Raw genomic sequence first — 72,089 nt, 5'->3', positions numbered from 1 at the left:
AGTCTGTTGAGGCTCTGGGCCTGGCTATCATATTGTCAGCCCAGTGATTCAAATCCCCTAGATATATCTTAAGCCCCAGCACCAACTATAATTCCAGTAAAGTAGCATGAAAGGCTTGTGAAAAGAGATCCCATCTGAGTCCAGCTCCATCACACAGAAACACCAGCTCCAAAGATGGGCCAACTGGCATGGCAGCGAACCCCATCTGCCATGACCATAGAACCTGTGGGTCTCTGTAGCCCTCAAAAGAACCAATACCTGAGGTTGTATCTACTTTATCTGTCTCTGAGACTCTGCTCAGGTGTGCATAAGGGCAATCCTTCTGACAACCTCCAGACTCTTTTTTTAGAGACTCATAGCCATATAAACTCATTTGTCCTTTCTGTTTCCCCCTTACTTTAGGTCAAACAGCATTTTAAACTCCTGTTATTATATGCAGACAGGGATATTCTGCTGGTCTGCGTTGAACCTTTAATTCAAGGTCATTTTCTAGTTACGTCATCAGCTGGTACTTGGTAGTGATCCCTCGGTGCCAGGGAGGCTCATCCCTGGGTGTCATGTCCCATGCTGGGGGGAAGGCATTGCATTTACATGCTGAGTTTGGCTTTGAGACTGGCCACATTTGAGTAACACAGAGGCTGTCAGGAGGGAACTCTTAGGCACAGTGCTGCTCTAGGCCTTGTTCTTATTTCAGGTGTTTAGGCTCACAAGCATAGTCGGTAGTATCAGGGGCTCACTGTTGGACCCTCATTCCTTCCTGGTCCTTACCGTTGCACCTGGGGGACTGCTGCTGCTCCCCTAGGGACCATGACAGAGCCCCCCCCGCCCCGGCCAGGAACCCAGTACCCCCCCAGCTGTTGTTTTTAATTGTTTCCACTATGAGTATATCCAAACATTTCCATGCACCCTGGACACATGCCCTGTATAACTCCCTGTCAACCATATATCGCCTGTCAATAACATCCCATACCAGTAGATTTATTTATTTATATTTATTTCACTCCCTTTCTCCCCCTCCCCCCAGTTGTCTTCCCTCTGTGTCCATTCCCTGTGTGTGTTCTTCTGTGACCACTTCTATCCTTAGCAGCAGCACCAGGAATCTGTGTTTCTTTTTTTGTTGTTGTTGCATCATCTTGTTGTGTCAGCTCTCCGTATGTGCGGCACCATTCCTGGGCAGGCTGCACTTTCTTAAGCACTGGGTGGCTCTCCTTAGGGGGCGCACTCCTTGCGTGTGGGGCTCCCCTACGTGGGGACACCCTTGCATGGCACGGCACTCCTTGCGCACATCAGCACTGTGCATGGACCAGCTCCACATGTGTCAAGGAGGCCCAGGGTTTGAACCAGGGACCTCCCATATGGTAGGTGGATGCCCTATCCATTGGGCCAAGTCTGCTTCCCTTATAAATTGATTTATATTGACATTTTATATACATGGAATCGTACATTGTGTAGTACTTTGTGTCTGGTTTCCTTCACTTAGCTTAATATGTTTTTTTGTCTGATATTAACATCTTGTAATAGTAACATAGATTTATTAAGCTTAAAAGAAAAATGGTCTTATATATACAATTTTACCTATATTCATATTCACATGCAGTTTTACTATGCTATACAGTTCAACATTACATTTTTTTTAGCTTTCCTTTTAGTAATATACATGACCTTAGACTTTCCCTTTAAACCATTTTCATACCCACTTAATAGTACATTATGTTGTGATTTTACCTTTTCTATTCATTTCCAAAGATTAACATCCCCCTTTTTTTTTTTTTTACCAATTCCACACAATTTAACCCTTAGCTTTCCATTCTCCAATGTCGTTCTATTTTCTGCTGACCCATATTCAAGTTATTAACTTCATGAGATTATACAATATATTTAGTTCTTAGTAGCACAACCATACAGTATTTGTCCTTTTGTATCTGGCTTGCTTCACTCAACATAATGTCCTCAAGGTTCATCCATGTTGTCATATACATTTCTTCTTACAGCTGCATAATATTCCATCTTGGGAATACACCACAGTTTATCCATTCATCAGTTGATGGATACCTGGGCCATTTCCAGCTTTTGGCAATCATGAATAATACTGCTATGAACAACTGTACGCAACTGCTCTCAGTTCTTTTGGGTATATACCTAGTAGTGTATTGCCAGGTCATGTGGCAAATCTATATTCAACTTCTTTAGGAACTGCCAAACAGTCCTCCACAGGGGCTGTAGCATTCTACATCCCCACTAAGAGTCAATAAGCATTCCTATTTCTCCACATCCTCTCAACATTTACAGTTTTCTGACTTTTTAAAAGCGACCAGTCTAATAGATGTGAAATGATATCTCACTATAGCTTTGATTTGCATTTCCCTAATTGGTAGTGATGGTGAATATTTTTTCATGTTTTTTCTTTGCCATTTGTATTTCTTCTTTGGACAATTGTCTTTTCAATCTTTTGCTGATTTTTAATTGGGAAGTTTGTCTTTTTATTGTTGAGATGTATGATCTCTATATATCATGGATATTAAACCCTTCTCAGATATGTGATTGCCAAATAATTTCCCCCAATGAGTCAGATGCCTTTTTATCCTTTTGACAAAGTCTTTTGAGGTGTGAAAGTGTTTAATTTTGAGGAGGTCCCATTTATCTATTTTTCCTTTTGTTGCTCATGCTTTGGGTGTGAAGTCCAAGAAACCATCACCTACCACAGGATCTTGAAGATGTTTTCCTCTAGTTTCTTTTAGGAATTTTATGGTTGTTGCTTTTATATTTAGGTCCTTGATCCATTTTGAGTTAACTTTTGTACAAGGTGTGAGATAACAGTCCTTTTTTTCTTTTGGATATGGCTATCCTTTCCTCCCAGCACCATTTGAATAGACTCTTCTGGCCCAGCTGGGTGGGCTTAACAGCCTTGTCAAAAATCACTTGACTGTAGATGTGAGGGCCTATTTCTAAGTTCTTGATTCAGTTCCATTGATCAATCTGTCTGTCTTTATGAGGTTCCATGCTGTTTTCACCACTGTAGCTAAGTAATATTTGATAAAGTCAGGAAGTGAGAGTCCTACACCTTCGTTCTTCTTTTTAAAGACATTTTTGGCTATTCAAGGTCCCTTACCCTTCCAAATGAATTTGATTATTGGCTTTTCCATTTCTGCAAAAAACACGGTTGGTATTGTTTTGCATCTGTTAATTAGTTTGGTAGAACTGACATCTTTATGGTATTTAGTTCTCCAATCCATGAACATGGAATGTTCTTCCATTTATTTAAATCTTTTTTGGTTTCTTTTAGCAATGTCTTGTAGTTTTCTGAATATAGGCCCCTTATGTCCTTGGTTAAGTTTATTCCTAAATATTTGATTTTTAGTCGCTATTATAAATGGAGTTTTTTCCCCTGATATCCTCCTCAGATTGCATATCAGTAGTATATAGAATCGCTATTGATTTTTACATATCAATCTTGTATCCTGCTACTTTGCTGAACTCACCTATTAATTTTAGCAGCTTTGTTGTGGATTTTTCAGGATTTTCTAGATACAGGATTATATCATCACTAAATAATGAATGTTTTACTTCTTCCTTTCCTATTTTGGTGTCTTTTATTTCTTTATGCAACCTAATTGCTCTAACTAGAACTTCTAGCACAATATTGAATAACAATGGTGACAGTGGGCATCCTTGTCTTGTTCCTAATCTCAGCGGTAAAGCTTTCAGTCTTTCACCACTGAGTGCAATGCTAGCTGTAGGTTTTTCATATATGCACTTTACCATTTTGAGAAAGCTTCCTTCTATTCCTATCTTTTGGTATGTTTTTCTCAAGAAAGGGTACCATATTTGGCCAAATGCCTTTTCTGCATCAATTAAGAAGATCATGTGATTTTTGTTATTCAATTTATCAATGTGGTTTATTACACTAATTTATTTTCTTGTGATGAAGCACCCTTGGATACCTGGGATAAAACCCACTTGATTGTGGTGTATAATTTTTTAAATGTGCTTTTGGATTCTGTTTGCAAGTATTCTGTTGAGGACTTTTGCATCTATATTCATTAGAGATATTGGTCTGTGATTTTCTTTTTTCATAGTATCTCCATCTGGTTTTGGTGTTAGGGTGATGTTGGCTTCATAGAATGAGTTTGGTAGCATTCTTTCCTGTTCAGTTTTTTCGGAAGAGCTTGAGCAAGACTGGTGTTAGATTGTCTTTGAATGATTGGTAGAATTCACCTCTGAAGCCATCTGGTCCTGGGCTTTTCATCTTTGGGAGGTTTTTGATGATTTTCAATCTCTTGACTTGTGATTGGTTTGTTGAGGTCTTCTGTTTCTTCCTGGGCCAATGAAGGTGGTTTGCATGTTTCTAGGAATTTGTCAATCTCCTCTACATTGTCTAGTTTTTTGGCATACAGTTGTTTATAGTATCCTCTTATGATCTTTCTTATTTCTGTGTGGTCAGTGGTAATGCTGTCCCTCTCATTTCTGATTTTATTTATTTGTGTCCTCTCTCTTTTTCTTTGTCAGTCTAGCTAAGAGTTTGTTGATTTTGTTGATCTTCTCAAAGAACCAACTTTTGGTTTTGTTGATTTCCTCCACTGTTTTTGTTTTTGTTCTCGAGTTCATTTATTTCTGTTCTGCTCTTTACTATTTCTTTCCTTTGGCTTGCTTTGGGATTAGTTTGCTGTTCTTCTTCTAGTTCTTCCAGGTGTGCAGTTAGATTGTCAATTTTTTTCTTTCCCCCAGGAGGTCCTGGGGATCAAACCTGGGTCCTCCATGTGGTAAATGGGAGCTCAGTTGCTTGAGCCACAGCTGCTTCCCTCTTTCTTATTAATGTAAGCATTGCGGGCTATAAACTTCCCTTTCAGCACTGTCTTTGTGCTGTCCCATAAGTTTTGGTATGTTGTGCTCTTATTTTCATTTATCTCAAGATATTTGCTGAATTCTCTTGTAATTTCTTCTTTGACCCTCTGTTTATTTAAGAGTGTGTTGTTTAATCCATATATTTATGAATTTTCCCTTTTTCCCTCTATTATTGATTTCCAGCTTCATTCTGTTATGGCCAGAGAAAGTGTTTTGTATAATTTAAATCTTTTAACATTTATTGAGGCTTGTCTTGTGACCCAGTATATGGTCTATCTTGGAGAAGGATTCATGAACACTTGAAAAGAATATATATCCTGCTGTTTGGGGATGAAATGCTCTATAGATGTCTCTTAGGTCTAGTTAATTCCTCCTATTAGTCAAGCTCTCTGTTTCTTTATTTGTCCTCTGTCCAGATGTTCTATCCAATGCTGAGAGTGGTGTATTGCAGTTCTCCAACTTTTATTGTAGAGACAGCTATTTCTTTCTTCAGCTTTGCCAGTGTGTGCCTCATGTATTTGGGGGCACTCAGGTTAGGTGCATAAATATTTAGCATATTTATTTCTTCTTGGTGAATTGCCCCTTTTGTTAATATATAATGACCTTTTTCATCCCATATAATGGTTTTGCATTTAAAATCTATTTCGTCCAATATTGTATCACTACTCCAGCTCTTTTTTGGTAACTATTTGAATGGTATATCTTTTTCCAACCTTTCACTTTTAACTTGATTGTTTCCTTACATTTGAGGTGAGTCTCTCGTTTACAACAGATAGATGGCTGTTATTTTTTGATCCGTTCTATCAGTCTATGTCTTTTATTGGTGAGTTTAAGCCATTAACATTGAATGTTATTACTGTAAAAGCTTTACTTAATTCATCCATTTTATCCTTTGGCTTTCTGGTGTCATATCATACTATTGTCTTTTTCCCCTTTAATTTACCCTTCCTTATAATCTTCATTTCTGCACTCTTCTCCAAGTCTCTTGCCCTTGCTTTTCCCTTTCAGGCTGCAGCATCCCCTTTAGTATAATTCTTGTCTTTTGGTAACATTTTCTATCAATTTTTGTTTATCTGTGAAGGCTTTGAACTCACTATCATTTTCGAAGGGCAGGTTTTCCCAGATACAGAATTCTTGGCTGGCAGTTTTTCTCTTTCAGTACCTTAAATACATTATACCACTTTCTTCTTAGCTCCAAGGTTATTGTTAAGAGGTTGGCACTTAAACTTTTCAAGGTTCCCTTGTATGTGGTGATGCTTCACTTTTCTCTTGCTGCCTTCAGAATCCTCTTTTTATTTCTGATATTTGTCATTCTGAATAGTAGGTCTCTGAGTAGGTCTACTTGGATTATTCTGTTTGGGGTACATTGTCCTTCTTGGATATTGATATTTATGTCTTTTATAAGGGTTGGGATGTTTTCAGTCACTATTTCCTCAAATATTCTTTCTGCCCCTTTTCCATTCTTTTCTCCTTCTGGGACACCAATAATGCATATGTTTATGCATTTCACATTGTCATTCAATTCCCTGAGACCCTGTTCCACTTTTTCCATTCTCTTCTTTTTCTGTTTCCCTGTGTTTTCCAGTTCAGATATTCTGACTTTGAAATCACTAATTCTGTATTTGAACAATTGAAATCTGCTTTTATGTGCCTCTAATTTTTTTAGGAGGTACTGGGGGTCGAGCCCAGGACCTTGAACATGAGAGGCAGGTGCTCAAACACTTGAGCTACATCCTCTCCTCTCTAAAGTATTTTTTTCTTATCCATTGTGTCTTTCATTCCCATAAGATCTGTTAGTTTTCTTTGAAGGCTTTCCAATTGTTCTTTATGCTCACCCAGTGTCTTCTTAATATCCTTTCTCTTTTGTCATATTTTCTTTAAATTCTTTGAATTGATTTAGGAGAGTTGTCTTATCATTGATTAATTATCTTAAATTCTGTACCTCTTCAGGATATTTGATTTGTTCCTTTGGCTGGGCCATCTCTTTCTGTTTCCTAGTATGGCTTGTAATTTTTTGCTGTCTAGGCATCTGAATATGTTGGTGCCTTTACTCTGATGGCCAGTTTCTCTCTTTTGCCTATTTTTTTTTCACAGCTCTTCTTTAAATATTTGGTTCGACTTTTAAACCTTTAAAATTGCCCAGCTTGTTTTCAAAATTGGGCCAGGGACTCACTAATGGGCTGCAGATTTTCTCCCAGGAGTTAGGATACAGAGAGAACCAAAAGCAGATTTTGTCCATGCAATTTCCAGACCTGCCACCATATGGTGCTCACCTGCACACTTTCCCTGATGTGTTTAAATCTCTCTTTTCCTGTGTTTCTGGTCTGGCCAGAGCTGAGATTCAAAGCAGGCTCTGCTGGCTGAATTCACTGAAGAAAAGCCCCCTAATTCCCCCTCCCATTCCCTTTGACAGCTGACAGGGAGGAAGATGTCTGTGCCCCTCTCTGTCAGCTGCAGTGAACCAAGGGTTTTACCACAGCTTAATATCAGGGGGGTGAGGGAAAGGAGCCCTTCTCTGCCACCACAGGGATTTGTTAACTCATGTTTGTTGTTTTGGTTTCTTCATCTCTCTGTCCCTCATTCTCCTAGGAGTTGTGTAGCACTGTCTTGGTCTGCTGACCTCCAAAGCAGGTCCAGTGGACAGCTTTTGGCTCTTTCTCCATTGTTTTTCATGAGAAAGTTGAGCCTGCCTGCCTAGTCTGATACCGTCTTCCCAGGATTCCCTTCCTTCCACCCTTTTGTTCTTCAAAATTGTGTTGTCAATTCTTGGTCTTTCACATTTTCATATAAATATTTTAAAGAAAAACACACAAATCCTATGTGCACATCTGAATAGATTTTTACAAGGTGAATGCACCCATGTAACCAGCATCCAGATAAACAGAAAATACCTCATGTCCCCCTTGTATTTCCTCCCAGTCACTAACCTCTGCCAAAGGTAAAGATTATTCTGACTTCTAACAGCACAGATTTATTTTGCCTGATTTTGAACTTCACATAAGTGGAATCTTATACAGTATATATTTGTGTGTGTGTGTCTGGATTCTTTCACTCAACATTATGTTGATGAAATTCTTCCATATTTTTACACTTAGCAACAGTTCATTGCTATTATAGTGTGCCATGGTAAGAATGTACTGTAATTTATGAATCTTCCTATACATTTTAGAATCATTTTATCAAGTTATGCAAAAAAGTCTTGTTGTGATTTTGATTGGTAGTGCACCAAATCTATAGTTAAAATGGGGCCTATTGACATCTGTAGCAGTTTAATATTATTGATGAATTCCAAAAGGAAGTATTGGATTATGCTTGTAATCTGATCTGTACCTGGGCATGAGTGAGTTATGATTAGGGTGTTGAATACCCACCCCTTGGTAGGTGGGGACTCACAGATAAAAGGCATGGCAAAGAACAGAGTCGGGGATTTCTGATGTTGGAGTTTTGATGTTGGAGTTTGATGCTGAAGGTTTAAGCTGGAGCCCCGGCAAGTAAACACGCAGAGGAAAGAGAAGCCAGCCCCAGGAAGAAAGGAACCTTGAACCCAGAGAAAAGCAAGTCCCAGGAATATGGGAACCCAGGAAGCCTGAACCCTCACAGATGTCAGCAGTCATCTTGCTCCAAATAGACATTGGTGAGGGAAGTAACTTATGCTTTATGTCCTGGTATCTGTAAGCTCCTACCCTGAATAAATTACCCTTTATAAAAACCAACCAATTTCTGGTATTTTGCATCAGCACCCCTTTGGCTGACTAATACAACATCTTTATGTATCAAATCTTCTAATCCATGAACACGATATATTGCTCTATTTATTTAGGTCTTCTGTCTTTTCTCTCAGTAATGTTTTATAGTTTTCTCCATAGAAGTATTGCATATCTTTGTTAGATTTATACCTATGTATTTGATGTTTTATGTTGGTATTGTATTATAAATGGTATCTTTGTATTTTTTTATTATGGAAAACTTCAAATGTAATTTGATCATTTTGAAAATTTCAAATGTAACTTAATCATTTTGAAGCAAATTCCATTCATCAAATTATTTAATCAGTAAATATTTCAGTATGAATCACTAAAATATAATACCTTTTATAGAACACAATCATAATAGCAATATCACACCTAAAAATTAAAAGTTAACAATAAATTCCTTAATAGCATCAAATATCTAAAAAGTGTTTAAATTTCCCTAATTGTTTCAAAAATGTACTTTTTCTTTAACAGTTTGTTAAAATAAGAATTCAAATAAAGTCCCTACATTGCCTTTTATGTTTTTTAGCTTTCCATTTCATCTCTTCATTTTTCATTGTAAATGTTTTGTTGTTACTGAAGACATTTTTGTTTTGTAGAATTTTCCAAAGTTCTGCATTTGGCTGATTTCGTCTCTATGTTCTTGCTTGACATGTTTCTCTGTCCCTTGTATTTCCTGTACATTGGTAGTATCTTAATCAAGATTAAAGCTCTCTCTCTCTCTGTGTCTTTTTCAAGACTACTTCATAGGGAAGTGGACTTGGCCACATGGGAGGTCGGAGGTTCAAATCCTGGGCCTCCTTGACCCATGTGTAGCTGGGCCACGTGCAGTGCTGATGTGTGCAAAGAGTGCCATGCCATGCAGGGGTGTCCCTGTGTAGCGGAGCCCCATGCACAAGGAGTGCATCCCGTGAGGAGAGCTGCCCAGTGCGAAAAAAGTGCAGTCTGCCCAAGAAAGGCACCGCACACACGGAGAGCTGACACAGCAAGATGACGCAACGAAAAGAAACACAGATTCCCAGTGCTGCTGCTAAGGATAGAAGCAGTCACAGAAGAACACATAGTGAATGGACACAGAGAGCAGGCAACTGGGTGAGGGAGGAAGGGAAGATAAATAAATAAATCTTTAAAAAAAAAGACTACTTCATAGATAATGGTGTGTACTTTCATCAGGAGGTATATAATGTCTGGTTGTCTCTTTTTTTGTTGTTGTCAGCAGCCATTGCTGATAAATGCCTAGATCCATTAATTCATTAGGGGTTCCAAAATGATGATAATCTAATTTTTCATTCCTTTTTTCATTTATTAGCTAGGTTTCTTTTTTTTAATTTATTGTTTTTTTGAAGATACATAGATCACAAAAAATGTTACATTAAAAAATATGAGGCTCCCCTATACCCCACACCCCAACACCCCCCACTCCTCCCACATCATCAACCTCTCTCATCATTGTGGCACATTCGTTGCACTTGGTGAATACATTTTGGAGCACTGCTATACTTCATGGATTATAGTTTACATTGTAGTATACACTCTCCTCCAGTCCTTTCAATGGGTTATAGCAGGATATATAATGTCCAGCATCTGTCACTGCAATATCATTTAGGACAAATCCAAGTCCCCAAAATGCCCCCTCATCATATCTCTTCTTCCCTCTCCCTGCCCTCAGCAACTACCATGGCCACTTTCTCCATATCAACGCTACAATTTCTTCCATTACTAGTCACAATAGTTCTATAGTAGAATACCAGTAAGTCCACTCTAATCCATATTTTACTCCTCCATCCTGTGGACCCTGGGATGGTCATGTCCACTCCACCTCTATATCGAGAGGGGGCTTAGATCCCACTTGGTTGATGGATGCGATTCTCCCGCTTGGAACTGTAGCACTCTTGGTTCCCTGGTGTGGTGGTTGACCATTTTCACCTCCCTGTTAGCTGACCTGGTAAGTCCAATGATCCAGAAAGTAGGTCTTCTGTTATTCTTAGGATTCTTATATGGAGCAAGAGTTTTGATCATCTATTTGGTTATCCTGATAAACAGAAAGGTAGGATAAATACATAATTCTTTCCCTTGATTTGCCACTTTTAAATTATTTCTTTATTTCTACTTTCTTTGGGTTTAATAAGCTGTACCTTTAAAACATTTTTTGAGATGAATACTTAAATACTTAATCTAAGACATTTTATTTTATAACTTAAAGCTATAAATTTCCCCTAAGCATATCTTTAGACATATTTCATGAGTTTTGTATTTTTAGTATCATTTAAAATATTAATATTTTCAAATTTTTGATCTCTTGGTTATTTGGAAATACATTGTTTAATTTCCAACTATTTGGGTACCTTCTTAGTTATTTTTTGTTATGGGTTTCTTGCTTAGTTCCACTTTTGTTGAGAAAATTCTCTGGATTATTTCAATCCTTTGAAATTCATTAAGACTTGCCTTATGACACAGAATATGGTCAATTTTGTTAAATGGTTCATGTACACTTGAAACCAATGTGTGTTTTTTTTGCTAGGTACAGTGTTTATATGTTATATATATGATAAAGTTTGCTAATTGTGTTATTCATATCGTCTGCATCCTCATTGATTCTTTTGTCTCCTTGTTTTGACAGTTTGAGAGAGGTATGTAAAAGTCTTCCACTGTGGTTGAAGATTTGTTTATTTCTCCTTTTAATAATCAGTTTTTGCTTCATATGTTTTGAAACCACGTTATTAAGAGCATGAAAAGTTATAAATGTTATATCTTTCTGGTGTGTTGATCCTTTATTATTATGAAATGTTCCTTTTTGTGTCTAATAATGCTTCTTAACTTAAAGTTTACTTTGCAATTATATTCATAGCTAACACCTGTTTTTTCTTGGTTAGCATTTGCATGGTTATCTTTTTCCATCTGTTTACTTTCAACATTTGTTTCCTTAAATTTTAGATCTGTCTCTTGTCAACAGCATACAGTTGGATTCCCTTTTCTCTCCCCACTTTCCACTGGTCTGACAATCTTTGTCTTTCAACTGAAGCATTTAGTTAATTTATTTTTGACGTAACTACAAATTTTTTTTTTTTTAGCTCAAATGTATCATCTTACTCTACCTGTTCTATATTACTTTTACTCTTTTCTTTGGTATTATGTCTTACTTTCCAGGCTTCTATGACAAATACTAGACAATGGGTTGATTTAAACAATGGGAATTTATTGGCTCATGGTTTTGAGGCTAGGGGAACTCCAAAATTGAGGCATAAGTAAGGCGATGCTTTCTTTCCCAAGTCTGTAACGTGGTGCTAGCTGCTGTGATCCTTGGGTTTCCTTGGTTTGTGTGCCTGCCTCACATCACATAGCAACGTCCTCTCCTTTCTCTTCAGGTTCTGTTGACTTGCAGCTTCCAGCTCCTATCTGTGCCTTTCTCTATGTCTCGATTTCTGCTGCTTATAAAGGACTCCAATAATCTGGAATTAAGGCTCTCATTCAGTTGAGCCACACCTTAACTAAAATAACATCATCAAGAGATCCCACAATCTTACAATGGATTTACAACCTCAGGAATGCAGATTAAGATTAGTCTCAATACTGGCCCATGCGCAGGCTGATGAGCACAAGGAGTGCCGTGCCACGCAGGGGTGTTCTCCCGCATAAGGGAGCCCCACGCGCAAGGAGTGTGCCCCGAAAGGAGAGCTGCCCAGTGTGAAAGCAAGTGCAGCCTGCTCAGGAATGGTGCTGCCCACATGGAGAGCTGACACAACAAGATGACGCAGCAACAAAAAAACACAGATTCCCGTGCCACTGACAACAACAGAAGCGGACAAAGAAGAACACGCAGTGAATAGACACAGAGAACAGACAACTGGGGTGGGGGCGGGGGAAGGGGAGAGAAAGGAATAAATAAATAAATCTTTAAAAAAAAGATTAGTCTCAATTATGGTACATAATTGAACCTACCATAGAAATTAATTAAAATAAAAAATATTTCATTTCTCCATTTTACTAGTTTGTTAGTTATACATTCATTTACTATTTTTTTTGTAATTACCTTGCAGATCAGAACATTCATACTTAGTTTATGAGGATCTTATCATAAACTACTAATTTCACTGCTGCTGCTTTTTTTTTTTTTGAGGTACCAGGGCTGGAGATTGAACCTGGGACCTCATACTTGAGAAGCTGGTACTCAACTACTGAGCCACATTGACTTCCCTGAATTGTTTTTTTTTTCATTTGTTTTGCTAGTTTTTTTTTTTTTCAGGAGGCACCAGGAACCAAACCCAGGACCTCCCATGTGGAAGGGGGGGACTCAACTGCTTGAGCCAAATCTTCTCCCCTTCACTGCTTCTTAGACAATGCAAGGACCTTAGAACAATTTAACTCCCTTTACTTTTGTGCTATTGTTATCATGTGTTTTAATCCCATATTTATTTTAAATCTCAAGACATTATTATTATTGTCAAGATTCATTAAGATTACAGACATATCTGCACTTTCTGCCACTGTTGATTACTGCCTCTCCATACTTCCATCTGGGATAATTTTCCTTCATCCTGATTAATACCATATAGCACATGTCTTCTGGTATTGAATTCTCTGTTTACTTTTCATCTTCATTTTAAAAATTAGATTGAATTTTATCGAGATATAAATTCATCCATTGTAAACACACAGTTTGATTTGATGATTGTTAATCACTTATACGGTTGGGCAACCATCACTATCCAGTTTTTGTAAATAGAAGAGAAGCCAACATTTATTGAACACATATATCTCATGTGCAGTTTTATTTTGCCACTAAAATTAAATTTTTAAATTTTATTCTCCCAATAGTGAGACATAATTTTATTCATTCTAGAGAAGAGAAGAGAAGAAGAGAAGAGAGAACCAAAACTCAGAAAAGTGAGTTGCCCAATTATCAAATAGCCAATCAGTGGTAGAGTTAGGATTTCAACCCATATTTAAAAGCTTTTATTCTCAGGATTGGGGAACGAACAATGGGCTAACGTAGACTTACTATTATTCTACTATAGATGTATTGTTATTCTAGCAATGGAATGACTCATATCATTGATATAAAGGCAGTGGCCACCAGAGGCCCTGAAGGGATGGAAAGCAAAAATAGGTGAAATATGGGGGCATTTTCAGGACATTGGAATTGTCCTGCATGACGTTGCAATGACGGATACAAGCCATTATATACTTTGTCGTAACTTGCAAAATTTCGTGGGGCAAAGTGTAAGCCATAACATACACTATAGACCACTGCTAGTAGCAATGCTTCTTCAATATGTGTTAATTGTAACAAATGTACCACGCTAATGAAAGATGTTGTTAATGTGGGAAAATGTGCGAGGGGTATGGAGTGGGGCATCTGTGTATCCCCTATATTTTTATGTAACATTTATGTAATCTAAAGTTTCTTTAAAATAAATAAATAAGCAAGTTTTTACTTTTTTGAGTATATCTAGCTGCTTCTTATTAGGCTCAGTTTCCTGGGTAAATGCTACTTCATCTTTTTACATGTTGGCCATGATGAATGTGGTACCAGTTGTATATCTAGTAAAGAGAAATGAAATAAATGAAAATGTCTTTGAGGAAAGAAGAAGTCAGGAGCATGTTAGGAGCTTACTGTTGACTGTGGAATACTTAGTTGTTCTCTAAACTGAACACTCAGATTTATTGTGGTCTAATTCCTTCAAATTTCATATTCTCCTTCTACAAGGTGAGGCCAAAACATCATGACGTTTTGAAGGAGTCAGGAGTCCTGGCCCATCACATAGCTGTGAAACTTTCTGTGGCTTTGGACCTTGGAGTTCTGCCGCTGCGAATGAGAAAGGGTGGGATACAATGAGTTCCTTGACCCTTTCCACTTTGTAAACCTCTGAGTTTATAATATGCGTCTGATTTAGGAGTGTGCTTCAGCTGAGTCCTTTTCCTGAAAATAAATGTCTTATTTACAAAAGTTGTATATGTACAGAAACGTTGGAAAGATAGTACAGAGAGTTCCTGTATACTCTGTACCCAGTTTCCCCTATTATTTCATATTATCTATATTATATGTATTTTATATTAGGATGGTACATTTGTCACAATGAATGAACCAATATTGGTACCTTATTATTAACTAAGGCCCATAGTTTATTAGGATTTCCTTTGTTTCTTCCCAAATGTTCTTTTTCTGTTCCAGGATCCCTACCAGGATACCACATTACATTTAGTCATCCCATATCCTTAGGCTCCTCTGGGTTTCTCAGACTTTACTTGTTTTGACCTTGACAGTTTTGAGGAGGACTGCTCAGGTATTTGGATTTGTCATAAATTCTCTCATGATTAGAAAGAATTATGGGGTTTGGGGAGCACAATCCAGGCTTAGAACATTTCTATCTCCCCAAAATTTCCCTCATACCCATTTGAGGTAAGTCTCTGTTTCCACCCCTAACTCAGAAAATATGAATCTACTTTCTATCTCTATGTAGCAGTTTGATATAGTTATGAATTCCAAAAATAGATATTGGATTGTATTTGTCAACTGGTCTATACCTGGGTGTGATTAAATTGTGATTAGGGCTTTGACTGGGCTATGTCAGTACAGTATTGAATGCCCACGGTGGTGGGTGGGGACTCACAGATAAAAGACATGGCAAAGGAAAGAGTTGGAGGTTTAAAAAAATTTTTTTTAAATTTTATTATCTTTTTTAAAAAAGATACATAAATCACACAAAATGTTACAATAAAAAATTTAAGAGGTTCCCATATACCCCACTCCCCACACCCCCCACTCCTCCCACATTGACAGCTTCTTTCATTAGTGTGGTACATTCATTGCATTTGATGAGTATATTTGGGAGCATTGCTACACAGCATGGATTATAGTTTATGTTGTAGTTTACACTCTCTGCCAGTCCATCCAGTGAGTTATGGCAGGATATATAATGTACTGCATCTGTCCCTGCAATATCATTCAGGACCACTCCAAGTCCTGTAAATGCCCCAATATCACACTTCTTTTTCTCTCTTCCTGCCTTCAGCAAATCCTGTGGCCACTGTCTCCACTTCAATGATATAATTTCTTCCATTGCTAGAGTCACAATAATTCTATAGTAGAATACCAGTAAGTCCACTCTAATCCATATTTTATTCCTCCATCCTGAGGACCCTGGGATAGTGATGTCCACTCCCCTCTAAATTGAGAGGGAGTTTAAATCCCACATAGTTGAAGGATGGAATTCTGCTTGCAGCTGTAGACTCTCTTGGTTCCACGGTGTGGTGGTTGATCATACTCACCTCCTTGTTAGCTGACCTGGGTTAAGTCCAACAAACCAGAGAGTAGGAGTTGCAACTCTGCTGAGGCTCAGGGCCCAGCTGGCACATGGACAGTCCAGAGATTCAAGACTCCTGCGCATACACCAACCCCAGCATCAACCACAGGTTGTGTGTGTAATGTTGGTGTTTTGATGTGGAGTTTGATGCTGATCAAGCTGGAGCCCTGGAAAGTAAGCACACAGAGGAAAGAGAAGCAAGCCCTGAGAAGAGAGGAATCCTGAGCCTGGAGAGAAGCAAGACCTGGGAAGAGAGGAACCCAGGAAGCCTGAACCCTGGCAGATGTTGGCAGCCATCTTGCTCCAACATGTGGAAATAGACTTTGGCGAGGGAAGTAACCTATGCTTTAAGGCTTGTAGATTAAAACTACAATGATATATCATCTCACACCATACAGAATGGTCATTATTTAAAAAAAAAAAACCCAGAAAACTACAAGTGCTGGAGAGGATGTAGAGAAATAGGAACACTACTTCACTGTTGGTGGGTGTGTAAAATGGTGCAGCCTCTGTGGAAGATGATTCGGTGGTTCCTCAGGAAATTAAATCTAGAACTGCCATATGATCTGGCAGTCCCTCTGCTAGGAATATATTCAGAAGAATTGAAAGCAGGGATGTGAACAGATATTTGCACACTGATGTCCATAGCAACATTATTCACAATTACTAAAAGATGGAAACAATGTAAGTGTCCATCAATAGATGACTAGATAAACAAAATGTGGTATATTCATATGATGGAATATTATTCAGCTGTGAAAAGTAATCAGTTGGGGAAGCATGTGCCAACATGGAGGAACCTTGAGGATATGATGTTGAGTGAAATAAGCAAGACACAAAAGAACAAATATTGTATGGTCTCACTGATACGAAATAAATAGAAGAGTAGACTTGTGGAGTGGAACTATGAAGTGTGGGTTGTTGGGAGACAGAGTGTGGGCTAAGAAGGGGAAGCTGATGCTGGATATATGTAGAATGTTTAATAAGGTCAGATGCAAATATGTGGTAATGGATGGACTTGATGGTAACACATCATAATGAATGTAGCAAACCCTGTTGATGTATGGATGTGATTGTGGCTGAAACCAGTAGACTAGGGAGATTAATGTCAGTTGGAGGACAGCTGGAGGATATAATTGGGAATGTATAACAATGATTTTTGCAGTAGATGAGGATTGTGGTTAAAAATACAAACAGGAATCTTCCATTACAAGGTGTTAATAATGTGGTAATCCATGGGGAAATATAACATATAATTTATAGACTGTAGTTAATAACAACATTGCAATGTACAAAAGCAAAGTTGGTACTATATTAATGCTAAAGGTTGAAAAAAGAATATGGGGTTTGATTTTGTGAGATATGAATATGACTAAACATTTTTTCTCTTCATTATTTTTCATTCATTAGGAGAACTTTGCCATTTAATCTGTGTTTATCTGTGTATCTTTCTGAACACTAGAGGAACAATTGCATTAGTATTTGGAATTAGATGAGATAAAAGTGCCTGAGGGAGTGGATGTAGCTCAGTGGTTGAGTGCCTGCTTCCCACGGACAAGATCCCAGGTTCAACATCTGGTACCTCCCCCTCTCCCCCCAAAATAAATAAAAGGGCCTGGACAGAACTTTTTTTTTTTTTTTTAATTTTTTTATTTTTTATTGACTTTGTAATAATATTACATTAAAAATATATATGTGAGGTCCCATTCAACCCCACCCCCCCACCCCCCCTCTCCCCCCCCCAACAACACTCGTTCCCATCATCATGACACATCCATTGGATTTGGTAAGTACATCTTTGGGCACCTCTGCACCTCATATACATTGGTTCACATCATGGCCCATACTCTCCTCTATTCCATCATGTAGGCCCTGTGAGGATTTACAATGTCCGGTGATTACCTCTGAAGCACCATCCAGGGCAGCTCCATGTCCCGAAGACGCCTCCACCTCTCATCTCTTCCTGCCTTTCCCCATACCCTTTGTCCATTATGTCCACTTTTCCCAATCCAATGCCACCTCTTCTATGTGGACACTGGATTGGTTGTGTCCATTGCACCTTTATGTCAAGAGGAGGCTCAGATTCCACCTGGATGCTGGATGCAATCCTCCCATTTTCAGTTGTAATCACTCTAGGCTCCATGGTGTGGTGGTTGTCCTTCTTCACCTCCATCTTAGCTGAGTGTGGTAAGTCCAATAAATCAGATTGTAGGTGCTGGAGTCTGTTGAGGCTCAGGATCTGGCTATCACATTGGACAGAACTTTTTAGGAGTAATTCTTCCATAACTTGTTGTGCTACCCTTTTCTGTTATTTCTTTAAAATTTGAAATAAAGTTACTTTAAAAAAAGAAAATTATAGCTTCAACTAAAAGGAGTAGAAGGATCATGATTCGCAGAATTATAAATTAGTATAATGAAGTTATAATGGGGGAATAAATTTTCATGTATTTCCAAACAGGGCCCACTGAGGAGGTGCTGTTTTCATAAGGCTGCGTGGCTTGCCTGTGGTGTCCGGAGCACTTTTGTTTGAAGCTTTGTTTACTATGGGTCGCAGTTTGTGAAACCAGCCTGCATAAACGAAAATGCTACAATAACCTCCTGACTCGCTTCGAAAACTCTTAGCCATAAAAACTCTGTTTTATTTAATATTTCCCCCTTTTGGTCAAGGTTATAGTAAATCTTGAAGTCGGATAGTAACAGTCCTGACTGTTTTCCTTCTTAAGCAGAAGTACTGTGTTGGCTGTTCTGGGTCTTTTTCCTTTATGTATAAACTTTAGAATCAGTTTGTTGATACCCACAAAATACGTTGTGGAGATTTTGATTGGGATTGCGTTGAATCTATAGATCAACTTGGGAGGAACTGACATCTTAACAATATTGTGTTAAGTATTAATACTATGTCTTTTTACTCCCCCTTTTTTAGACAGGTACAACAATTTATTTTGAAAGCGCAATTTTTCATAGCATGAATCAGTAATGATGATTTTGCACATTTTTGTAAAATGAACCAACATACAGATTATTTTAATTGTGATTTTTACCATTATGTAAGCTGGCTGCAAAAACCACACAAAAATTTTGAAGAATTCTTTATTTTGATAACTTTGGAGTTGCTTTTCAAAATATGCAATACCCCTTTGAATTAGAAATTAATAATACTGAGTTGACACAGGTGTTACTGATTTTACTTAACCTGGCCATGGTTTTGAAACTAAAATGTTTTTTTTCTTCAAAGTCAAATAGATTCTTCTGAAAAAATAATGAACCAGTTCTGTCAGCATGGATGCATATACTAAAGAAAAATTATAATATTTAAAGGAAAGAAATTCAGGACTCAATTTAGTTATTGGAACCCTTTTAGTATTTTAGGGTCAAGTTGAGTTAGTAGGTCTACTTTTTAATTTATTAATTTTATGAGACTATAACATCCTAATTGCAATGTACGATAAGTGTAAAATACACACTACATTTCCAAGACTTAGTATGAACAAAAAAAAGCATGTAAAATAGCTCATTAATAATTTCTTATATATTTATGTGTTGAAATAATATTTCAAATATTAAGTGAAATATATCATTAATATTAATTTACCTGTATCTTTAAAAAATAGTTATTTTAAGTTAAAATTAATTTTCAAATAAGCTGACTGTGACTGTTAGGGTAATGTGTCAACTCAGCCAGGTAATTGTGCCCAGTTGTTTGGTCAAGCAAGCACTGGGCTAACTGTCAGACAAGGGCATTTATGGACTTTAGCCATCAGTGAGCTTGCTGCACAGATGGGTGATTACATCAACATCAGCCAGGGAGACTGCTGTCAGCATAAGTGATGCTTTATCCAATCAGTCAAATGCCCTAAAAGGGAAAGTGATTAAAGCACTCAGAAAGAATTTCCCATCTCGTCTTTGGACAGCCAACGTCTCCCAGAAATTCATCAAGGACCTTCATTGGACTTTCTTCGGAGCCCCTGGTTGCAGCCTGCCTGCGGAACCTGGACTTGTGCATCCCCACAGTTACGTGAGAGACTCTTATAAAATCTCGTACTATTGACAGATATCTCCTGTTGATTCTGCTTCCCTAGAGAACCCTAATACACTGACATTACATGGAAAACTCATCTGCTCCCTCCAAGCCCCAAAATGTTGGCAACGCTTTGCCTTCCCCACCCCCCATGTAACCTGAGCCTGACAGTTATAAGTCCTTTGTGTAAGAGCAGCGTCTCTGAGAGTAAAAGACATTTTACACAATTTACTGAGTAGCGAAGTTGTGCACGTGGGTTCTTAGCATTCCAGTAAGATGCACAGGTCTGCTTAAGTCTAGAGGATTCCGTAACCATCCCACCCTGCTGCTCAGATTGGCGTTTCCTTCCTGTCTTTGCTAGGTGATGGCTTGACTTGTTACTTGCTGCCTTGAGCTGCTCTTCAGCTACTTTCATTTCGAGGACACTGTCTCTTGGTGGCGGAGCCCCACGCCCACGTTTCTCTGGCTCTGGCTCTTCCTTTTCTGGCCTGTGCTGCTCTGACGTGGCTTGCTGCCTCTGGGACAGCTGGAGCTGCAGATGCATCTCCACGATCCTCCGGCTCTTGATGAATTGCTTGATTCAAACGATTGTTCTTTATTTCTAACTCTTCCGTTTGTCTCCGTAAATCTTCCAGAATGATCTGCAGCTCCTCTTCCTCTTCACGGTCATGTTCACTTTCAGAGGAATGGTCATCGGTTTCGCTCGGACCATGTTGCCGATGACTCTGGTTCTCAGCGAAGTCAGCTCACAGGGGCTTTATCTCTTCCTTCTGGGACTCCATCTGCTTCCTGGCCAGGAGCGCCTCCTGCTCAGGCAGGATCTCCTTCTCCTGGGCAAGGAGAATGCTTATAACTTCTTCATTTTTCACTTATTTCTTCTTTGGAGACCTCCTCTTTTGAAAGCCTGGCTATCTTTTGTGCACACTTCGTTTCACACTCCCGTCTTTTAGCTCCTCTCAGTTTTCTTTTAAGGGCTGCCCAAATTCTTTGTACTTCCCATCATCTTCCTTCTTGAGATAAATCCTTTCTCCCACCCTGCAAATCTCGATTTCAACCATTCAAGAGAAACTCCTGTTTTCTGATCTCCTCTTTGATGCTCTCCTGGGTGCCTGGCAGCAGGGGCGTGCTGGCCATGTTAGACCATCGAAGAGCATTTGTCACCTGCTTTTGTACCACATTTCCAAAGCGCTCTTGCGCATGTGTGAAAAGCCCATACAGGACATGACTGCTAATCTGAACAGTGGAGTTGAGCACAACAGAAATGTTCTGTATGTTCATTTTCGTCTCCAGCTCCTTGGAGATGACATGGTTCATGTGCGCGATCAGTAAAGAGATGAGATGGTTGCACCCAGGCAGCGCCTTGAGCAGATGCTGAATCTGCACCTTCTCTTCCTCCACGCTCCTCCCACACGCTTCTTCAAGTTGGGGCATCAGCTCTTTGGTGAGTAGATTCTCTGGAAAGTCTCCCAGATACTGCTTCAGCAAACTGGCTATGGTATTTGGCTCGTATTCTTCCAACTTTGGAGACTCTTCCCAGTCATAGGCTGCTTTCAGCTCATGCACCTTTTATTTATTTATTTAATTTATTTTGAAGAAACTTTAGATTACATAAAAGTAAAAAATATAGAGGATTTCCAAATGTTCCCCTTCCTCCCCCTCCCATCCTTTCCCACATTAACAACATCCCTCATTCGTGATTTGTTACAATTGACGAACCCATATTGAAGTGTTGCCACTAACTGTGGATTATAGTTTACATTATGATTTACACTCTGTCCCATGCAATTTTTAAAGTCATGATAAAATGTAGAATGGCCTGTATACGTCATTGCAACGTCATGCAGGACAATTCCAACGTCCTGAAAATGCCCCATCTTAAACCTATGGTTCCCTCTTCCTCCCCTCAGAACCTCTGGTGGCCACTGCTTTTACATCAATGATACAAATTCTTCTATTGCCAGAATAATGTCTATAGTAGAATAATAGTAAGTCTACTTGATTTAATTCCTGAAACTCTGTAGATGCCTTCACACTTCATGCCATACTTCTTGACGTAATCTACACATTCCCGGAAAACTGCTGGCAGCCAAATGCCATCATACATCACGGTCCTCTCTGCTGTGTCAGCCAGAGGAATTCCAAAAATGGGTTTGAGGTTTGGAACATCAACCCAAGGCACCTCTAGCTCTTGAATTGGCTTTTTCTTCTTTTCCTTCCACCGTTTAACAGCATCAGCTGCTGACAAGTCTTTTGACTTCTTCGCTTTATGTTTTTCTTCTTTGTGCTTTTCTTTATTGGTTTTCTTTGGTTTCTCTTTTATTTTAAACTCTTTCTCCTTCTTTTCAGCAAAGCTGGGCCTCTTGAAGGCATGGATTCCTCTGGACCTCTTCATTTGGGAAGGGCTTTCAGCTCCATCTCCAGAGTGCTCTTCCTGAAAGGAAGCAGAGCCTTCTGGCCTTTTTTCCTGTTTCTTAATTTTTCCTTTTTTCTTCCACTGGTCTTTCTCATCATCAGACCCTATGTCAGGAGGCCCGGGGAAGACAGTGCTGGGGAGGTGAGGGCTTGCCAGTGAGGTACAACCCAGGAAACTTAGCCAGGCTGATCTCTTCCAAGCTGGGGGTCCTTCTCAGACCACTGCTGGGCTCCACCCTGCAGTGTGCACATTGGGGCTGCTGGTGGGAGGCAGAAGGCACTTGGTCATTCTTACTCCCTGGTGAGGAAGTCAAGGTCATCTCTGCTACTGACCCATCACACCTGTGCCTGCCGCCTCCTCGTGCTCAAGCCTGGCCATCCTTGGGAGCCCCAGCCTTGCCCCGTCCAGCCTCTGCCTGTTTTCACCTGTATGGTTTTACTCTTTTCAGTGTGGCTACTTGAATATTTAAAATCACATAGATGTTGCTCACATATTTCTATTGGCTGATGCTGTTCTATAGGGTCTATATTCATTTAGTTTTATTTATATATGTATCAGTTTGTTACCTTACACTCCTTTCTGCATCTCCCACCTTTCTTCTTAAAGTCTTTCCTTTTTATTTATTTTTAAACCCTAGGAGAAGCCTCTTAATTATTACCCTGAGTCTTATGGTGATGAATTTTCTTAGTTTTTTTGTATTTTTTGGAAAATGTCTTTTGCCTTCTTTCTTGAAAAATGTTTTTTGCTGGGTATAAAAATTCTTTTTAATATTCTGAAAATTATAATTTTATTATTACCTGGCTTCCATTGTTTCTGTTGAGAAGTCAGCTTTTAGTCTAACTATGGCTCCTTTGAGGGTATGAAAGGGAAAAAACCAAAATATAATAACTTAGGCTAAAAGACTGAAAATGGAGTCGGAGAGCTGTGCATACAGAAAGGCCTGTATGTCAACCCATAAGGATGTTGTATTAATGGTTATATCTCAGCCATTTTCTCTTCAAACATTGCTTCTGCCCCATTCTTTCTTCTACTGGCACCAATTACACTTATGTTAGACTGTCTTTTTTTTTTTTCACTGTATTTCATTTATCTCTGAACAATATTTAGTCTTCCAATCCATGGGCATGGAATTTCTTTCCATTTATTTAGGATTTTCTTAAATTTGACCAAGGATGTACAGGACTTGTACATGGCAAACTACAAATCACTATTGAAAGAAATTAAACCCAAAATATTTTATTATTTCAATTGCTATTGTAAATGGAATTGTTTTCTTGATACCCTTTTCAGATGATTCGCTGCTGGTGTGTAGAAACACCGCTGATTTTTGTGTGTTGATCTTGTACCCTGCAACTTTGCTGAATTCATTTATTACCTCTAATAGCTTTCCATATATAGGTTTTCCATATATAGGATTATGCTATCTTTGAACAGAGATACTATTACTTCTTCCTTTAAAATTTAGAATGCTTTTTATTTCTTTTTCTTGCCAAATTGCTCTGGTTAGCACTTGCAGTACAATGCTGAATAGCAGTGGTGAAAGGGGGCATCCTTGTTTTGCTCTAATCTTCAGGGGAAAACTTGTAGTTTTTCACCATTTAGTATGACAGTTGCATTTTTTGTTTTCATTTATGTCCTTTATCATATTGAGGAAGTTCTCTTCTTTTTTTAAAAAAATTAATTAATTAATTAATTAAATTCCCCCCCTTCCCTGGTTGTCTGTTCTCTGTGTCTATTTGCTGCGTCTTGTTTCTTTGTCCACTTCTGTTGTCATCAGCGGCACGGGAAGTGTGGGTGGCGCCATTCCTCGGCAGGCTGCACTTTCTTTCACGCTGGGCGACTCTCCTTACGGGACACACTCCTTGCGCATGGGGCTCGCCTACGCGGGGACACTCCAACGTGGCAGGGCACTCCTTGCGCGCATCAGCACTGCGCATGGCCAGCTCCACACGGGTCAAGGAGGCCCGGGGTTTGAACCTTGGACCTCCCATGTGGTAGGCGGACGCCCTAACCACTGGGCCAAGTCCGTTTCCCGAGGAAGTTCTCTTCTGTTCTTAAGTTTTCTCATTGCTCTTATCAGGAAAGGGTGCTGGATTTTATGCCTTTTTTGCATCAATTGAGATGATCACATGGTTTTTTCTCATTTTTCTATTAACGTAGTGTATGACATAAATGGACTTTCTTAGGCTGAAACACCCTTACATTCCTGAATAAATCCGAGTTTGTCATGGTCTATACTCCTTTAAATGCAGTTGGATATGTTTTGCTATTATTTTGTAGAGGACACTTGCTTTTATATTCATAAGGGATAATGGAGCATAGTTTTTTCCCTTGTGGTGCCTTTGATATCAGAGTAGTGCTGTCCTCTTAAAGTGAGTTAGGTAGTGTTCCCTCCTCTTCAATGTTTTTGGAAGAGTTTTTAAGAGGTTGGGGTCAATTCTTTAAATATTTGGTAGAATTCACTTGTGAAACCATCCGGTCCTGTCCTTCTCTTTGTTGGGAGGTTTAAACTTTTTTTCACTAGAGAAGTTGTAGTTTTACAGAAAAAGAATGCGTAAAATGCAGAGTTCCCATAGACCACACTATTATAAACACATTGGGCAGTGTGTGGTATATTCTTTACAATTCATGAAAGAAAACTTTTATAATTTTACTATTAACTGTAGTCCATTGTTTACAATAGGGTTCTCTGTCAGTATTGTACAGGCCTATGATTTTTATAAAATGTTTACTCTAGTAACATATATATGACCTACAATTTCCCCTTTTAACCACATTTATATATATAATGCAATGCTGTTAATTACATTCACAATGTTTGTTGAGTCAATCTCTTTACTTTTTATAGGTGTGTTCAGATTTTATGTTTCTTCTTGAGTCAGTTTTGATAATTTGTGTGTTTCTAGGAATTCTTCCATTTCACCTAGGTTAACTAATTTGTTGGCATACAATTGTACATAGTATTCTCTTATAATCCTTTTTATTTCTGTAAAGTTGATAGAATGCCTCCACTTTCATTTATGGTCTTAATTATTTGCCTTCTATCTTTTTTTCTTAGTCTACCTAAAGGTTTCTCAGTTTTGTTGATCTTTTCACAGAACCAATTTTTGGTTTCATTGATTCTCACTATTGTTTTTCTATTCCCAATGTTTTTTTAAAATCTCTACTTTGTCCTTCATTCCTTCTTTCCTTCTGCTTGCTTGGGTTTAGGTCGCTCATTTTATGGTTCTTTGAAGTTTAAATTAGGTTATTGCTTTCAAATCTTTCTTCTTTTTCAATGTAAATTGTTACAGGAGTGAAATTTCTAGGTCATATGATAGTTCTAGCATATGTTTAATATTTTGAGGAACTACCAAACTGTTTTCCAAGCAGCTGCAGCTTTATGTATTTCCACCAGCAATGCATGATATTTCTCATTTCTCTACTTCTTATTTTCCTTTTTAAATTTATAGGATCATAGTAGGTATGATTTTTAAGAAGCTATCATAACCCAGATATGAAACATCAAAATAAAGAGAAAAGGAAACTTTGAGATATGGCCAAAGTCATATGCATAAAACAAAGAACAACTTTAAATAATTTTATTAATTAACAAAAAGGACTGAAAAGAAATGAACCAAGAATTCAACTCAAGAAGCTAGTAAAATGGATCACTTCTGGCAAGATGGCATTGGAGTAGGTAGGCAGGGTAGGCAAAAAGGAAGGGCAAGAAGCTGTCCCAGGAAGCTGCTTTGGAGATCTGCACACTAGAAAAGTGCTGCACAACCTCCAGAAGGGCGAGGGACAGAGAGATGAAGAAGCTGAAACAAAAACCATGAGTTGTTAAGCCCCACGAATGCGAACAGCACTCATCTCCACTTGGATAAAACCCATGGCTCACTGCGGCTAACTGAGAAGGGAACCGATGTCTTCCTTCCTGGGAAAAGGGAGAATGCAGCGGAGAGTGGGGAGTGGTTTTTCAGGGAATTTGGCCAGCAAAGCCCGCTTTGAATCTTGGCTCTGGCCAGACCAGAATCACCGGCTAGTGGAGGATGAGACACCTCTGTGCAAAGATTTGCTGACATGTGCCCTCTACTGGCCAGCCAAGAAACTACAAGGAGATTAACCACTTTTTGGAGTCTCTTAAAAAGGTCCACTTGGAATGAATTTGCACCTCATTAGTGAGTCCCTGGTCCTATTTTGATAACTTAAGCTGGGAAATTTTAGAGACAGAATAAGTTGTACTAAAAATGCAAGAAGATCTGTGAAACAAAACCACTAGGCAAGAGAGAGAAATTGACTGTCAGAGTAAATTCACCAACATATTCAGACATCAGCAAAAAATTACAAGTCATACTAAGAAAAAGGAGATGACCCAGCCAAAGGAATAAACCAAATATCTGAGAAGACACAGGATTTAAGACAATCAATGATAATCACACAAATTTAAATCAATTCAAGGAGTTGAAGGAAAATATGACTAAAGAGATAATATTAAGAAGACACTGTGGTACTTCTGGGAAGATGGAGGATTAGAGAGACATAGGACTCATTCTCTTGCAGAAAATAGCTAGAGGACAGGCAGAAATGGCCTGGAATAATGTTTTAGGGTTTAGGGCACCAGGGGAAGGCTGGACATCACCCAGAAGAGAAATGGGCAGAGGAAAAGAATCTTGATGGGAAAACTGTGAATAAAAGCTACAGCTACAGCTGCTGGCAGACATCCCCCCACTCTTGGAGCAGACAGTTTTGAACTCTCCAGCCTCTGGTCAGCAGCTATGGACAGAGTGGGCCATAGGGATCCACCTCCCCAGGAAAGGAGAGAGAGAGGGATGCAAACTAAGGCTGAATCAGCTTTTGGCCAACAAATTTGTTCTTCTGTGTCCCGTGAGCCCTTCCAGGCCAGGAGTGGCTGACCATTGTTTACCTTGGGAGCAGGCATGGGACTAAAGAGCTCCAACCCTCTTAATCTCCTTCTCCACTGACCAGGACTGGTTGTTGAGGACACAGAGGGTAGTGGAATTAGTTCCTACCTGGGAAAAGGGAGGGGGCTGCTGGCAAAGGTTGGAGAAAGCCTCTGAGAAAATTTGATTTGTGAGGCTCTGAATAGCCTTGAGGCAGGATCCTCTGTCACCTTGCTCTGGTAGGGTTTTTTTTTGTTTTGTTTTTTTTGGTTTTTTTCTTCTTTATTTTCTTTTAAATGTTACATTTAAAGAATACGAGGTCCCCATAAACCCTCCACCCCACCCACGCCACCCCTCCCACATCAATACTCTTCCATCATTGTGGCACATCCACTGCACCCAGTGAATACATTCTGGAGAACCGCTGCAGCACATGGACAGTGGTCAACATTGTAGTCCACACTCTCCCCTAGTCCACCCAGTGGGCCACAACAGGACACACAATGTCCAGCATCCATCCCTGCAGCACCACCCAGGACAACTCCAAATTCTGGTAGGGTTTTAGTAAACACATTCTGACCAAGGTTTAACTGAGAGGTCCGCAAAGATCACCATCTGCTGGCAGACTAAGGAGGTGCATGTAAGGAAATAAAAATAAATAAATAAGAGAAACTTTTTGTGCCTCTACGTCCTCCCTCTCCAAGGCCCTTGGAAACTGAGCTGCAGTCCATTACTGGGTCTACGGCTCAGATTTACCTAAACAGGGATACTCCTAAAGAGCTAAAACAGTTTGAACCAAGAATCAAAGTACGGCAGTTACACATAGCATCCCACCACTAAATCCCTACACAAGAGAGAAAAATTGAGCATCAGCATAAACTCACCATCATAAACAGATGCCTACACATCAACAAAAAATTACAAGCCATGCTAAGAAAATGGAAGAGATGACCCAAGCAAAGCAATATATAAAAGCATGAGAAGAGAAACAAGATATGAGAAAACTAATCAGTGGGGTTCATACAAATTTCCTAAATCAAATCAATGAGGTGAAAGACAATATGGCTAAAGAGATAAAGGATATCAAGAGGACACTGGGGAAACACAAAGAATAATTTGAAAACTTGAATAGAAAAATAACAGAGCTTATGGAAATGAAAGAACAACTTTAAATAAGTGAGATAAAAAACTTATTAGAGGCATACAACAGCAGACTTGACATGATAGAAGAAAAAATAAGTGATGCAGAAGACAGAACAGTTGAAAATGAAGAAAGGACACAGAAAAGAATGGAAAAAATTGAGCAGGGGCTCAGAGAGTTAAGTGATAACATGAAGCACAACAACATATGTGTCATTGGATTTCCTGAAGGAGAAGAGAAGGGAAAAGGGTAAGAAAGAGTATTTGAGGAAATTATGGCTGAAAATTTCCCAACTCCCATGAAAGAAATGAATTTATATGTCCAAGAAACACAGCATACCCCAATTGGAATAAATCCAAATAGACCGACTCCAAGACACACGCTACTCAGAATGTAAAACACCAAAGATAAAGAGAATTCTGAGAGCAGCAAGGGAGAAGCAAACCATCACATACAAGGGATGCCCAATAAGACTTAGTGCAGATTTCTCATCAGAAAACATAGGGGTGAGAAGACAGAGGTATGATATAATTAGGATACTAAAAGAGAAAAATTGCCAACCAAGAATTCTATATTCAGCAAAACTGTCCTTTAAATATGAAGGTAAGCTTAAAATATTCACAAATAAACAGAAACTAAGAGAGTTCATAAAAAAGGATCTGGCTTTGCAGGAAGCATTAAAGGGAACCTTACAGTCTGAAAGAACAAGACAGGAGAAAGAAGCTTGGAGGAAAGTGTAGAATGCAAGACTAGTAGAAAGGATAACCAAAAGAGTAAAAAGAGAGGTGAAAATATGATATGACAAATGAAAGCCAAAGAATAAAATGGTGGAAGTAAATAATGCACTTTCAATGGTATCACTGAATGTGAATGGATAAAACTCCACAGTCAAAAGATATAGACGGACAGAATGGATAAAAAACAAGAGCCATCAATATGCTGTTTATGAGTGAATCACCTTAGATCCAGCAGTACAAATTGGTTGAAAGTGAAAGGTTGGAAAAATATATTTCACACAAACAGTAACCAAGGAAGAGCAGGGGTAGCTATACTAATATTGGACAAAACAGACTTTAAATGCAAAAAAATTGATAAGAGATGCAGAAGGCCATTATATATTAATAAAAGGGACTATCTACCAGGAATATGTAGCAGTCGTAAATATCTATGCACCTAACCAGGGTGCCCCCAAATACATTAGGCAAACTCTGGCAAAACCAAAGGGAGAAATAGACATTTCTTCAATAATAGTTGGAGATTTCAACACAACACTCACATCATTAGAAAGAACTAGGCAGAAGATCAATAAGGAAACAGAGAACTTGAACAATATGATAAATGAGCTAGACCTAACAGACATATACAGAATGTTGCATCCCAAACCAATTGGTTATATAATCTCAAGTGCTCATGGATCTTTCTCCAGAATAGACCATGGGTCATAAGGCAAGTCTCAATAGATATGAAAAGACTGAGGGAAACGGACTTTGGCCCAGTGGTTAGGGCGTCCGTCTACCATATGGGAGGTCTGCGGTTCAAACCCCGGGCCTCCTTGACCCGTGTGGAGCTGGCCATGCGCAGTGCTGATGCGCGCAAGGAGTGCCGTGCCACGCAAGGGTGTCCCCCGCGTGGGGGAGTCCCACGCACAAGGAGTGCGCCCATGAGGAGAGCCGCCCAGCATGAAAAGAAAGTGCAGCCTGCCCAGGAATGGCGCCGCCCACACTTCCCGTGCCGCTGACGACAACAGAAGCGGACAATAGAACCAAGATGCAGCAAATAGACACAGAAAACAGACAACCAGGGGAGGGGGGGAAATTAAATAAAATAAATAAATCTTTAAAAAAAAAAGAAAAGAAAAGACTGAAATTATACAGAGCACCTTTTCTGATCATAATGGAATGAAATTGGAAATTAATAATACATGGAAGAGGGGAACATTTGCAAATATATGGAGGTTGAAAAGCACACTCCTAAAGAATCAGTTGGTCAAAGAATAAATTGTAAGAAAAATTAGTAAATATTTTGAGATGAATGAAATGAGAACGTAATTTATCAAAACTTAAGGGATACAGGAAAGGGAGTGCTGAGAGGGAAATTTATAGCCCGTTACACCTATATTTAAGAAGAAGAAAGAGCTAAAATCAAAGACCAAATTGAACATGTGGAGGAACTAGAAAAAGAACAGCAAACCAATCCCAAAGCAAGCAGAAGGAATGAAATAATAAATGTTAGGGCAGAAATAAATGAAATTGGGAACAACAAAAACAAAACAATAGAGAAAATCAACAAAACCAAAAGCTGGTTCTTTGAGAAGATCAATAAAATTGACAAACCCCTACCTAGATTAGTAAAAAGGAGAGAACATGCAAATAAATAAAATCAGATATGAAATGGGGGATGTTACAACTGGCCCCATAGAAAAAGAAGGATTATAAGAAGATATTATGAGATACTATATGCCAACAAACTAAACATCGTAGAGGAAATGAACAAATTCCTAGAAACACACTCAACAAACCAATCACATTTAAAGTGATTGAAACAGCCGTTAAAATCTCCTAACAAAGAAAAGTTCAGGACCAGATGGCTTACAGGTGAATTCTACCAGGCATTTTGAGAAGAATTAACACAAATCCTTTTAAAAAATTACCCAACACATTATGTGAACCCAATATCATCCTAACACCAAGGCCAGGTAAACATACTACAAGAAAAGAAAACTACAGACAAATCTCTCTAATGAATTTAGATGCACAAGTTCTCAACACAATACTGAAAATAGAATCCAACAGCATATTAAAAGAATTATACACCATGACCAAGTGTGATTTATTCCTGGTATGCAAGATAATCAATTAATGTAATACGCCACAGTAACAAATTGATGGAAAAAAACACATGGTCATCTCGACTGATGCAGAAAAGGCATTTGGCAAAATCCATCATCCTTTCTTAATAAAAAAAAAAAGGAAACACTTCAAAGGATAGGAATATACAGAAAGCTCCTTAATATGTTAAAGGGCTTATACAAAAAACCCACAGTCAACATCATACTCAATGGGGAAAGTTTTCAAACTTTCAGTAACAAGACAAATACACCCACTGTCACCATTGTAGTAGAAGTTCTAGCTAGAGCAATTAGATAAAAAAATAAAAGTTCTCCAAATAGGAAAAGAGAAAGTAAAACTATGCGGATGACATGATCCTATATTTAGAAAATTCTGAAATGTCCACAACAAAACTACTTGAGGTAATAAACAAGTTCAGCAAAGTGGCAGGATACAAGATCAATATGCAAAAATCATTAGTGTTTCTGTACTAGTATTGAACAATTTGAGGAGGAAATCAGGAAAAAATTCCATTTAAAATAGCAACAAAAAGACTCAGATACCTAGCAATCAATTTAGCCAAAGATGTACAGGAACTATATGCAGAAAATGACAAAACAGTGCTAAAAGAAATTAATGAAAACCTAAACAAATGGAAAGGCCTTCCATGTTCATGGATTGGAAGACTAAATATCATGAAGATGTCAAATCTACCCAATCTGATTTATAGATTCAATGCAATAACAATCAAAATTCCAGCAGCTACTTTACAGAAATAGAAAAGTTAATTACCAAATTCATTTGAAAGGGGAAAGGCACCTGAATAGCCAAAAAACATCCTTAAATAAAGGAACAAAGTGGGAGGACTCTCACTGCCTGACCTTGAAACATATTTCAAAGATACAATTGTGAAAACATATGGTATTGGCATAAAGATAGACACATTGGTCAGTGGACTAGAATTGAGACTCAAAAAATAAGACTCTCATCTCTACACCAAGTGGTTTGTGACAAATCAACCAAGTCCACATTACTGGGATAAAACAGTCTGTTCAACAAATGGTGCTGGGAGAACTGGATATCCATAACCAAAAGAATAAAAGAGGACCCCTATCTTCTATCTAACTCCCTATACAAGACAAAATGGATCAAAGACCTAAATATAAAAACCAGGGCCATAAAACTACTAGAAGAAAATGTAAGGAAACATCTTTAAGACGTTGTGATAGACGATGGTTTCTTGGAACTTACACCCAAAGCACAAGCCACAAAAGAAAAAATAGGTAAGTGGGACTGTCTCAAAATTAAACACTTTTGCTCCTCAAAGGATTTTGTCAAAAGGGTGAAAAGGCAGCCTACTCTATGGAGAAAATATCTGAAAATCACATATCCAATAAGGGTTTAATATCTATAATATATAAAAAGAACTTACAATGAAACAATAAAAAGACAAATGGCCCAATAGAAAAAGGGACAAAAGATTTGAATAGATCTTTTTCCAAAGAAGTACAAATGGTGAAAAAACACATGAAAAAATGTTCAACATCACTAGCGATTAGGATAATGCACATCAAAACTACAATGAGATATCATTTCACACTATCAGAATGACCACTATTAAAAAAACAGAAAACCACAAATGTTGGAGAGAATGTGGAGATATAGGAATGGTTATTCACTGTTGGTGGGTATGTAGAATGGTATAGCCACTGTGGAGGGCTGTTTGGCAGTTCCTAAGGAAGTTGAATATAGATTTGCCACATGACACCACAATACCACTAATAGGTATATACCCAGAATAACTAAGAGCAGTGACACGAACAGACATTTGCATACTGATGTTCATAGTGGCATTACTCACAATTGCCATAAATGGAAACCACCCAAGTGTCCATCAACTGATGCATGAATGTTCATAAATCTTTGGACATGAATAGACATGGTGAAAACTCATCATAGTCTTTGTAACTGGCGCTGCTAATATATAGGTATGACAGTGGATGAAAGGGAAAATCTAAGGTCATGTGTATTACTAGAAGGAAAGCTAAACAATGTAATATGGTACTGTATAGTATAGCAAAACCTCATGTGAACTATATGGATAATATTGCATATATAAGACTTTTTCTTTGAAACTGAACAGATGTACCTTAATGTTATGAGATGTTAATATTAGGCAAAAATACAACAAAAACAAAATATGGGCAGTAGTATATAGTAATATATTAATAATCTTCCATTAAGAGTTTAAAAAAAGAAAATTTGCTAGGTGAAAGAAACTAGGCAAAAGATATTACATATTGCTTGACTCCATCTATATAGTATTCTGCTATTCTGTTTCTGTCTCTCTAATTTATTTTATAAGTTTATATAAATATACTTTATATAATTTATATAAATATAAATTAGACAGAAACAGAATAGCAGCTATGTGCAGCAGAGGAAGCATAGGGAGATTGAGAGGTGATTATTAAATGGTAGCGTTTTTTTGGTTTCTCTGTTTTTTGTTATTAATAATAAAACAAAATAGCAGGCTCTACATTCTTCTCAAGTGATCAAGGATCCTTCTCCAGGATAGACCATATGTTGGGTCACAAGACAAGACTCAATAAATTTAAAAAGATTGAAATTATACAAAGCACCTTCTCTGATCATAATGCAATGAAGCTGGAAATCAATAATGGATGGAAAAAGGGAAAATTCACAAATATATGGAGATTAAACAACACAATAAAATAATCAGTGGGCCAAAGAAGAAATTTCAAGTGAAATCAGTAAATATTTTGAGATGAATGAGAAATGAGAACATAACATATCAAAACCTATGGGATAGGGAAGCGGACTTGGCCCAGTGGTTAGGGCGACCGTCTATCACATGGGAGGTCCGCGGTTCAAACCCTGGGCCTCCTTGACCCGTGTGCAACTGGCCCATGTGCAGTGGTGATGTGCGCAAAGAGTGCCCTGCCATGCAGGGGTGTCCCCCATGTAGGGGAGCCCCATGCGCAAGGAGTGCGCCCCATAAGGAGAGCCGCCCAGCGCGAAAGAAAGTTCAGCCTGTCCAAGAATGGAGCTGCACACACGGAGAGCTGACACAGCAAGGTGATGCAACAAAAAGAAATGCAGATTCCCGTGCTGCTGACAACAGAAGCAGACAAAGAAGAACACACAGCGAATAGACACAGAGAACAGACAACTGGGGCGGGGGTAGGGGGGAAGTGGAGAGAAATAAATAAATTAATCTTTAAAAAAAAAAACTATGGGATAGAGCAAAGGCAGTGCAGACAGGGAAATTTATAGCCCTCAATGCCTACTTTAAAAAAGAAGAGCTAAATTGAAGACCTAACTGCACACTTGGGGTGGAACTAGAAAAAGAAGAGTAAAAACTAATCCCAAACCAAGCCAAATGAAAGAAAATATAAAGATCACAGCAGAAATACGTGAAACTGACAACCAAAAGACAATAGAGTCAACAAACCAAAAGTTGGCTCTATGAGAAGATCAACAAAATCAACACGCCCTTAGGTAGACTGACAAAGAAAAAAAGAGAGATGATACAAATAAAATCAAAACTGAGAGAACCTACAGAAATAAGAGAGACAAGAGGATACTATGAACAACTGTATGCCAACAAACTAGACAATGTAGATGAAATTGACAAATTCCTAGAAACATATGAACAACCTACACTGACCCTGGAAGAAATAGAAGACCTTAATAAACCAATCACAAGTAAAGAGGTTGAAACAGTCATCAAAAACCTCCCCCAAATGAAAAGCCCAGGACCAGATGACTTTGAAGGTGAATTCTACCACTCATTCAAAGATGATCTAATACCAGTCTTACTTAAGCTGTTCCAAAAAAAATTGAACAGCAAGGAATGCTACTAAACTCATTCTATGAAGCCAACATCACCCTAACTGATGACTATGCTTATGAGTCTGTGTGCTTGGAATTTCAACTAGGCCTGGAGCTGCAGGGTGCCTAAGAGTTACCTCCTGAGAGCCTCTATGCTGCTTAAATGTGGCCACTCTCTAAGCCAAACCCAGCATGTAAATATATTACCTTCCTCCCAGTGTGGGACATGACTCCTGGTGCTGAGCTTTCCTGGTGCCAAGGAATTACTACCAAGCACCAACTGGTGATGCAACTAGAAAAATACCTTGAATAAAAGGGGAAATAGTAAAAGAAAAATGAGTTTATATGGCTAAGAGACTTCAAAATGTGTTGGGAAGTCATCAGAGGGGTTGCACTTATGCATGTCTCAGCAGGATCCCAGAGACAGCCAAAGTAGATACAACCCCAGGTAGTGGTGCTCCTGAGGGCTACAGAGACACCCAGGTGCTATGGTCATGACAGATGACTCTGGAGTTCAATGCCTTACCAGTGGGCCCTACTTTGGAATTTGTGCTCCTGAATATGATGGAGTTGGACTTAGGTATGACCTCTTTACACCTGCCTCTTCTCTCACTTTTACTGAACCTGTGGTTGGTGCTGGGGTTGGTGTATGCTCTGGAGACTTGAATCTCTGGATTGTTGATGTGCCAGCTGGGCCCTCAGCTTCAGCAGAGTTGCAACACCTACTCTCTGGTTTGTTGGATTTTCCCAGGTCAACTAACAGGGAGGTGAGGATGGTCAACCAGCACACCAGGGAACCGAGAGTGTCTACAACTGCAAGCAGGAGAACCCCATGTGGGATCTAAGCCCCTCTCAATTTAGAGGTAGAGTGGATATCGCCATCCCAGGATCCTCAGGGTGGAGGAATAAAATATGGATTAGAGTGGACTTACTGGTACTCTGTTATAGAACTATTGTGACCCTAGCAATGGAAGAAATTGTATCACTGGTGTGGAGACAGTGGCCACGGTAGTTGCTGAAGGCAAGTAGAGGGAAGAAGAGGTGTGATATGGGGGCAGTTTTGGGACTTGGAGTTGTCCTGAATGACATTGCAGGGACAGATGCAAGACATACTTACTGAAATTTGGTAATAGGATTAGTAATTACCCTTATTTAAGGCTGTTAAGAGGTTTAAAATGGGGAACTACAGGGAAAACTGACTTCATTCCCCAGCCTAGAAGACAGAGTTTTAATCTGCCAAACCTGGCCCCTCCCTCAGAGCTCTTGCAAAGAGAAGGTCCTGGGGGCTGGGCAGGTTAAAGAGCTCCAAAATAAATTTTTTTCCCTTTCCTAATAGTTTTTATATTCAGATTTTTATATGACCTTTCCATACCTCTTAGTCTAATTTGGGTTCTAGGAATATTTATTACACATATAACTGCATACTTAATTTTTAACAATTTGAATAGAGGTTTTTAAAAAGAATTAGTTGTTAATTTGATATTATAACCCTGATATATGAAGATATACACTGAGCAAATAGGCAGGCATGAATAGTTTGACATGGAAACAAAACTTAGTTACTTAAAAATTTCCTTTTTCTTTTATAAAACAAGTTCAACTGTAAAACAACACTTGAAAGATTTCCCTGAAGGCTTTCCTTTGCTGGCTTTTCCAGACTAGGGGTTCGTGGTTTTCCCCCTTTGTGGCTTTCTCAATTAATGGCTTATAACCAAAATGTTTTTAATACGATGGTACAATTTTTTTTTGCTTCAGAACCATAAGCAGAGGCAAGGGGTGGGGCCAGACTTGCAGCAACCATAAATAAAGGCAAACTCAGTTTATAATTACCATCACAATAGTTGAAGTCTAAGGGCTAGGTGAACTTAGTTTTAAAATAACCATAATTAAAGGTAGGTTTAAGTTATAATTACCATTACTATAGTAAGCACTAGATAGATGTGAAGTAGCCATAAACAAAGGTAAATTAGTTTAAGATTACCATTACAATAGCTGAAATTTAGGCTACATATGCTCTGCTGTAATAATTTCAGTTATATATTTTTTACTGTTTTATATATAAAGGTACTCATACAATGATTTCAACTCTAAGTTTTTAGAAAGTTTTTACTTAAAATCAATTTGGGCACCTTTATTAACTATGCAATTAAAACAATTTTATTAGTAACAACTTGGTGTAGTTTTTCTGCTTTTCTAGCAAATAAATGTCACTTGTGATTTATGCATTCAATCCACTGGGAAGACAGTAATGGCATTGAAAGATTCATTTTTAGGTTACCTTTCACCATTACCCAACGTGTAACAGGTGAACCCCAAATCTGATTTCCTAGGCACAAGCACACTGACAAGGTTAAACACATATTTCAAAGTTGAACACAAGGTTTTGAACAGATTAAAACAGAAGAATTTTATATCTTTAGCATTTCTAGGAATTCTTTGACCTTAACTGGCAGATTAGGTCAAATCTAGGTCTCAGATCTATTTAAATTGTTTTTAAAATTTTGTTCACTATTCATACTTTTTGTAGGCACAACTGAGTTTAAACTGAGAAGTTTGAGGTTTATTGCCTCCTTTTTTTAAAGGAGACATGACATGAGGTTTCTAGGTTTCAGATCTATTTGTACCCCCTTTATTTTCCTTTTTTTTTTTAACACTGGTTTAACTAGATTTCAGGGTTTCACACAGAAGCTGCTCTGTGGCCATGTGGGCCAGCAGCAGGCAGAACTCCTCAATTCCTGAGAAGATGCTCCTATGGGGAGCCCGCTGGCATACCAGAAGCCATGCTTATCATTCTAGAAAGAATGAAGAGACACCCTTTTAGTCGACTGACCTGGCATCCCAGAATTCCAGCCTAACCAAAATTCACCACTTCACACAATTCAGTACCACCATCCAGAGGCAGGAAAACATACACTTGCATTGTATAAACCAGCAAACACTAAAGAGCCATGGCACACAGACAGAAACACAAAGCCCATCAATTTGACTCATAATTTCCATTTCTCTGATATGGCTGTTTTTGAGCTACAGCTTGTTAATTATTGCAACCTTAGCAAGGGGGAATGTCTAACAGGACTTTTTGCCTACCCTTCTGTTTACAAAACAAGCTCATTTGCAATCCAGCACCAAAACAGAGACCTATTTCTTTCTAAACCTTTCTACTGGTCAACTTATATTCATTACAAAAACCAATCCATTTTTCTGTAACCAAGAGCTCCCAAATCCAGACCAATTTTTCAGGGAGCATTCCAGTGGAAAGCACTGTGATAACTGATGCCTAATTTCCTATGGTGGCAGAAAGAGAGAGAAAGAGAGAGAGCAGCCAAAATAAAGGCAGAAGAGGCAGCAGTCCCCCCCCCCACTTTTTAAGTGGGGTAGCAAGTGGGACTTACACCCATCAACACCTCTCCCACTGTAACCAAACCTTCACTATCTTAGTGAAGGCAAACCAGATGCCAAGTCGCAGGCAGCTGAAACCAAACATCAGGCTTTTTTTCTTTTCAGACCTGGAGAAGATGGCCTCCCCACAAACTTTTGGGGGTTACTAGGATCCCCTTTGGGAGCTGATCAGGCCCCCCTTCTAATGTTTAGTTAGGCTTTTCTTACACAATGCCCCTGGGGATCTTACCTGTCTGGCGTGCAGAGTTTTTTTTTTTTTTCGCTCTTAGGATTTCCTTTTAGACCATTTGGTGCATCTATGTTTTTCCCCTGGGAGTCCAGTGGAGCCCACACCCTCTTTCTGGACTAAAAGGGGTCCAGGGGCGCCCAGGGCTGGGGTTCACCTGAGCCCTCCTGGTTTCCTCAGAGGCGTCTGACAGGGGTATTGAAATGCTGCCATCTCTGGCTTTCATTGCAATCCTGGACAAGCCCCCAGGAAATGTTGTGGAAGCAGAAAGGACTCAGTGATCACATACTGAAGGCTAGGACTCTGGGATATTCTGAGAAGGAATACTTATTATGACTGGCTCGGCCCAGTGGACTCCTGTCCAAAAAGCCGAGCCCTGAATAGGATTTCTGGGTCCCTTTTAAATAGAGGATGTAGGAGCAGGGAGGCAAACGGTGCTTTTATGAAAAAAGGAGTTTTCTTTGTTAGTTTCTTAAAGTTTTAAGTGTTTGAGTATCAGGTAGGTTTTGAATTAACATATCCCCCACATTCCAGGTAAGCTTGAATTAACATATTGCCTACCCTCCAGGTAAGCTTGAATTAACACATTGCCCACATTCTGCCTGGATGTAACTTTGAATACACATTCAGTCTACATCCTTTCTGAATATTTAAAGATTATAGGGCCTATATTACTTAATTAGCTTTCTAGAAACTAGGCACACTTGGATACAGAAATAGATCATTTTGAATTCATGCACAGGCTATATTATCAGCACCCCACAGGTCTGAGAGGGGTTGACCTGTCCTCCAAAGGTTAGGAAATGCCAGGTGGTCAACTTGTTGCTCTGAGAGGGTTGAGCCTGTATGCCAAAGGTTAGGGGGAATGTTGTCTTCACATCACTCTACTAGGGGGTTTAAGACTCTAACCCAAAGATTGGGTAAGGTGTGGCAAACCCAACACTCTTGGAGGGAGAGTTCTGGAGCTTGGTCGACACCCAGATGCTTGATGAAGGTGGAACCAAGAAAATGGCCATTGGGCAAGCCAGTGGAAAGGGTGGGTTCCCATAAGGTCCCAAGGGAAAAACCCATCTTCTTAAGAGTGACTCTCAGACTTTGAAATCAAACAGAGGATTCCCTGCAGGTCTCCTGAACTGTAGAGAAACCATGACTCATGTTTCCCTCCCAATTTCTCCTTATTGTAATGAAAATATTTTCCTTTGTCTGTCCATTTGTGTATTGGAAGAAGATGAATTGTTTTTTAAGTTTTAGAAATGTATAGCAGACAGGACTTTGCCCCAGCACAAGCTGTATTTCTTTAAATTGATTGTGATATGATTTAGTACTTGCATTGTAACTGATTTAAGGTTTCTTTTTTTAAATATTATAATGTCTTTTTGGAATTCAGAGGGTAGAGTGTAGCAGTTTGATTTTTTAAAAAAAGACTTATTTATTTATTTCTCTCCCCCTCCCTCCCCTCCCCTCCCCCCGTTGTCTGCTCTCAGTGTCCATTCACTGTGTTCTTCTGTGACTGCTTCTATCCTTATCAGCAGCACCAGGAATCTATGTTTTTTTTTGTTGCATCATCTTGTTGTGTCAGCTTTCCGTGTGTGTGGCGCCACTCCTGGGCAGGCTGCACTTTCTTTCGTGCTGGGCAGCTCTCCTTACGGGGCGCTCTCCTTGCGCGTGGGGCTCCCCTACGCGGGGGACATCCCTGCATGGCACAGTGCCCCCTGCACGCATCAGCACTGCACATGGGCCAGCCCCACATGGGTCAAGGAGGCCAGGGGTCTGAACCACGGACTTCCCATGTGGTAGGTGGATGCCCCATCCATTGGGCCAAGTTTGTTTCCCGCAGTTTGATACTATTGATGAATTCCAAAAAGAAATATTGGATTATGTTTGTAAACTGATCTCTTCCTCTGGGCATATTAGATTATATTGGATTCATAGGTTTCCTTGATTAAATAATCAGGTAAACCTCTTGTGCCAGTAGGGTGTTGAGTTCCCACCCTTTGGAAAAAGCATGGCAAAGGACAGAGTTGGAGGGTTTTTGATGTTGGCATTTGATGCTGAAGCCTTAAGCTGGAGCCCCAGGAAGTAAGCCCATAGAGGAAAGAGAAACCAGCCCCAGGAAGGGAGGAACCTAGGAAGCCTGAACCCTGGCAGACGTTGGCAACCATCTTGCTCCAACATGTGAAAATAGACTTTGGTGAGGGAAGGAACTTATGCCTTATGGCCTGGTATCTGTAAGCTCCTACCCCTAATAAATACCCTTTATAAAAACCAACCAATTTCTGGTATTTTGCATCAGCACCCCTTTGGCTGGCTAATACGGGCCCATCTGGATAATCCATCTCATCTCAAGGTCCTTAGTTACATCTGAAAAGACCCCTTTTCTAAAATAAGTCACACTTACAGGTTCCAGGGGACATATTGTTTTGATAGCCACCTGCATCAGTTAAGGTTCTCCAGGAAAAAAATACATATATGTATATATATATTATATATATATATAGAGAGAGAAATATTATGAGATTTTTCATAAGAATTGTCTCGCGTGACTGTGGGGATGGGCAAGTCCAAATTCCTAGGGCAAGCCACAAGCTGGGAACTCCAATAAATGTTTTCAACAAGTTCCCCAGGAGAAGCTGCCTGGCTGAAGGGAAGATGGGACTTCCCTCTTCTGACTGCTGACATCATCACCTCTCCTTTTCAAGCCTTCAACTGACTGGACGAGACATCTCCCATTGTTCACGGCAATCTGCTCAGTTGGCTGTAGATGTAATCAGCCACAGATGCAATCAACTTACTGACGATTTAAGTTCTCACAGTAACAGTCAGGCCAGCGCTTGCTTGACCAAACAACTGGGCACCAAAACCCAGCTGTATTAGTCAGCCAAAGGGGTCCTGATCCAAAGTACCAGAAATTGGTTTTTATAAAGGGTACTTATTTGTGGTAGGAGCTTACAGATACCAGGCCATAAAGCATAAGTTACTTCCTTCACCAAATTCCATTTCCATGTGTTGGAGCAAGATGGCTGCTGGCAGCTGAGAGGGTTCAGGCTTCCTGGTTCCTCCCTTCCAGAGTCTTACTTCAGCATAGCCACCTCCCTCAGCTTCTCTATTCTTTCTCTGCCACTTGCCAGGGTAACTCTGGCATTTCCACATCATTCAGCACAGGCCATGGCTTTCTCCAGGCTTCTAAGAGTCACCCAGGCAGAGAGTTTGCCCCAACCCGCAGGGCCAGGAGGGCGCCTGCAGGCCTGTCCTGGAGAGAGGTGTTTGCAGAGATCAGGAGTCCTATCGGGGTGGACACGACGCCCGGGGACAGGTCCTGCAGTCGCCACAGGGAACGTGAGCCCCGCTGAGGCCCCGCCATCGCCCACAGCTCATCCCCCGCCGCCCTCCAGGCCATCATCACGTCCCGGCTGACTCTCAGGGAACCAGCGCAGGCCCTGAGCGCTCTGCTGTGCCCTCTCCTGGGCACTTCCCAGGAGCAGGAGCCCAGCCTGGCGGGGCCCCTCCTCTCTGCCCGGCTCGGCCCCTCAACTCAGCCCCGGCCACCCCTGGAGGTTTTCTGCCTGGAGAACCAGCCGACCCCCGCTGTGCCAGGGAGGGCACTGGGGGACCCGCAACTTCAGCCTCTCTCCCTTGACAGCCCTGCCCGCGCCTGCCCTGTTTACCAAGGTGGACGACGAGAACCTCAGGAACTGGGGGGAGAGGGGCGCGGCTAGTCATCAGCACCGTGACCTGGGGTGGCACTCCCGGTGCGCTGGCTCCTGGGCACCGCCCGCCTCCGCCCTCCTCCACAGGGACCTGCGGGGTCCTGGCATGGCGTGACTTCAGGCGAGTTCCAGGGCGTGGCGGCCCTCCCGGGACACTGCTACCCGCAGCCCGCCCGCAGTACTGCTGAGGGCAGCTGCCTTTGCTCCTGGCGCCTGTGCCAAGCCCCGGCCCCTCGGCCCCACACTGCTGCCTGGAGCTGGGCTCGCCCTCTCCCCCTGCTTCTCCCCAGTGCACCACAGATACCAGATGATTCTCCAGCACGGTCTCGTCCCCTGAATTCTGCCTCAGTCCCCGAGCCGGCCCGCTCCAGTAACCCCAGGTGTCTGCTGCAGGCCTGCGTCTTCCCGCTGGGGACTCTAAGAGAGAAAAAGAGAAGCCATTGCCACGTCTCATTCCAACTGGAATTCCTGGTAGCTGCTCTTCATGTGTACATTTCGCCCACTGTCATGCGTGTGTTCTAGTTCCCTGAAATCATTAATTCAATTGCACTTAATTAGATTATAAGGCATCGGCGCGGTGGAACGGTCAAGTTCAGACCAATGAAGTAAACTCACCAGTGAAGGAAACTTGTCCCCGACGGTTTCCGTGCAAACAACGCAGGCAGGAAGTGTGTCGACTACAACCCTGTTTTAATTTTTTAACGTGTGAGTGTGTATGTGCTGTGTGTGGGGAGTGGGTATGTACATACCTGTGTGTGTATATGTAGGTGTATATGTGTGTGCATGTGCCGTGTGTGCATATGCATATGTGTGTATGTGTGTATCTATGTTAGAGTGTGTGCAGGCACATACGTATGTGTGTATGCCTGTGTGTTCATCTATCCATGTGAGTGTGTGCGTTTCTGTGTGTGTGTGCATGCACGTGTGTTTACACACAGAGGACAAGGCAGAGAAGGGAATGAGCCCCACTGTTAACTACGGGAAACCTGGGACAGTGGGGGAAGCACTAAAGGAGCAACGACGGGACTTTCATTTCTTACTTTTTAAGCATTTGGATTGTAAGTGAGTTTCACCGTCATTTTTGCGTTTTTCAGTATTTTCAAGGTTTAGGGCCACATAAAACAAAGCCATCCCGACGTGTCTGCGGCGCTGTCCTGGGAAAACGACGGGAGATGGTTTGGTGTGGCACAGGGCAAAGATCCAGCAGGGGTCCACGGAAGACAAACCTGAGTCCAGGTCGCACGTTCTCACGGGGAGACAGAGCCACCAAGGGACGAAACGGGCTCCCGGGAAGGCTGAGCGGAGGAAGTGGGGGGAGGCGGGAGGGAGCGGGGCCAAGCTGCAGGCGCCCAGTCCGGAGGGAGGCCGGCCACTCCCCCCTCCAGGGGTCCCTGTGCCCTGGGCTCCTGACCCTAAGGTGGGAGATGGTGGAGGGGAGCCCCCGCTGGGCCGTGTGCAATGTCAGCAAAGGGGCTGCGGGCCGGGGCGCTTGGTGATTCCTGCACAGGGCCGGGCTGGGACGGGAGCAGGGCTGGGTCGTGGAGGGCAGAAGGCTTCCTCACCGTCTCCTCTGAGCCAAGGTGTCCTCGAGGAACCTGTCCAGCACAGCGACTCCACCTAAGTGCCAAATACAACGCAGGGTAACACACAAGGGGCTGCGGAAACTGGGACCGCGACCCCCCTGGGCTCAGCAGAGCTGTCATCCAAGGGGGGTTTCAGGCTCCAGGGACCAGGGAGCCCACTCGGAGCCTCGGCGGTCCCGGGAGAAACGGTACAGCCACAAGGAGCCAGCGCCCGCCCGTTAGGTGCCACCTCCACTTCCACGGTGCCCAGTCCTCCTGGGTCTTCACTTGTTCAGTGTCCAGAATCTTTAGAAACCTTCTCCTCCTCTCCACTGCTGCAGTGGAAGGAGGCACGGGAGGAAATCGGGGGCAAGACACACGGCTTCCTACTTCAAACTTGGCTACCGTCACCAAAGCCTTCCTCTAATTCCCACCCCCTCCTGCCAGGGGAACGAGGAAGCAAACATCTCTGGAAGCCCTGGAAGTCCCTGGTGACATTCTGGTGCCCCCATGCTCCGGGCACAGACCAGCCCAAAGCATTGTCCCTCCGGGCACTCACGCCCCCACTGTCCAGAGCTTGAGCTTACCCCGCCCTCCTGCCCTCAGCCCCTCTCACCCTGTGCCCTCCCTGGATGACCAGGCCTTCCGTGATCACCAAGGTGCCCTGATGACCTGATGGCCCTCCCTCCGCCGTTCAAGAGCACCTGTACTTGTTAGGCACGTCCTCGCGGGCGGCCCCTCTACCTAACGCAGAGGGCGCAGAGCCGAGCAACCGGCGGTCACTCCACCAACACTGACTCCCGCTCCTGACACGTGCCAGCCGCTGTTTCAGACGTTGATAACACCCCATCCATGCCATCATGGAGCCAAGGGGTAGACAAGGAAATAGGGAATTCCAGGACTCAGTGCTCATCGTACAACCAGGGAAGCCCAGAGGGCTGTGGGGACAGAAGGGAAGGGCTAGGCCAGCCGAAGCCATCAGGGCAGGCTTCTGGAAAGAGTGACGTTCAAACCGGGGCCTCCCCAAATCCTCAGGACTGAGGAATGAGCACACGTAAGGGGGGAATGCAACAAGGAGCCAAAGTGGATCTATGATTATTCCAGCAATGGAAGTGCTTGCAACATGCATATAGAGACAGGGGTCAGCAGAGGTTCTGAGGGGAGGGACAGGGAAGAACAGGGGGCACATGGAGCATTAGGGGACATTGGATTGTTCTGCATGAGACTGCAAGGATGGATACACTGCTTCATACATTTTTTAAAGATTTATTTGTATTTCTTTCTTTCCCCTTCCCCCTGGCCCTCCCCAGTTGCCTGGTCTCTGTGTCCATTTGCTGTGTGTTCTGTGTCTGCTTGTATCCTTGTCAGTGGTACAGGGAATCTGAGTCTCTTTTTTTGTTGTTGTTGCATCATCTTGCTGCATCAGCTCTCTGTGTGGGTGGCGCCATTCCTGGGCAGGCTGCGCTTTCTTTCGCGCTGGGCGGTTCTCCTTACAGGGCGCACTCCTTGCGCGTGGGGCTCCACTACGCGGGGGACACCCCTGAATGGCACAGCACTCCTGGCGCACATCACATATGCGCGGGCCAGCTCCACATGGGTCAAGGAGGCCCGGGGCTTGAACCATGGGCCTCCCACGTGGAAGGCAGATGCTCTGTCCATTGACCAAGTCCGCTTCCGTACATTTCATCAAAACCTGTATGGTTGTGTGGTGCAAAGAGTAAACCATAATGTAAATCATAGCCCATGGTTAGCAGCAATGCTTCAGCACGTGTTCATCAATTGTAAGAGATGTACCACCCTAGTATAGGATGTGATTAATCGGGCAAATGTGAGGGGGGCAGGTAGGGTATGTGGGGCTTCCCTCTACTCAACTTTTATATAATCTAAAAGTTCTCTAAAAACAAAGAAAAAATAAAAATTAGAAGACAAACAATAAACTGGGGCCTCCCTGTGACTGAGGAGTGCTGAGACGGGGAGGCACCCCACTGAGGACGCTGTTTCCTTCCTCTTCGCATCCCGGCGGATGCAGGGACCTGGGGGCTTGGGCTGGTGGCAGGGGAAGGAGGATACTGCCAACACTCCAAGGCAAAGGAGGCCAAACCTTAGGTCCTACAGGAATTCCAGCCGTGACCATGACCCTGCAGGCCCAGCCTCTGTTCAACCTACTTCGCTCATCTTCTCCTTAGGTGCCATCAGAACCAATGCCAGGACCTCCCGTGTGGGAGGCGGGAGCTCATTCATTGGAGCCAGTTCTGCTTCCCTGTTTAAACCTATGTGGAAACATCAAGCTCAGTCTCCCACCCCCATTCCCAAAGCGACTCTTCAAAATGCAGAACAGCTCGGACAGAGCTTGGAGTTTAGGGGGAACGACCCCACATTTAGATTTCGCTCCTCCTGCTTCATATTTTAATAACTCCGCAGGCGAGCTGAAGGGACCTCAGAGTGAGTGCTTCGCGTTCAGCGAGCGGAGGGCAGGATTCAAGAAGCAGACAGAATGAAGACCAGGTGAAGGCCTGCAAGGGGGCTTGGGGGTCCCGGCGAGCCCGGGACACTCCCACCGGCGGACAGTGCTCCAGGGTCCACTACGACGGGGAGAGCTGCTGCGAAGCTGTCCTTTCCAGCCGGAGTCCCACGGAGGAGAACACGGGATGGGCCCGTGGCAGGATGACCGTCCTGCAAGCTCGGGCTTATCACCTTGGGCTTCGGGGACCTGCGGGGGCTGCAGACGCTCTTCTTTGGGCTCTTCCTGATCACGCGCCTTGCCACGCTGGCGGGGCCCCTGACCGTCATGCTCGTCACCCTCACCGACTCCCGCCTCCAGACCCCCATGGATTTCTTCCTTCGCAACCTGCCTGCCATTGAAAGCTGTTACGTATCGGTGACTGTCCCCAACACGCGGGTGAGTGTCCTGTCCAGGAGCCAGCGGATGCCCTTCCTGGCTGTGCCTGCAGATGCACCTCGTCACTGCTCTGGGCGGGGCCGAGCGCTTCCTGTGGCCGCGATGGCCTAGGACCGCCTCGTGGCCATCTGCGACCCACCGCGCTACCGCTCGTCATCACCAGAGCCCTCTGCCTGCAGGTGCTGGTCCCGGCGTGCGTCGGTGGCTTCGCGCTCCCGCTCGCCCTGACCACCCTGATATTCCTCCTGCCCTCCTGTCAGTCCCACGAAATCATCCGTTTCTTCTGCGACATCCCTGCCGTGCTCTTCCTGGCCTGCTCGCACACGCGAGCCAACGAGCTCGCCGTCTTCCTCGTCCGCCTGTGTGTCCTGCTGACCCCCTTTGTGTCGATCCTGCTCTCCTACGAGGGCAGGGGCAAAGCCTTCTCCACCTGTGCCGGGCACCTGCTGCGCTCTCCTGCACTACGGCTGCGCGACACTCATCTACATCCGCCCCAGGTCCTGCTACGCCCCAGAGCAGGACAGAGTCGTGTCCTTAATCTACACCAACGTAACCCCATGCTCTAGCCCATGACCTACCGTCTGAGGAACAAGGTCAAGGGCGCGCTCAGGAGGCTCCTGCAGAACCGCAGCCTGATAAAGCGGCAGCCCAATGCAAGTTGAAGCGCAAGTGCGCCTGGAACGCCCCGTGCCCTCTGCTGTGCTCGGACAGCTGGAACTCCGAAGGAGAAGATGTGGCGGTTTGGGGGCGCTGATGGGTGTTTGGCTGATCCCTCACAGGCATCTCCACCCATCGTCAGGTACCATGTTACACCCAGACACTGACAGGAAGAAGGCCACATGCTGACCCCAACCAAACACGTAGCCAGCCGCTTCTCTGGCCAGAGCCAGCCGGGACGCAAACGCAGGGAGCTCCCGAGTCCCCACCAGGTACAGCGGAGGGCCGGTGCAGAGAGGGCCAGCCCAGCTCAGGGCAGCCCTCGGCCCTGGCACACTCCCCTCGCCCCCTTCCGGGACCCTTCCTTCCTGTGCCCTCAGCGCCAGCAGGGTGGGAGCCCAGGGGCAGGGCGGGCTTTTCTTCACCCAACGGAGTTTCGTGAAAACCTTGCAGGAAACTCAGACGGTGATTCTGGGTTGAGAGTTTGGACAGAAGGAAGGGAAAGGAAGGTGAGAGCTAAATCCGTGTGGCCAGAGATGGACACACAGACAGAGAGCATGGGAGTGAGCCAAGACAGACAACACCGCACTCCAGCCCCACGTGGCCACCCGTATTCTGGGGCCACACGACGCCCTTGTAGTCCTTGCGGGGGGCACCCCTTCACGTGGGTGCCTCTTCTTTCATTGCTGCAGGAATAAAGTGCTTCATCCCTAAATGCTCCCCTACTTTCAAAATAAACTACAAAAACGTGGATGCCTGCTGAAGGGGGTGGGTTTTGGACCATAGAGTCTACGTTGGGGCAGATGTATGATTTCCATAATAAAAAGTTTCACACGACAAGTCCACTGATTGGTCCCCTTTGCCCAGGCAGTCCCCATGCTTCCAACGTCCTCCCCGTCTTGGTCATTTACCTGAGTCAGACGCCTTTAAAACCAGCTCAGATGCCAGTTCTTCTATGAAGTCTCTTGGTTGCTGCTTCTGTCCAGTCCCCACTCCTGGAGCCAAGGCAAGTCTCCCGGGAATGTTGTCAAGGGGGCTGTAACGACCCAGCTTCCCCTGAAGGGCACGAGTTGGTGAGGCCGCGAGACCAGAGAACACACCTGGCCGTCAGTCAGACTAAGCTTTATTGGGACTGGCGGACAGGAGAGACTCTCTGCGGGTCACAGTGGTGCCCAGGGCAGCTGGCACTCCGCAGAGAGGTGAGAAAACGAGGGTGATACAGAAGGGGCTTCAGGACAGGGACAGTCCCCAGGGCACGAGACCAGAGCTGGAGCCAGGGTCACGGGAAGTGTACCCGAGGTGTGGTGATGATGTCACTGCACTCATGGGAAGGCCGTGTACCAAGGACGGTCACTGCTTTGGGAAGATCGTGGTTGATGAGGCCATCTGGGCATTCTCTCTCCTCTGGGAGGGTTGCTCACTGTTAGCTTGTGTCCAGGTCCTGCAGGCAGCGACGTGCTGAGGACTTAGGGGGGCCCTGGGTCCCCATGATCCACGTTCATGCAGGGGCCTCCACTGACCACAGGACAAGCACTGCATCCACATTCCACAGCACCAGTGTACAGGACCAGAGCTGGGCGGTCACGTGTTAGTCAGCGACAACTGCAGTTCCACCTGGCACAGAAACGGCCAATGGGTGGAACCACCGGGGGCCGCACTTCACTATCTCGCCATGAGAGTAAAATTACACGACTCGGGGGTACCCACCCCACATCACGGATTTGCTCTTGCCGTCCATGCAGACCTAAGGCGACAGACCCTGCTGTCAACCATCCTAACCCACGCCGATACAGCACACCCCAGTCAAGGCCTGCGCTTATTCACCTGCTCCCGTGCAAGGGAAAGATACACTCACCCGTCTCAGTCTTTAGCGGGAAGGCTTGTTCCAAGCAGGTCGGTGGGTCACCATCTGCCGTGCCAGCCAGGGGTCCCACACTGTCCAGTGTGTGGGAGCCACCGCCCGAGGCAGGCAGCAGCCCCCGAGGATGGTGAGCTGGGGCCAACCCAACGCTGGGTTCACTTGTGGGCAGGGGTTCCCGCCAAGGCCCACCGGAAAGAGGCCCTGGCTAGGGCACTGTGGGTGAGAAGAAGGGTGTGGGGGGAACGGGAAGGGACAGGCTGTGCTGGCCTGAGAGCACACAGCCACCTTCCCATCAGCGGACAGCAAGGTTCCACCTAGCGGAGGCCCTACGAGGAGGCGTCCAATGCCGTACGCTTCCTCCTGCTAAATTATCTCAGCTTTCTACGTGACCTCAAAAACTCGTTTAAGCCTGAGGAGAGTCCAGAGAGACACACATAGGGCCCCGGCTTTTTGCTGTCCTGACTGGGTGCCTTTCTACCTTTTCCTGTCAGCCTTCAGGGACCCAGCGGGGAGGCCTTCCTGCTTGGAGTCATCCAGGACTTCTTCTGAGTTCAGGCCTTTCAAACTGGCCCTTGTGACCAGAGCTTTTGGGGGGCTTTATTCTGATCAGCCCCCTTCCCTGTTTCCTGTGCTGACCTGCCCCAACTCCCCCTCAGGGAGGTCACGCCTTTATGCTCAAGGGGGAGCTGGAGGCTGCTGGACAGTCTTCTGAAGCCGCTTCCCGCTGGCTAGGGGCGGAAGACCCGCCTGACGAGGTGTGAAGCTCTCCAGCTACTCCACTGAGGCTGAGGGAAGGCGAGTGCGATACCGTGACTGCAAATGCCCACAGGAATGATACCTTGTTCTAGAAGGCACTGATGCTGGAAGAAATAAACTGAGAGTTTTTAAGATACATGGTCTTACTAAAAAGATAGAGAATGGTGGTAAGCAGCCCCCGAAAAGGGGCCAGCCACGGCGTCCTGGAGCCCGGGAACAAGGCAGGCTGGGGCTCCAGAGGCCACGTCCTCCCGAAGCTGCTGGCTTTGATCTTGCAAGGTTCAAATGCTGTCCAGGAAACTGCCGCCCCCTGTTCCCACAGTGGTGGTTATGCCTAGGACAGCTGGGAGAGGGCTGAGGGGAGGCACTGCCCTAGACAGAAACTCACAAAGACAACAGAGGCATCAAGAAGACAAGCAGATGGCCAGCAAAATAAAGACAATATGTGGCGAGCCTTTCCTGTATCTTCTGGGCACGTTCACTACTTAGGATTAAATTTACAAAGACTTTTAACATGTTCGATATCCCACCGCATATGATCTAGAACAACTATTACCACATTCACCAGCTACACAGGTACAGCACTTCATGCTATCAACACACTTATCAACGCACAAGTTCTTCTTTGAGCTGCAGTGAATAGATCTAAGGCCAGGTTTGCAAGGCCATAAACGTGGTCTCTCCACGGGAGCTGGTCGTGATGCCAATTGTGCCTATTTAGGTTCTACTCACACTACTCTGGGTAGTTACTGCTTCGCTCGATACGTTCTTCACACAGCCAGCTTGCTGCAGCAGCACGGGCTCTTGGAGGGAAGCTCCAGGGTTTCACCAGCCCGGTGCACTGTGCCCGTGGGGACTAGGAAAGCCAGCCGGTTGGAGGCAACGTCCACTGCACATCTGCCCATATCAAGCCATCGCCTGCTGCTGCAGAAGTCAAACGCAATGGACTCTCCACCGCCTCCAGCAACATAAGCAGAGACGCGGTAAATACCTGCATCGTTTTAGGGGTCAGTGACCCACCTAGCCAACAGCTCAGATGGGCAGCGACCGTGCAGGCTACGGAATGCCTGGCTGGAACGCACAGGAGAATCCGACAGCACTTGGTCTATCGCTTTCAATTTTCATACACTTTCTAAACCCTCTAATCTATAACGTATTAAATGAACTTAGCTATTTCCAGCACTTTGCTTTTTACTGCTCTACCCTTACCGTGATGTTATTAACAGGTAGTTTATTTTAGCAGTATAGGAAAAAGTGCTTTCTCTATATTTTTATGAAAACCTAGGATTCCCAGTGGAAGGAAGCTTATCCTCCCCCTACCTCCACTTTAATATGCAGATTGAAATGGCCTCTGAGAGGTGTCCCTCTTACGGAGTTATTTTTAAGATTTATTTGATTGATTTCTCTCCCCTTCACCCCTTTTGTCTGCTCCCTGTGTCCATTTGCTGTGTGTTTCTCTGCATCCGCCTGCATTACCCGGTGGCACTGGGAAACTGCATCTCTTTCTGTTGCGTCATCTTGCTGTGTCAGCTCTCCATGTGTGCAGCGCCACTCCTGGGCGGGCTTTCGCGCTGGGCGGCTCTCCTTGCGGGACGCACTCATTGCGTGTGGGGCTCCCCTACACGGGGGTGCCCCTGCGTGGCACGGCCCCCCTTATGTGCAGCAGCACTGCACGTGGGCCAGCTCACCACGGGTCAGGAGGCCCTGGGGATCGAACCCTGGACCCTCCATATGGCAGACGGACGCTCTATCACTTGAGCCACGTCCACTTCCCTGAAGTTAATTTGATCAACATCAATTCAGTGTCTATTTAATAAAGGCTTCCTGGAATTAGTCATTGAAGGACTTCAATTTAGAAGATGCTTTTGCCAATTCCTATAACCAACCATAACCACATAAACTAGTTACTTTACCTCAAGACAAAGTTCACCTTTACAAAACACATTCCCTTACTTAGCGCTACCTTCTACAATACCTGGGGTGCAGGGGTGTCACAGCTCACCCCGGGCACTTCCTTCCCCTGCTCCCCACAGAGCCAGGCTGGAGGGAGGCGCAGCAGGCAGGGCGTGGGGGCGGCGCCCGAGCCCCAAGGACCCAGCGGTGTGGCTGCAGGGACCTGAGCACTGGGGCCCCTCTGGGGACCGCGGGCCCGAGGGGGTGGGGCCCGCAAGCCCAGGGGCGGGCACGGGATCCCACTGGAGTCCCAGGCCAGCGGGGGCGGCCGGGGTGGCGGGGCGGTCCTCCCGCTCCGGGTGGCCAGCAGGGCCCTGGGGGCGGCTCCCCACGCGCCCACTGCCTCAGCAGAGGCCGGCTAGCCCGCAGCCCGCCCTCCACCTCCCGCCACCTAACGGGCCGGCGCCTCGCTCCCGCTCCCCCTCCCCGCCCCACGCGGAAGTGGTTAGGGCGCTGCCCCTCCACCTCCCCCGCACCATGGCAACCCTGCCCGCACCGGGCCCCACCCAGGGCCCCTCTGCGCCCCACCCGGGGCCCCTCTGCGCCCGCGTCTGTTGGGGGCTGGGGTCACGGCGTCGGGCACTGGAAGGGAGCGCTCTCGGAGTTGGCTCAGGGAAGGCGCTGGCTGCCTAAGCGCTCAGCTCCCAAGCCCTCCTGGAAGCCAGAGGCCTCCGCTCCCAGAAAATATTTGCCCGATGAGTCAACCGGGGCACAGACACATCGGAGGGGCATCCGTGGCCAGCGGCCTCCGAATCCTAGCGGGCAGCTAGGAGCAGGGGCCTCCCCGCTCCCAGACGGGGTTTCGCCCCGTCTCTGCAGATGGCGGGTGGCGGATGGCGGGTGGCAGGGTGGGGAGGGTGGTCAGGGCTGGGGGTACGTGGGAGGACGGCCCACAGAGCGCCAGGGCGCAGGGCCAGCCGGGCCTTCCCACCGGGGGTCCCCGGGTCCTAGGGAGGCGGGGAGGCCCGGCCCACCAGCCCTGGCCCATTTTGAGGCGGCTAATGTACTGCCCACCCCCCACAAAAGCGGGAGTGCCGTCCTCAGGCCAGTTCCAGCAGAATCTCTAGGGAAGGGGCCCAGGAATCTGTGGAGACCAGTGGAAAGGCTGTCCTAATCACAGAGGTACGCACGTGGGCCTACCTGGCCCAGGTGGGAGCAGTGAGGGCAGACTGAATGGGTGCAGAGGTGTCGGTTAGACAAGACTTGGGAGGTCCTGGAAATGCCTGTCACCAAGACCAAGAAGGAAGGAGAGCACACATTTGGGGACTAGAGGCAACAGGCAAGGAGATGGGTTGGGGCTGGTTGGGTTTGAGGAGCCCACAGGACATCTAAATTCAGAGGGCCAGAGTGAATCAGAGTTCAGAGTTCAAGAAAGATGCTGAGGGAAGCAGATGTGGTTCAAGCCGTTGGGCACCCGCCTACCACACAGGAGGTCCTGGGTTCAGTTCCTGATACCTCCTAAAGAGGATGAGCAAGACAGCAAGCTGAGGCAACAGGCTGGTACGGCAAGCTGATACAACAAGATGACACAACATGATGACGCAATGAAGAGACACAACAAGTGGGAGTGGAGGTGGCTCAAGCCATTGGGCACCTCCCTCCCACATGGGAGGTCCCAGGTTCGGTTCCTGATGCCTCCTAAAAAGCAGCCAAGCAGACAGTGAACAGCCACAGAAAGCAGACAGCGAGTGCAAACAATGAGGGGGGGGGGGGAGGCGGGTAGGAGGAAATAAATAAATAAGTCTTTAAGGAAAAAAAGGGAAGAAAGGTGCTTAGTATCTGGAACCTGGAAAACAGGTCCTTGCTTATTTAACCATGACCTGACGGGACTTACTCCACCCTGGGCCTGGCCCCTTTTAGCCTTGGCCATGACAGACGACGTTAAGTGTGTTATTTGGGGGCAGGGGGCTTTAGGAGGTACCAGGGACTGACCCCAGGGCCTTGTCCAGGGGAAGCAGGCGCTCAAGCACTGAGCGACGTCCCCTCCCCAATGACAGCTGGTTCTCTTGTTCTTTGTTTTAATTTTTAGGAGGTACCAGCGATCAAACCTGGGGCCTTGTACATGGGAAGCGGGCGCGCGACCGCTTGAGCTCCATCCACTGCCTGTGGTTTTCAACATACTTCATGGATTCCAGACAAGTCTCTGATTGAGGAACCGAAGGCCCTGACTGCTATGCAGGCAAGGCACGTGCAGGAGGACTGCAGCGACGCAGAGGAGGGCGTGGCTCGCTGGATGCGCCTGAGCACCTCTGTGTGTGCCCTCATTGTGTCCCTGCACGTGCTGACACACGAGTCCTCGGGAGAGGCAGAAGAAAAGCCATTTCACGGCGTGATACTGATGACGCGCTAGGGGAGCGCAGTCAGAGTCGCCCGCTGCAGGAGGACCTTGCCCGGCAGGACGAGCACCAGGTGCGCAGATTAGAAAGTGTCACTTCCTGGAAGCAGCTCAAAGCCACGGCGGCGCTGCGGCTGGCACCATCCCGTTTCCCTGCGCTGTCCAGCCTCGGCCCTGTGACTCCGTGACTTCAGGGGCTTCGCGGCACAGTCCTCTTAGCTGCATCACGACAACATGCCAATCAGAGGAACTTTCAAAGGAAGACGCAGGCCTCGAGCGGCCTGATCAGGGTAATTAGAACTTCAGCCAGGTCGTCCACCTGGGAACTAATGAGAAGTTTTCCTCCACAACCATTACTGAAAAGCTCTCTAAAGCAGGTTTTCTTCTAATATCTGCGATACACAGTCACTGAAGAAAATAGAAAACACAGGCAAGTTCAAAAAAGAGATAAAAATAGACCATTATTTCACTCCTAAAGAGAACCACACTGGAAATCTGGATGCACGCCGTGAGGAAATGAGCTGAATCTTGCTAAGTGCTTAGAACACGGTAATCCCCCAAGAAACAGGACCGATCATCACTATTCCATCGTGAATATGCCTACGAAATCGTTCCCCATCCGAAACTCCAATAGAGATCGCCTCAGTTTTCTTACTGCTTTTCCCTTTCACTTTTATTCCGTGTATAACGATGAATGCAGTCCCGTGACAAATGCTTCACTTAACACAGACGGCCATGGAGTAGCCCAGCAGCCTTCCGTCACCCCACGTCCCCCTCCAGCTGAGCTCGGCAACAACACGGGCATAAGCTGGTGCACGGTTTTCCGCTCCCATTTCTATCCACTCGTTTGTTTTCACTCACTCAACAACAGACAGCGGTACCTCGAAATTGTTCCGCCAACACATGAGAATCTGAGGCATTTATCCCAGGACTCTTGGCCGTGCTGGCTGAGCAGGAGTGCCAACAGCCCCCCACTTTCAGGTCCACCCCGAACACGGCCGGATGGAGGCCGACAGGCGGGAAATGCGCACAAGGTGGCGCACGGCCCGGAACTGCCTGCCAGGGCAGCGCACCCGTCGGAGAGCAGGAAGGCTGTGCCCGCCCTGAAATGTGGAGGCAAACGGCACATACGGGATTACCGGTGGCAGGAAGAGGCAGGCTGGAGACGGGGGTGCCCTGGGAGGGAGGCGGCAGGCGGGGACGTGATTCGGCAGGAGTAGAGGAGAGGCAGGGGAGAGCCCAGGAGAGGCGAGTCCACAGGGGGTCCCGGATGGGGAGGGCGAAGAAGAGCGTTTCCAAGGATGGGGTCCAGGCTGTGCCAAAACTGGCGGCAGGCGATGCGATCGACGGACATGGGTCGTCGAGGAAAAGAACCGGACGGGGCAGGGCCACACAGGAAGAGTTCTGTCTTGGACGGAGTGCGTGTGACCAGCTGCTGGCGCAATCGGAGAAGAAATGGCAAGGAAATGGAGACGTGGGGCTGGGAGAGGGGAGGCACGCCTCAGCCTCCTCTTGCTCATCGTCAGCAGCAGCAGCGTGCCCCGCGGTCCCTCGCTCCCTCCTGGTGGGGGGTTCCAGGGTTCCAGAAGTCTCCTTGCCCTCTGGGTGTCCCCCCCACTCACTAGCCGCCCTGCCTCTGCCCTCCATCTGACAGTCCCAGGGCGCTACGTTTTAGAAGGCTTACCTGCCCAGGTCTCGCAGCTCCAGACGAGGCTGGGACGGGCACGGGACGGGGACAAGTGGCCTGGCTTCAGGGTCCACCCCCCTCGGGCCCTGGCATGGCAGCCGTTGCCCCTCGGGGGCCACGCCGACCCCCCCCACCGCCCTGGGCTGTACCTTTCCTGTCGACTTGACCCCCTTCCAGATGCAGAAGTAGACCAGGACCCAGCAGGCCAGCAGACACAGGGTCACCTCCCAGTTCAGGGCCCCGGGCACCTCCAGCCCCCCCGAAAGCCGCAGGACTTTGTTCCTGGAGGAGGAGGGATGGCGATGGGAAACTGCCCCCAGGGGTGGCAGCACCTCTGTCCTTCCTGCTCTGCTCTGGCTGGCACCCCATGTGCCTGGAGGCTTCCCAGCACGCCCGCACCTGAGGCCCCGGCTGGGGACCCTCATGCCCACCGCAGGCAGGCGTGGCTGAATGGCGGGGGACGGGCGATGAGGCGGCTCCCAGGAGGGACGGCTCTGCCCCCACCCCTGCCCCGGGCCGTCTCCCCGACTCACTCCCAGAACTCGATGACGGGGGACCGCCGGTCGGCCAGCTGGTCGCACGTGAGGTTGGCCAGGCTGGCGTTGGCGCAGTCTTCGTGGCGGAAGATCTCCACGCAGTCGGGGCTGTTCCAGGCGTGGCCGCACGTGGCCCAGGGCAGCGTGGCGGAGAAGGACTTCACCAGGTAGTAGAAGGCCCAGGCCAGCACCATGATGTAGTAGGTGTTGCAGTAGAAGACGATGACCATGGAGGCGTAGCCCAGGCCTGCGGGGGCGGGGGGCAGGCTGCGTGAGGGCGGCGCCCCAGCCAGCTGCCTACCCCCTCCCTAGCACCCAGCTGCCGCCATCGGGGTCCCTGCAACTCGCTCCCTGTCCGAAGGGCCACCAGCCACCCGACCAGGTGCCCCTCAGCCGTGCTCCACAGGCCTCTCCCTGCACGAGTGTCCCCCACCAGACCTAAGACGGGGCCCCCTCCCACTCACGACCGATCCTTCTGTCCCGTCCTGGCAGGTGCTTTGTGGATATCGAGCCCAAACCCGGCTGGGGGCTCCCACCTGTCGCCACCCCTGCACCCCACCTTCCCTGGCCTCGAGGTCACAGCCACTGGGGGAGTTCCCCTGAGGATGTGTGGGAGGCAGTCACACACCTCTCGGTGCCCCAGGCTCCAAGTGGGGTGGGGACAAGCAGGATACCCCTCCCCGCCTCTCCGAGGCCACCCCCTCATGAATGGGGGCCACCACCGGGCCCTGGGCCTGCAGCTGAGTCTCTCCTCCCGTGGCCCCTGCCCTGGCCGTGGGAAGGGGGTCCCTGGGGTAGGGGCAGGTTGGGTGGGGACGCTCACCTTTGAAGAGGGGACAGATGTTCCAGACGTGGAAGCTGCCGGCGTTCATGATCTGGCCCAGAGAGATCTCCAGGAAGAAGATGGGGACACCCCCAATCAGGGGGTGAGGATGGAGGGAATGAGGAAGACACCTGCAGGTGGACGGGGGCACAGCCTTGGGGTGGACCCTGGGCCTGTGAGCCAGGTTCCTGGGCCTGGGGCTCTGCGCCCACCTGCGGCGCCCGGGCGGGCACGTGCATCACCCACGCACCCCTCCCTCCCGCAGCAGCAGGAAGAAGAGGGCGGCCCAGAGCGGGGCGACGGGCATCAGCGTGACGGCCACGGGCAGGCGATGACGGCCAGGCCGGGCCCTGCAGGGAGGGGGCTGAGTGTGGACCTACGCCGCCGTGCCCGCCCTCGTGCTCACGGGCGCCAGGCACCCTGGGGCCGATGCCCTCGGCTCCAGCCTCTGAGGGCGACCCAGGCGAGGGGCCCAGGTGCTCCCGTGGGCCCCAGCCGGCCCCCACCCATAAGCACCGGGCTCCTGGGTAGGACACTTAGCCCAGGGTGCTAGCAGCTGTCGCAGTCACAGGTCATCATTCCCCCTGTGGGTAGTGGCAAGTAGTGGCAAGGGAAGGGATGTGCCCCTCCAGCTCCCTCTGCTCCCAGGCGCCCAGTGCCCCAGCCTGCACCCCTTCACCCGGGCCACCAGACACGGTGGCCACCACAGCTGGGCTTTCTGTCCCGCCCTTTAGGGGGTGCAGCTGCAGTGGGTGGCGTGGCTCGCAGGTCGCCTTTACCTGACTGCCACCTTGGAGATGTGCACGCCCTGCTCCGTGGCCACGAAGCCCAGAATGGAGAACACCACGAAGCCAGCGAAGAAGCTGCTCCCCTGCTGATGAGCGCGAGGATGATGGCGTCCCTGCGGGGGGCAAGGGGGCCCTGGTGAGGCCGGCGGCCTGGCCCCCGGGGCGGGAGAGTGGGGCGGGCCGGGCCTTACTCGGAGCAGTTGTTGTTGAAGCGATTGTAGCTGCCCAGGGCCGTGAGCGCCCCCAGGCTGATGGCCTAGGAGAAGATCTGGGTGCCGGCATCTATCCACACCTGCAGGGGGCGCAGGAGGCAGGTGAGGCTCCTGCCCGACTGGCCCCCGGCTCCCACCCATTGGCCTCTGCCTCACCTGAGGGGAACCCATCTGGGACCAGTCAGGCTTGAGATAGTAGACGACACCCTCATTGCCCCGGGCAGCAGCACCCCGCGCCCCAGCAGGACGAGCAGGACCACGTAGGGGAAGGTGGCAGTGAGGTACACGATCTGCGGGAGGGGAGGCTGAGGAAGCCGGGCCGGCCGCCAGCAGCACCCACCCCGGCCAGCACGGGTCAGGGGCCCCGGTACGCATCGGGGTGGGCAGGGATGCACGTCTGTCAGGTGCGTCGCCCCCGAGGGGCAGTGCGGGGCAGGCCTGTGGGGGGGGCAGGTGAGGTCCCTGAGGCGGGCGTCCGTGGGCAGCACAGGTGTGGGGCGGGAGGGGCCGTAACAATCGCGTCCCTCCCAGGACCCTGTGGGGCCCCCCAGGGAGTGGGCCATCAGGCTGGAAAGGGCAGCCAGGGACAGGCCAGCACCCCCACCCCCGAGCCGGGCCACCAGCTGAGGAGGCACCCGCTCTGGGGCCCCGCTGTCCAGGTCGGGCGAGCCCCAGGACTCTCAACCCTCTACCTGTCCATCCCTCTGTCTCCCTACCCTGTCGGGGGCCCCCAGGGAGGGGCGTATGAAGATTCCACTCGGGGACCCCAGGGCAGACCAGGGCCACCCAGACGAGAGGGCCTGCGGGGCCTCAGTGGGCCCTGACCAGCCCCCCCCCCAGAAGTAATGGGCACCCAGGACAGACTCCTGGCCCGTGTGTCAAAACGGACCCCAGCAGCGAGGGAAATGAGGGGGTGGCGGGACCGGGCCCAGGGGAGGGGGTGGCAGGGCAGGGCACGGGGGAGGGGCGGCCACTGCCCGGGCCTCTCCCCCAGGACAGCACAGCTGGGCCCTGCAGCTAGGCAGGGGGAAGGTGCACCCGGGGCAGACGAGGCTGGGACGGCCACGGGAAGGGGACAAGTGGCCTGGGTTCACGGGCCGCCCCCTCGGGCCCTAGCATGGCAGACGTTGCCCCTCGGAGGCCAGGCCGCCCCGCCGCCTCGGGCTGTCCCTTTCCTGTCGACTTGACCCCCTTCCAGGCCCATAAGTAGACCAGGACCCAGCAGGGCAGCAGACCCAGGGCCACCTCCAGTCACCCCCCTCCCCAGCGCCGTAGCCCTTCGATCCCGGGGGAGGAGGGACGGCGACGGGAAGCTGCCCCAAGGGCTGTCCCCTGCCCGCCCCCGGGAGGCCCCTCGGCAGGCCCCAAGCCCCGAGCCCAGGGCTGGAGGGGGGCTGCCAGCCCGGCCCCGGCCACCCCAGCACCCTCAGGGCCACTGCCCCACCCCACCCCAGCTGCTGCGGCCCGGGAGGGACGGCTCTGCCCCCCACCTCCGCGGCATCTCCCCGACTCACTACCGGACCTCGCAGTGACGGGGCGACAGGCCAGAAGCGGCCCGGGGTTTGGCCAGGCCGGAGGCGGCACCGGCGGCCACGTGCCTCGAGTGGTCGCGTGCATCCCACCTGCACCCGGTCACGCGTCGCCACCATCACATGCGCGTCAGTCACGTGCCCCTGCGTGACCTACCCTGGAGGTCACGTCCCGTGCACCTGAGCCAGGCGGTCACGTGTGCCGGCCACAAACTAGCCAGGCAGTCACCTGATCCCACCGTCACATGTCCGGCTTTCACGTGCCCTCCAGCCCTCACGTGTCCCTCGCGTGCCCTACGAGGCCGGGCAGGGCGTGTCGCGCAGGTGCACGGGGCGGGGCCCCACGCGGGGTGGGGTGGCGGGGGAGGGGCCGCGGGGGGCGCCTCCTTCCATCCTGGGTGGGCGCCCGCACCCCTCTTGGTCTCCGCGAGGGGACTCCAGGCCCAGGCGCCCCGCCGTGCAGGCTGGAGGCGCAGGCGACGCGCGCGGCGGGCCGTGCCGAGGCCCAGGGCGCCAGGGGGTCCCTCCTAGGGGGTCCCTCCTGGCGGCGCAGGGGGCCGGGGCGGCCACGGGGCACCCAGAGACCCCGGAGGCGCGGGACACAGGCGCCCGCGGGCGGAGGCCGGGAGGCGGGCTGGGGGAGTGTGTCCCCCGAGCAGCCGCCGAGGCCCGGGAGCCAGAGCAGGCCTGGGGGGCCGGGAGCCTGGGGGCTCAGCCCGGGAGGCGGAGGCGGGAAGGGGCAGCGCCTGCCCCAGGGGCCTGGCCGGGGTGGGGGCACGGGGGACGGGAAGGCCCCTGAGGGAGCGGGGGGAGGCCCAGGCCACCCACAGATGCTGCCTTGCCCGCCCGTGTCCCCGCCCGCGCCCTCACCCTGCTTTGCCGTCCCCACGGAGGTGGAGGTGGCGCTGGCCCGCCAGTCCCTGCCCCAAGTGCCCAACCCCGAGGGCCGGTCCCCAAGGAGCCCACGGGGCCCGCAGTGTCCCGGCTGTGTCAGTTCTAGAGGGGGCCGGGCGGGGGTGGCGCTGGCGGCAGGTCCTGGGGCCAAGCTGCGCCCCAGGGCGCGGCAACGGAGCCCTGGTGACACCTGCGGGGAGCGCCCAGGAGCAGGCCTGATGGACAGGGCATTGAGCCTGAGCCTGCAGAGCCAGAAAGCAGCGGGTGACGCCCTCACGATGGCCTCTCCCCCTGGCTTTAGCCGACCCACGGCGCAGCCCTCAGCCCCCGGGTTCCAGCGCCGCCTGTGTCCCCCAGCTCTCCGCGTTGGCGCGCGCCTCGTGGCCCTGTGCACCTCCCGCTTTTCTCTCAGCCTCCTGTGGAAAAGGGGACTGAGGCCTGACTTGGTGACCTTCCCTGGGAGACTGAGTTCTACAGCAGGTGCCGCTGCGTCATCAGGGCTTAATTGTTTGCCTTTATGTCCCTGGGGCTCAGGGCCCATTTGTTTCCTTGGGAGCTTAACTGATTCCACAGAAAAGAATAAACCTGCTTCTCTTCCCTGCCTGAGTTCCTTTGCAACTACCGCGTGGCTAGATTTTCTTGCCTCTGTCCTCAGATGGGATGGAGAGGTCTGGAGTTAACATATTCAAGTAGTATAAGGTAATTAAATACAATTTTGGAAATGAAAGAAAAGGAAAATCAACTGTGTTCTGTTATTCAGATTTAATTGCAGTCAACAGTTTGGAATGCTTAATTTTTTTTTTTTAAAGATTTATTTATTTATTTAATTTCCCCCCCTCCCCTGGTTGTCTGTTCTTGGTGTCTATTTGCTGCGTCTTGTTTCTTTGTCCGCTTCTGTTGTCGTCAGCGGCACGGGAAGTGTGGGCGGCGCCATTCCTGGGCAGGCTGCTCTTTCTTTTCACGCTGGGCGGCTCTCCTTACGGGGCGCACTCCTTGCGCGTGGGGCTCCCCCACGCGGGGGACACCCTTGCGTGGCACGGCACATGGCCAGCTCCACACGGGTCAAGGAGGCCCGGGGTTTGAACCGCGGACCTCCCATGTGGTAGACGGACGCCCTAACCACTGGGCCAAAGTCCGTTTCCCTGGAATGCTTAATTTTTTAACTGCCTTTGTATATTGAAGCCTTAACACTACAAACACTGAGATGGGAATGTTTTGGCTGACAGGCCTTGTTTCAGGTAAGTGAAGTGCTGACACAATTGCTTAGGTGTTTGGGAGAGGGGGAAGTTCCCTTGCTCTAAAATATTTTCTGTCCTACTACCTTGCTAAACACACTCATTAGTTCTAAGTAGCTCTTTATAGATTCCATAGACTTTCTACACAGATGATCATGTCCACCCACGGAGGCGGTTTTACTTCTTTCCAACCTGCATGCCTATTATCGATTCATTTCTGCCCTCATTATAGGTTGGGTGTTCCTGTTTCTCTGCTTACCAGGTCATTTTGAATGCCAGACATTCTGCATTTCGCTTTGGGTCCTGGATAAAATATATTCTTGAGCTTTGTTCTGGGATGCTAAGTTAGTTAGAAATGGTTTGAGCCTTTCATGTTAAACTTTTAGGGGTTGCTCAGTTGGACCAGAGCAGCTTTTGGTATTGGATTAACTTAATTAATTGACCATATTGAGTGCTTGGCAAGGCTGTCATTGGAAACAAGGAGTCTTATAGCCTATCAGTTGGAATGTTGTTAAAATCTTTGTGGACATTAACTTGGCATTATCTAGTAATATTCAAGGTATGTATACCCTTTGACCCTCCATTTGTAATCTATCCTAGAGAAACTCTTGAACATGCACATAGGGTGAATGGATCACGGTGTGAATTTCAGTGTCATTTGTCATAGTGAAAAATTGAATATCCTGTACATGTGCATCAGCCCAGGAAAGGTTCAGTAAATTGCAGTACCTCCATCCTGTTGGAATAGAATGCAAAAGTTAAAGAGCAAGGTGGATGGCTAGGTACTAACAGAAAGATTAAAGCAAGTTGAAGGCTCTTGTCTGGAATCTGACATGTTCCTATTTTAGCAAAATTCTCTCTCTGCGTGAACATGGGATAATATGCCGAGTAACTACCTGGAATGAGCCACCTCCTCTGTCAACAATTGTTATCTCTAGACAATAATTTTACGGAAGGGAACTTTACGTTTACCAGAACTGTACTTGGTGCTGGGGTTTAATATATACTCAGAGGATCTGAATCTCTGGACTGACCACATGATAGCCAGGCGCTGAGCCTCAACAGACTTCAGCTCCTACATTCTGGTTTACTGGACTTACCCCACTCAGCTAACACGGAGTTGAAGAAAGTCATCCACCACACCAGGGAGCCAAGAGTGCCTACAACTGCAAGCAGGAGGATTGCATCCAGCATCCATGTGGAATCTAAGCCCCCTCTTGACATAGATGTGGAATGGACACAACCAATCCAAGGCCCACAGGATGGAGGAATAGAATATGGATTAGAGTGGACTTACTGATATTCTATTCATGAACTATTGTGATTAGTAATCGAAAAAAATGTGGCATTGGTGTGGAGAAAGTGGCCATGGCGGCTGCTGGGTGTGGGGAAGGGGAGGAAGAGATGAGATGTGGAGGCGTTTTCAGGACTTGGAGTTGTCCTGGGTGGTGCTGCAGGGACAGTTACTGGACATTGTAGGTCCTCCCATGGCCCACTGGATGGAACGTGGGGGAGTGTGGGCTATGGTGTGGACCATTGGCCATGAGGTGCAGTGATGCCCAGAGATGTATTCACCAAATGCAATGAATGTCTCATGATGAAGGAGATTGTTGCTATGGGGGGAGGAGTGGGGTGAGGGAGGTGGGGGATATATGGGGACCTCATATTTTCTGAATGTAAAAAATAAAATAATTTAAAAAACATTTCAGAGTTCCATGTGGATTAAATATCTTCAAGTATGTATTAACTTTTGAAACAAATATTTTCAACCAATATGTTCACTTTGGAAAATAAGAGTCTGCTCTGCTGGGTTAAGGAAAAGGCTCTCCATGTCTTGTTCTTTTCAAGCAGTGGAAATGGATTTGGAGTTTGATGCATTGTCTGCCTTCTGTAGAGGATGCCTGTTGGATTTTTCACCTAGCATGTATTCCCCTTCCTCTGGGACCAGGATCCTCATTTCCCCTAGAAAAGTACCCCTTTCCTCCTTTCTGCCTTTGTGACTTGGGTGGGGTCGACTTCTCCCTGATGCCAGGCAGGTGAGTGAGGCCTGGTCAGATTGCAGCTTTCCTCTGGCCGTGGTCACCTCAGCCGAGCCAGTGACACTCTCAGAGGCTCCAGGCTGACACGCTGGCGCTGGATGGAAAAGAAGCTGGTGCAAGACAGCAAATCCCAGAGGGCCAACTCCTAGATCCCACTGTGCCCGAAGCCAGGACTTACCCCTCCCTCGTCCTTTCATTTACACGAACCCATGAAACTGTCTTGTGGCTTAAGCCAATTTCGGTATTTTATTTGCTATTTTTCCCACTTGCAACAAAAATTCCTGGTCATTATTGAAATGATGAACCATAGGTTTATTTCATCTTTAACATACTAGTGTGGCCTGAAGACTTCACCCTCCTTTCTTTCAAGAAAAAACATTTTTTTGTTGTTCTTGTTCTTGCTATCGGATTGCCTCTTTGCATATAAGCCATCACGACATACTATGGTAGAAAATAACTGAGCCTTTTGTGGGTATGAATCCAAAAAGGGAGATGAGGGGCTGCACAGGGGTACCTGGAGGAAAGGACAAAGGATAAAGGACATGGGGACCAGCCTTTTCCAGAGAGAATGCCCAAATTTGGCCCAGAATTGTGTGGTCAGTGCGGCAGGGTACTCGGTCGGTCCTTTGACGGTGGTAATTTCAGGACAAGTCTAGACCTCACATTATATTTACAGCTTGCATAAAATACCACAAAATGTGTATACTGTAGTTAGTTTTAACAGTCGCTTATATATATATAGCCCCTTAGGTTGTTTCTAATTTTTCAGTATATGTACAATGCTGACATGAACATCCTGGTACACTTGTATTTTCTTTTATGATTTACTTTCACCCTTTCCACCCCCACCCCCCGTTTTCTGCTCACTGTGACCATTACCTGTGTGTGCTTCTGTTTCTTCTTGCACTCTTGTCAGGTGGCACTGGAAATCTCTCTTTCTCTTGTGGCATCTTGCTGCGTCAGTTACCTGAGTGTGTGGTGCCACTCCTGGGGGAGCTGTGCTTTTTTTGCATGGGGAGGGTCTCCTTGCGGGGTGCACTTTTTGCTTGTGTGGCACCCCTATGCGGGGGGCATACCTGCGAGGCATGGCACTCGTGCACGGCAGCACTGCGCATGGCCAGCTCCCCACACGGGTCAGGAGGCCCTGGATATCGACCCCTAGACCTTCTGTATGGTAGGCGGACGCTCTATCAATAGAGCCATAGCCGCTTCCTATTTTGTTGTATTTCATTAGGTGTAAAGGAATTTTACGAGGGGAATTGTTAGGTCAAAGAGAAAGGCTTTTTTTAAAACAGTCTATATATGTATTTATATATTTTTTCTATGTTATATTTATATTTCAGTATATTTATATTTTAATAAATGATTATTTTGTTGGTTCTGTTTCTCTGGAGAACCCTGTTGAAGATTCCATCAGCAAGGTCAGGTCAGGTGCAGGGAGAGATGTGAGGACAGGAAGAAGATGACAGAAAGGAAGTTGGGGATGACCAAAGGACAAGAGCGCTCTTCTGGGCATGGGGTACATGAGCATTTCTGTACTTTTCTATTTTTGTTTCTCTTATACATAATGCTGCCATGAACACTCTTGTACCTGTGCTTTGTGTAAAGAGATTTTCTGCACACACATACACGTACATGGACACATTTCTGGCATTACCAGGATCGGTTTTCGGGTTATTTAGCTGATCATTTTGGTGTAGCCATAAGTTTTCTCTATGACATATCTACAAGGTGCCTGTGATGACAACACGTTCTGTGGTTAGGGAATGAGGGACCTCACCCTACCATGTAGTAGAGTGAAGGAGGGGGTGGGTGAGGGTGGGGGGAAGTTAAGATATTTCCCTGAACAGCTGATAGCCAAAATCCAGCACAAGTCCCAGGTCCTGGTAAGAGGGTGGACATGACCATCCAGGGTACCAGGAGTTCTGCCCTAAGGGGCCAAGTCAGAGACGTGATCCAGGACAAAATGCAAAAGGCAGAGTCAGAAGCCAGGGTGAAACCGGAATTGAACCAGAGCACACAAAGAACGAGGGTGACAGAAATTGGCTTCTTCAAGTCAGAAGAAAAATAAAGCTGGCCCTGACTTGCATTTTACAGCAAAATTTGTTTCCAGAAGTATCAAAGGTTTAAATGGGAAGAAATCATACAGTTAAATAGAAAATGTGAAAACATAAAAATAGATGAAAACTTTGATGAAGGGATTTTAGGAGTGACACAATACCCAGAGGCCATGCATGCTTAAAAAGAAATCAATGGCTGAGTATAAAGAAATGTTAGACTTACCTACGGCAGAAAACACCACAAAAACATCAAATTGGGTAACAATTAGGATGACTATTTGTACAGCATATAGCAAACAAAGCATGATACAAAATCAAAGAGCCCAAAAATATCAACATTTAATTACATTAAAATGTTAAACTTCATTATGTAAGAAAATACCAGAAATAAATGAAAAGACAACAAGTATATTAGTCAGCCAAGGGGTTGCTAAAGTAAAATACCAGAAATCTGTTGGTTTTTATGAAGGGTATTTATTTGGGGTAGAAGCTTACAGTTACAAGGCCCTAAAGAGACCAACTCAAGCTACATAAGAGGGGCTCTCTCACCCAAAGTCTGTTGTCTCGTGTTGACCCAAGATGGTGGGCGACGTCTGCAAGGGTTCAGCCTTCCTCTCCCTTGTAAGGCTCTGTGGGTCCAGCTTCTTCTGATCTCAGCTGCAGGCTGGTACAGGGCTCATCTCTTTTCCCAGGGCTCCTTCCTTTCCTGGCTCAACTGCTCTGGTCTCTTCAACGTCAGCTCTAAACTATCAGGCAAATGGCTCAACTCTTCCCGGGGCCCCAGGATCCTCTCCTGTGTCTATGGAGCCTTCTCTCTTCCTCTGTGTTCTTCTTCTGGGTACCTACTTCCATGTGAGAGTCTGTTTTATCAGCCCACTAAGGGGGTGGGGCTCAGACCTGCGTGCCCTAATGACTTAGTGGAACCAAAGCCCTAATCTTGATTGAACAAAGTAAAGGCGGAACCTCTGAGTTTAATACAATCAAAGGGCTAGCACGCCCAGAGGAACAGACCAGTTTACAAAAATAGTCATTATCTCTGTTTGGAATTCCTAAATAACATCAAACTGCCACAACAAGTTAGGAGAAAAAATGTAATACAAATAGGAAACCAAAGCTAATATCTCTAAAGTGCAGACAACTATTAAAAATCAATACAGGTGGGAAGTGGCTGTGGCTCAATCGATTGGACTCCCGTGTACCACATGGGAGGCTCTGGCTTGATGTTAGGCACAGCAAGATGATGCAACAAAGGGAGACAGGCAGACGCAGGAGAATGTGCAGGGAGTGGACCCAGAGAGCAGACGGCAAGCAAGCCACAAGGGAGGGGAAATAAATAAACAAATAAATAAATACATGGGAGCAGATGGGGCTCAAGCAGTTGGGCACCTGCTTCCCACACAGGAAGGTCCAAGGTTTGGTGCCTCCTAAAAAAAGGAAAACAAAACAAAAGCCAGAAAAGCATCAATAAGCAAACAAATGAAAAAAAAAATACATTTCAGTGGAGCCAATGGGCTCTGTGGTTGAGCACTGGCTTCCCAGATTCATGAGGTCCCAGGTTCAGGCCCCAACCCTAGTACCTGAAAAAATAATACAGAAGAGACAGAAAACCCAGTAGAAAATTGGACAAATGACAGGAACATACAATTCATGGATTAAGAATTATAAAGGGCTAATTTAGTATGTGATATGATCTTATTTAGGTCAATAAAATATTAAAAATATTAAAAATGCATGTTAAAACATTCTAATGAAAAATCTGGAAGAATGCACATAAAACTGTTAATAGCTTTAGTGCCGGGACTGCAATTATGAGAAATTCTTTCTTTCTATGAATAACTCACACCTTTGCATAAAGTATAAATGTTTTCATTGCAAGTACATAATATTTTGTAAGAAAAATTAAAACATATGCATAGAGAACAGCAGGTACATCTTGATTACAACTGTGTCTTCCTGCTTTAAATATACATGCACACATATTGATTGTTTACAAACAAACAGAATGGAAAACCATCAAGTTATGAACAGTTATTCACTCTGGGCAGTGAGGGTATTTTTTGTCATTTTATAAGATTCTGTCATTCGTTATCCAATGAGCATGTGTTATTGCCATAAGCAGAACACAATAACAACAAACAACAATTTAGACCCACCAAAAGGCAACAGAAATATTTGATCCTTGCATGTAAAATAGGTTTCAGCACATGGATCATTAATATAGAAATTCCCGTGTGATTGGATTCACCTCCGAGGAGGCGTCTGCATGTCCAGCCTCACTGCGGAGGAGGGGACCTTAAATTCATGTGACCAGGTCTAGGAGGCGCCTTCCTTTCCAAGCGCCTTGAACAAGGCCCTCTTCACGTCCTTGTTTCTCCTGCTACAGATGACGGGGTGCAGCCTGGGCGTGAGCCCCACATACAGCGCAGCGAGTACCCGATCTCACTAACCAGGGAGTGCAGAGCTGGGAAGGATGGAGCAGAGGACGGACGTGAGGTAGAAAATACAGACCACAATGATGAGAGCGCCACAGGTGGAAAGGCTTTCCTTTGTCCATTGGTGGAGTGACTCCTGAGAACAGCAGCTACGACGTGTATATAGGAGATCACCACCAGGACACGGGGTACGAGAGCTACCACAAAACTCAAGAAGAAGAGGGCAAGTTCAAAACCAAATGTGCTGGAGCAAGAGAGTATGAGGAGTGGAGGAAGTCCACAGAAGATGTGGATGATGAGGCGAGGCCCACAGAACTTGAGTAGAGCTGAAAGGCTGGTTTGTGCGGGTGCATTGGCCAAGGCAAGCAGACAGGAGATGGAAGCAAGTCCTATCTGGGTCTGGCGGCTCATGAGGACTAGACAGTGCAGTGGCTGGCAGACGGCTGCAGAGTGGTCATAGGCCATAGCTGTGAGCAGGAAACACTCCCAGGGGGCCAGGAAATGAAGAAAGAATGTCTGGGTAAGATAAGCACCATAGAGGATGGTCCGCACTGGAGCCAGCAGATGTGCCAGAACCTGAGACATGGTGTGGAGATATAGACAGCACCAAGCAGTGAGAGGTTGGCCAACAAGAAGTACATGAGTATATGGAGACAACAGTCCATTACAATAAGGCTCACAATGCCCAGGTTCCCAACCAAAGCCACTAGGTAGACCAGCAGAATGATACTGTAGAGAAGGGACTGCAACTCCTCTCTGTGTCAGACCTTTGAGAAGAAACTGGGGCACTAGGGTCCCATTCTCCCACTGAATAGAGATTGAACTCCAACCATTCATGGAAACCTGCACCTGTAGGGTCCAACTCAGAGTCAGATGAGGTACTGGGTTTGGAGTACCGGCTTACAAGGGCAAGTGGGGATGAGGAAGGTCTAAAAATCAAGGAAGGCTGGCTTCATACCTAAATGAACCACATTCAGGCCTGGAGAATTGAGTTTAGGGTCAGGAGCCCAGTGTTAAGGAAAAGGCTTAGAGAATGAACATGGCAACCCCATAAGCCCACAGACCAAAAGCAAGTTCATGGACCTTGAGCTGACACTTCACACACACCCTGTAGGACTATCAAAGTCAATCCTTCAGCAAGTCTTAAATAAGTAAGTGACCCTGGACATGGCAAATATTTGAAATAGCCCATTACCTCACCATCGCCAACTTAGCAGAACCCCAACTCAGGATGAGTGAGTGATAAGACATCAGTCAGGTGTCATCCTTCTCCTGCGCTGAAATTTTCAGATGCTCCTCTCTCACTCAGAGTCCAATCTAAAGACGTCTTTATGGAGTACAAGGCCCTCTGATGTGCCCCACCTCATCTCTCTCATCATCGGGCAAAAAGTCCATCTACATATCACATCTTCATACCTATGTACATCAGCAATCATCCTTCCCTATTTCCTGCCTCAGTGGAAGAGGACGCCCCCATCCTATCCAAGGTTAATTTCACTATATACTCACGTATTTACCATCCTTGCTTCAGGACAAGGAATATGCTGGAAAGAAGGGCATCTAGAGTTAAGGGGTCAGTTCATGAAGAAGACATAATAACTTTAAACTCGCATGCACCCAATAACAGAGCTTCAAAATACATGGGGGAAAGCTGACAGAAAAGAAAGGAGAAATAGACAAATGCATTATCAGAAATGGTCATTTTCACGCTCTTCTTTCTGTAATTCCTAGAATAATAGTGCAGAAAACCAGATATAAAAGATCAAATTAAAACCTAAATCAGTACGAGAAAGGAAATAATGAAGAGCAGAAATGAATAAAACATAAAATGGACAAGCAGTAAAGAAAAATCCATTCATCTAGAATCTCATTTACAAATTACCAAAACTGAATCAAGAATAAGTAAAAAAAGCCTGAATAGCCCGAAATCTACTTTAAAAGTTGAACAGAAAACTTCCAACGCATATGACTTTACTAGTGAATACTATGAATTATTTATGGGAGAAATATTATCAATCTTATATGAACTTTTTCAGAAAGCAGAATAAGGAACACTTCTCAACTCATTTCATGACTCTGGCATTTCTTAATGTTAACATTACAGGTGTCAAAATGACAAATATATAAACAAAATGTGGTATATCTAGACAATGGGATATTATTTGGCCATAAAGTGAAATGAAGTACTGATACATGCCACAACGTGGATGAACCTTGAAAACATTATGCTAAGTGAAAGAAGTCAGTCAAAAAGGACCACATAGGTGGTTCCATTCATCTGTCATGTCCAGAACAGGGAAATTTATAGAGAGAGTAGAGTAGTGGCTGCCTAGGGCTGGGGGTGGGGGGTAAGGCAGCATAGGGGGCTTCATCTGGGGGTGATGTAAATGTTCTAAAATTGATTGTGGTGATGGATGCACAAATGTGTGAATCAAAATTTTTAAAAACATTGAATTTTACTCTTTAAATATGTGAATTATATGGTATAGGAACTATAGCTCAATAAAGTTCTATAAAAAAAAAAAAACAACCGACAGGTGGAGTTAGTAAAATAAAGCCACAGACCAATATCCCTCATAAACTTAGACACAAAAACCTTAAAAATACTAACAGCTGAAATCCAGTAATATATAAAAAGGACCCACTCTGGCCATGTAGGATTTATCCCAAAAATGAAAGACTGGTTTTGTACTGAAAACTGGAAAAAAATGATCCTCAAATTTATATGGACCAGCAAGGAGCCCCAAATAGCCAAAACAATCTTGAAAAACAATAGAGTTGGAGGACTCACACTTTGTAATTTCAAATTATATTACAAAGTGACAGTACTCAAAACAGTACAAAACTCACACAATCATAGATAAATAGATCAGTGGAAAGATATGAAAGTCCAGAATTAGGTGCACACATCTATGGCCACAGATTTTTGACAGAAGTGCTAAGAACATACAGTGGGGAGAGAACAGTCTATTCAACGCATAGTGTTGGGAAAACTGGATCTCGGCCAGGACAGGAATGAAATTAGACCATTATCTCACACGATATTCAAAAATCAACTCAAAATGGACCAAGGACCTAAATATAAGGGCTGAACTATGAACCTCTTAGGAAGTAACATGGGCAAATCTTCACAATCTGTGATTCAGTACTGGAATCATTGATATGCCAGTAAAGTATGAGCAACAAAGGAAACAATAGGTACATTTTATTTAATCAAAATTAAATATTTTCTGCATTGAAGGAAATTATCAAGAAAGTGAAAAGACAACCCATACAATGAGAGAAAACAGTATCAAACCATATATCATATGAGGATTTAATATCCAGAATATTAAAGGACCCCCAAAATTCAACAGCAAAAAGACAAACCACCCCATTAAACAATGGGCAAAGGCCTGGAATAGATATTTCTCCAAAGAAGTTATATAGATGACCAGTAAGCACATGAAAAGTTTTTCAACAT

At 45.8% G+C, this 72,089-nt stretch overlaps 3 pseudogenes; 1 reads left to right on the top strand and 2 right to left on the bottom strand.

Moving 5' to 3' along the window:
• Positions 1-20,245: 20,245 nt before the first annotated feature.
• Positions 20,246-22,617, bottom strand: LOC101411369 (ralA-binding protein 1-like; annotated as a pseudogene).
• Positions 22,618-39,642: 17,025 nt separating this feature from the next.
• Positions 39,643-47,491, top strand: LOC131277160 (olfactory receptor 10AC1-like; annotated as a pseudogene).
• Positions 47,492-68,507: 21,016 nt separating this feature from the next.
• Positions 68,508-69,291, bottom strand: LOC139438023 (olfactory receptor 3A1-like; annotated as a pseudogene).
• Positions 69,292-72,089: the final 2,798 nt, after the last annotated feature.

Source organism: Dasypus novemcinctus, chromosome X (assembly GCF_030445035.2).
Source record: "Dasypus novemcinctus isolate mDasNov1 chromosome X, mDasNov1.1.hap2, whole genome shotgun sequence".
In the NCBI taxonomy this organism is placed as follows: Eukaryota; Metazoa; Chordata; class Mammalia; order Cingulata; family Dasypodidae; genus Dasypus; species Dasypus novemcinctus.
The sequence above is the reverse complement of the archived record's forward strand: the minus strand, read 5'-3'. Positions and strand labels throughout refer to the sequence as shown.